General features: G+C 54.2%; 2 protein-coding genes across 10 annotated transcripts; one reads left to right on the top strand and one right to left on the bottom strand.

Annotated features, from left to right (window-relative positions):
* The first annotated feature begins 14,197 nt into the window (after window positions 1–14,197).
* CSNK1D (casein kinase 1 delta) lies at window positions 14,198–53,996 on the top strand. 5 transcript variants are annotated; one of them, XM_087441849.1, is made up of 10 exons: window positions 14,198–14,557; window positions 15,394–15,490; window positions 21,457–21,567; window positions 38,656–38,804; window positions 39,345–39,573; window positions 40,021–40,191; window positions 40,747–40,895; window positions 42,865–43,036; window positions 43,809–43,948; window positions 45,634–47,321. In XM_087441849.1, exons 3-10 carry the CDS (start codon window positions 21,552–21,554, stop codon window positions 45,739–45,741), a joined length of 1,134 nt encoding a protein of 377 aa, XP_087297975.1. In that variant the 5' UTR covers window positions 14,198–14,557; window positions 15,394–15,490; window positions 21,457–21,551; the 3' UTR covers window positions 45,742–47,321. The 5 variants fall into 5 exon arrangements, with proteins under 5 accessions (XP_087297975.1, XP_014644868.1, XP_087297973.1 ...); XM_004432885.3 differs by lacking the exons at window positions 15,394–15,490; window positions 45,634–47,321 and adding exons at window positions 47,357–47,421; window positions 48,600–50,696 and having other exon boundaries at window positions 14,201–14,557; XM_014789382.2 differs by lacking the exons at window positions 15,394–15,490; window positions 45,634–47,321 and adding an exon at window positions 53,892–53,996.
* A 178-nt stretch (window positions 53,997–54,174) lies between these two features.
* SLC16A3 (solute carrier family 16 member 3) lies at window positions 54,175–66,933 on the bottom strand. Of its 5 annotated transcripts, none has more exons than XM_087441844.1 (6): window positions 66,827–66,933; window positions 59,304–59,463; window positions 57,947–58,193; window positions 57,260–57,403; window positions 56,177–56,935; window positions 54,175–55,231 (listed from the first exon to the last, which is right to left on the bottom strand). In XM_087441844.1, the coding sequence occupies exons 3-6, from the start codon at window positions 58,167–58,169 to the stop codon at window positions 54,975–54,977; spliced, it is 1,383 nt and encodes a 460-aa protein (XP_087297970.1). In that variant the 5' UTR covers window positions 58,170–58,193; window positions 59,304–59,463; window positions 66,827–66,933; the 3' UTR covers window positions 54,175–54,974. The 5 variants fall into 5 exon arrangements, with proteins under 5 accessions (XP_087297970.1, XP_087297972.1, XP_004432940.1 ...); XM_087441846.1 differs by lacking the exon at window positions 66,827–66,933 and adding an exon at window positions 66,711–66,826 and having other exon boundaries at window positions 59,309–59,463; XM_004432883.3 differs by lacking the exon at window positions 66,827–66,933 and adding an exon at window positions 66,206–66,269 and having other exon boundaries at window positions 59,309–59,463.
* Window positions 66,934–68,944: the final 2,011 nt, after the last annotated feature.

Below are 68,944 nucleotides of genomic sequence, written 5' to 3'. Positions count from 1 at the left end.
CAGCTGACCTTTCCCAGGATGCTCGTGTGTCCTGCTTGCACAGTGCTAGACCCTCCCCAGCTGCCTCCTCTAACTCCCCTGGCTCCCAGACCACGGTAGTGAGCCCCAGTTGACAGCATTACAAATCTAGCCTTGATTTGACCCCGGAACTCTCAGCTCCTGCCCCAGCACCCAGGACACCCCTCCCGGAGGCCTCCCAAGGGATCATGTTTAGGATTGGCCAGGGCTGGGTCACTCAACCTGACTACCCTCTGCCAGCTGAGTCAGTAGGGTATTCTTGCCGGAAGAGGCTGCTGGGAGAGTCCCTCTGTCATCAGAGGCCCCGTCCCTCACACCACCAGGGACTGCTCCACAGGGCCTTTGGGGTGTGTGGCAGGAGCCCCAAGCTTGCCTGGGTGGGCAGACCTGTGAGGCCTCGGGAAAGGGGTGCTGGGGAAGTGCCCATGGCCGCCAGCTCACTGGGTGGCACCTGCAGAGGCTCTGCTCACCTGGGGCAGATGGGGCCCCCGGCAGAAGCTCGGCCCAGTGACTCACTGCCTAGTCATGCAGCACAGCCGGAGATGCAGAGATCAGCGGTCTGAGCACAAATGCCGGGCACCAGACCTGAGGTCTCCCAGCCAGCCTGGCCGTGGGGCACACAGGGTGGGCCACGAGAGAGACAAGACCACCGGAGGCCAGGGACAGGCATGACCCTCCCAGCCTTGCCCTGGCAGGCCAGCAGCACGGCCCATCAAGGATTGGCATCTGGGGCTCGCCCCAACTTCTTTCAGGCCAGGCTAGAACCACAGATGCTCCAGTTGTGTGGGCATCACCCCCACCTGCAGGCCACCGTCCCTGACACCTGGGCTGGCATTTACAGCCCTGCCCATCCCCATGGCTACAAGAAGGGTCTCTCCAGGGAGATGGAAGGGCAGGGAGGGGCAGGAACATGTCTAGACCCTGACTAGAGGACCCCACCTGGCAGGAGATGACAGGGGACAGAGGATGGCAGGGCTTGGGGCTGGGCCAGAGGCTGTAGGGCAGAGGTGAGAGGGGATGCAGCCAGAAGAAAGGCCACCTGCAGGGGGATCACCACTGGACATCCTTCCACGTGGGCCGAGCAGGGTTGGGGGCAAAGGGGCGCCACTCTTGGACTGCAGAAGAAGTCACAGGGACCTGCTTCCTGACCAGGAAGAGGGCGTGGGGCCACTTTGAACCTGCTTGAGTCCACCAGCGGTGGGTGGCAGCAGGCAAGCTCCAGAAAATACCTGTCACTCATGGGCCCACATGGCTAGTGAGACTGAGGAACTACATATTTACTTTTTTGTGTGTGAGGAAGATTGGCCCTGAGCTAACATCTACTGCCAATCCTCCTCTTTTTGGTGATGAAGATTAGCCCTGAGCTAATATGTGTGCCCATCTTGCTCTAGTTTGTATGTGGGACGCCGCCACAGCATGGCTTGATAAGTGGTGCGTATGTCCGTGCCCGGGATCTGAACCTCCGAACCTCAGGCCGCTGAAGCAGAGTGCAGGAACTTAACTACTATGCCATGAGGTCAGCCCCGTGGATGTTTACTTTTATTTAATTTTAATAATTTAAATAACTATGAATGACTAGTGGCTGCCTCTAGAGCAAATGCCCGTTGGTGCTAGAATTGCAGCCCAGCCTTGGCCTCCACCCTAGCTTAGCCTGTGCCAGGCTGATCCTGGGAGGTTGGCTAGGGGCACGAACTCAGTTCCATTTCCCTCCTGGTGTGAGTTGGGGCTGCCCACCTCTGCCTGCCTCTGCCCGATTAGTCTTGCTGTTGGCACGGAGCACCTGGAAATGAAAGGCTGCTCTTCTCTGCTCCCACGAGGGCCTCTGTCCAGACGGGGCCCTGGGTGACCCCAGCATTTCCTGGAGTTTTCCTAGGCCAGTGGCTGGGCGCTAACTGGCAAGATGCACACACTGTGCACCACACTCACACACATACACATCCGCAATGCACACATGCATGCTGCCTCTCATCCCTGGGAGACCCCCCCAGGTCCCACCATGGGTCCTCCCTGCCGGGTCCCCTCCCCCAGATTGAGGTCGCTCCACCTTCTTCAGATCTTGGGGGAAGGTCATCTCCTCATGGAAGCTGCTGGAAGCCACAAACTGCAGCCCTGTGCCCACCTCGTGCCCGCTTGGAGCTCATCTGGGTCTGTCTGAGTAATTGCTCTTCACTTTATGATAGTTAGCTTGTCCATCCTCACTATCCCAGATAGGAACTCAGTTAGCAAATTTTGTTAAACAAATGGGGATAATCATTAATGATTGGCACAGGGGCACAGGTCCAAGGGCCAGGGGTGGCATGGTCCCCACTCACCCCATGGATCAGAGCAGGAGCGACTGTCGGGCCTGAGCACCATCAACTGCTCTGCTGGCAAACACCGCAGCTGCTGCCTGCATGACAAGTTGTTTCCCAACTAAACAGTAGTTGTATAAACAGCTAGTATTTCTACAGCGATTGGTTCCAGGCCCTGTTCTACACTGTGCATGTGGTAACCCTATTAACCTTCTCCACAACCCTAGGGCTTCAGTGCTTTTATTATCCTTGTTTCAAAGATGAGAAAGCAGAGGCACAGAGAAGTTGAGTTACCTGCCCAAGGTTGCACAGGTTGTGGCAGAGCAGAAATTGAAACTTGGGCACCTGACCCCTGAGCCCAGTCTCCCAGCCACTGCCTTTAAAGGTGGTGGCTCCTCCACTCCTGTTCAGTCCTGCTGTTCACTTGTGTACACCATGGGCACCAGATCAGTGTCATTCACTGGGGATGGGGGAGACAGAGGGAACTCAGCTGAGCAAAGGTGGGAGACAAAAACATTACAGGTGGAAGGGGCAGCGTGTGCAAAGGCCTAGGGGCAGGAGACGCTGATGCACTCAGGGAACTGCAGGTTACGCCTGTGGGGGCGATGGGGCAGTGAGGACCCTTTAAACTCCAGCAAGGAATCTGGGTTCAGTCCCCAGAGCTGATTCGTATTTTTTTTACTTGAGGTAAAATTCACATAACACAAAATTCACCATTTTAACCATTTTTTTGTGTGTGTGAGGAAGATCAGCCCTGAGCTAACATTCGTACTAATCCTCCTCTTTTTGCTGAGGAAGACCGGCTCTGAGCTAACATCTATCGCCAATCCTGGGCTGGCCCTGTGGCTTAGCGGTTAAGTGCGCACGCTCCGCTGCTGGCGGCCTGAGTTCGGATCCCTGGCACGCACCTACGCACCGCTTCTCCAGCCATGCTGAGGCCGCGTCCCACATACAGCAACTAGAAGGATGTGCAGCTATGACATGCAACTATCTACTGGGGCTTTGGGGGAAAAATAAATAAATAAAATTATTGCCAATCCTCCTCCTTTTTTTTTTTTCCTTCCCCCAAAGCCCCAGTAGATAGTTGCATGTCATAGCTGCACATCCTTCTAGTTGCTGTATGTGGGCGCGGCCTCAGCATGGCCTGAGAAGCAGTGCGTCGGTGCGCGCCCAGGATCTGAACCCAGGCCACCAGCAGCGAAGTGCGGACACTTAACCGCTAAGCCATGGGGCCGGCCCCATTTTAACCATTTTAAAGTGTACAATTCAGTGGCTTTTTGTACATTTATGATGTTGTACAATCCTCACCTCTACATAGTTTTGAAATGTTTTCATCACCCCAGAAGAGAAGGGAACCCCACGCCTGTCAGCACTTTCTCTCCAGCCCCTAATCTGCTGTCTCTGTGGATTGCCTATTCTAAACATTTCGTAAAATAGAATGATACAGTATGAGTCCCTTTGAGTTTGGCTTCTTTCACTTCAGAGTGATGTCTTCAGGGTTCATCCACGTTGTAGTGTGTGTCAGAACTTCATTTCTTGGGCCGGCCCAGTGGCTTAGCGGTTAGGTGCACGCGCTCCGCTGCTGGTGGCCCGGGTTCGGATCCCGGGCGCGCACCGACGCACCACTTCTCCTGCCATGCTGAGGCCGCGTCCCACATACAGCAACTAGAAGGATGTGCAGCTATGACATACAACTATCTACTGGGGCTTTGGGGGAAAAAAATAAATACATAAATAAATAAAATTATAAAAAAAAAAAGAACTTCATTCCTTTTTTATAGCTGAATAATATCCCGTTGTATGGACAGACCCCATTTTGTTTATCCATTCATTCGTTACTGACATTTGGGTTGTTTCTGCTTTTGGCAATAACAATATAATTATATACAATATAACGCTGCTATGAACATTTGCATGCAAGTGTCTGTCTGGACAGACATATTCTGTTCTCTCGGGGGGAACCTAGAAGTGGAATTGTTGGGTCATATGGTAACTCTACCTTCACCTTTTGAGGAACTGCCAAACTGTTTTCCCCAGTGGCTGCATCATTTTCCTTCCCACCAGGAATTCTCAGAGGGCCCCCGCTTGAGGCTGACATTCAGCAGAGCAGGGCGTGTGTGTGGGATTTGAGTTCCGGAACCATCTCTATGGCCATGCTGTGGACACTGGGCTGGGAGGGAGTGAGACCAATTGTTGAGGACGAGCTCTGATCAGAAGAGGGGGTTTAACTTCTTGCTGCTGACTATGGAGAGCCACAGAAGGTTCTGGAGAGCTCAGTGTGGCTGAGAAAGTGGTAAATGAGTGTGTCTGACATGGCAGCTGGGAGCTTCTGAGAAGGGCCCAGCTCCTGGCTAAGGCAGTGCTGAAGGTAAGCATTGGGGCCTCCCACCGCACAGCCTGGAGGGCCTGAGAGGGTGATGGCAAGTCTGGTCTCTGTGCAGCCCCGTACCTGCCACTGGAGTGTGGGACCCAAGGACACAGCAAGAAGAGACAGGCCCAAGTGCACGGCGTCCTGGGGGTGCCTGGAACATCTGTGAGACAGGTGACTCTGCTTTTGTCAAAAGCAGGTGGGGCTGGGGTCGGCCCCATGGCTTAGCGGTTAAGTGCGCGCGCACCGCTACTGGTGGCCCAGGTTCAGATCCCAGGCACGCACCGACGCACCGCTTCTCCAGCCGTGCTGAGGCCGCGTCCCACATACAGCAACTAGAAGGATGTGCAACTATGACATGCAACTATCTACTGGGGCTTTGGGGAGAAAAAGGGAAAAAAAGGAGGAGGATTGGCAATAGATGTTAGCTCAGGGCCGGTCTTCCTCAGCAAAGAGAAGGATTAGCATGGATGTTAGCTCAGGGCTGATCTTCCTCACACGAAAAAAAAAACAAGCAGTTGGGGCCAGTCTCTTGGTCTGTGTCCCCTGGGGTGAGGCCCCACTGTCCCCAAAGGCCCCGGTGCTGGCCTGCCACAGAATTGTGACCCTAACCCGTCGAGTTCCCTTCCTGCATCCCAGACAACATGTCTTTCACCCACAGAGCTCTGAAAGTGGCCCTGTCTGCAAGTAGGGGAGAGGGGAGGAGCTGGGAGCAGGCCGCAGGGCTGACCCCTGGGCAGTGGATGCTGTTTTGGGTCTGGGCCTCGCCCCAGGGCAGTGTGAGGGGGAACAGCCCCCTATCTGCTGCAGAGGGGTGAGGAAGCCCACCCTTCTACCCCGGAGCTAGACTCTGGCCTTCAGGGGCAACTTGACCTGCTGGTTGACATTTCAAGGTCAAGGGTGGTTTCCATCAGCCAAAGGTGTTTGGAGGAAGCCTGCCTGACCTTCGACCTTTGGCTCAGGGAGGCGCAGACGGGTGGGGGGGAAGTGAGTGGTGAGCACTTCCTGCAGGACCAAGTCTGAGTGGGCTGATCTCCCCTCCTCCTCCACCCCCTGGCAGTCCCCTGGTCTGATGGGGTGAGATCCGTGCCCTTGAGAAAGGAAGTGAGGGCCAGGGGAGGGAATGGGGCATTCGACCCACCTCCTCCCCACCCTCTCTGGCATCAGTGTCCAGGCCCAGACTGGGGGCTCTAGGGGGCACCCCTACCCAGTTCTCAGGGCCCGTGTGGCATGTCTGGAGCCTGCCTGGTGCACGAGGAAGGCTGATCGCCATTGTCCTGGTGGCGGTGGAGCCCCTGGACACATCAGGTACCCCCCAGACCAAGGGGACCCCAATGGGGAGTTTCTTGTCCCCACTGGCAAGGCCAACAAGAGCCACTCTTGGGCGGCTCTTCCACTTGCTCAGAGGCCCCAGCATGCTGTCCTAGTGCTGGTCACCACACCTTCCCAGCTCTCTGTCTACACTTCCAAGCCCCTGAGGTGGGGCGGGGCCAGGATGCACTGTGTGTGGAAGTGCCCCTCCGTCCCTGCCTGCACCTCCAGGGTGCTGTCTCTTCCTTTAGACTCGGTGACTGGCAGCATCGCACATGCCGGCTGCTTCATCTCTCTGGGCGCGTAAGCAACGGACAAGCTGAGTCCCCTCCCAGCCACGATGGACAAGGAGCATAATTGAGACATAAATTCCCACTGTTCTCAGTCCCTGAGATCTGGGGGCTGTTCGTTATGTAGTACAACCGGCCTGGCCTGACTGGGACAGCCTATAACTATCTGATCCCAAAGTATCCGGTGCTCAGGGTGGCCGCCTGGAAGGTGTTGGGCTGGGGACTCCAGGGTGTCCCACTCAGGCAGTCGGAGAACACACGGTCAGTCACTGTGTGGGGCAGGCACACCTGGGCTCCATGGGAACGCCCCACAGAGATGTTGAGGGACAGTTTCGGGTGCCCAGTGTCTGGGGCGCTTGCCCACTTTCCTCTGACTCCAACCACTAGGGTAAAAAGGCAGGTGGGGAAGATGGAGGGACGGTCCCCTTTGGCACCCGGAGCCTCTAGCTGACCTGGGCCAGGTGGGAGGCTGGACCCAGAAAACCCGGAAGCAGGCCATGGTTGCCCACCGGGACTTGGATTTCAGTAAACAAAATGACCAGAAACTGTGGATCTGCCCAGGAGGGAAGCCAGTCAGGGCCTGGAAGGGCAGTTTTCTCAGGGCAGGCCCCAGAGGCAGGAGGAGGGGGATGGTGCTGCTGCTTCCTCCCCAGTAGTCCAAGCCTCTCTCTGCTCCTTCTCCCCCACCTATTTGTCCATCCCTCAGAGGCCCCGAGGCATTTTCCATTCCCTTCCTGATGTCCACAATCAGAGGAGTTTCTCCCACTATTACCTGAAAACAAGACACCAACTATTTTCCCTACCAAGACGCTTACTCCTCACACCTCCCACTCACATGAGATGGAATCTGTAGAAGACATTTAGTCCCCTTCTGTCCCCTCCTCCCCCCCAAAATGAGACCTCTCGATTCTACTCCCCCCACTCCTGCCCCACAACTTCCAAATTTTTTAGTGCTAGCCTCTGGTAGAGTTCCTTGCAGCCGCCCTTTCTATATCAAGAATCTTTACTTAACGTTTACTTTCCCCAGTTCCAGAGCCAGAGAAATGATCATTACCTATTTTCCACCACATGTCAGCACTCATGCAAGTATATGTACACACACAATATGCACATGCACATGTGTACCCGTGCATGCACATATATGTGTGTGGTGCCTTTGTTTCAATGCGGTGCGCATATACACACATGCACACACACATACGTATAGATACAGGGGAAGAGTGGCAAGGACTGCTCATCACCGCTCCCCTCGTCCCTTTGCCTCCCTGTCCTGAGATCTGGGTTCTGTCTCATTCTTGTTTACCAGGAGGCCTCTCTAGGCCCCTCCTGGCTGGGCTCAGGGTGTCCACTCTGAGACCTCTCTTTGTCCTGGCATACAGGCGGTGTCCATGCTGGGCACGTGAGTCCTGGGAGCTGCCTTGACTGTCCGGAGATGCTTTCTCGCAGCCTCTGCAGGCTTCTAGTCACACAAGAAGCCCAATGCCAGTCTGACTCTTTCCTTTGTCAGCAACTTCTTTCTGAGTGAAGATTTGAAAATCTCTTCTTTACCTGTGGAATTTAGGTGGTTTACCAGCACGGTCCTGGGCCTGGCCTGCTCTTTGCGTCTTGCCTGGAGCTCGGCGGGCCTCTCACACCTGCAGCCCTGGATCTTTCTTCAGCTCCGGGAGATGTTCTATGATCTGTCCAATGATCCCAGTCTCGCTTGCCCACCTGTTGCTTTTGCCCCTCCTGGGACTCCTATTCCCGATGAGGTCTAAGCCTCTTGTCTTTCTCCTTGTGCTCTGCATCTTCTCCCATCTTCCCTCTGATATAAGGTGTTCCTTCCACCTGGACATCGAGGCTACTCATTGATCTCATTGATGACTGTCCTTTCCTTCAGTTCACCAGCTGACATTTTTCTAGTTCAGATGCCAGGGATCTCAGCTGCAGGGAGTCCTCTCTGCACTGTGTGTGTCCCTGTCCCCTTCGGTTTTCTCTGTGGGAGGTGCTGTTCACTATTTCTCCTCTGGCAGCTCTTCCTCTCTGACTCCTGGGCTAACTGTCGCCCCCTTTCTTTGTCAGTTTGTTGGTGCTGGGTCTTGTGGTGGAGGAGCCACGGTGTCTGTGGTCCCCCTGGGGATGACGACAAAGCCATCATCCTGCCCTCAGGCTGGCGGCTGCCCTGGGTGCCCAAGCCAGCACCTTCCCAGCAAGCGCCCCTGTCGTCTCCACATGTGGCCCACTGTCTTGACATGAGTACAGCCATGTTTGGCCGCTCCATTGACCTACAGCCACAAGCACAAAAAGAAATATAAAAGCTGCTTTCTGTGTGGTGGAAACTGACCTTTTCCCGGGAACTGGCCTTTCTCCCACGGAGGGAGTTGCAAGTTGTAACAGTTCAAGGGCTCTTGGAGCGTCGTAGCACGGGATGGACTGGCCATCTGTGCCGGGCTAAGACGATAACCAAAGAAAACAATGCACGTACACAACTACTGGGCTGGGACGTTAGCCAAGGGGCTCAGTGCACGTACGCCACTGATAACTGTTTTGTGCATGGGAAGACTAGATGCTTGCCCTGCAAACTCTGTAACTGCTTATATAAACTGCTGGAAGCTGAGACCTGGTGAGAGTTCCACCTGTGGAAGTGACGCCTTGCCCAGGACGTGTGATTCCCGCCCAGCCGTGTCGATTGACAGGACTCTCCCGGCAGCGGGGCATGGATGTTGTGAGTAATTGATTTACTGTGAAGTAACTGATTTGATGTGTTCTCTTTTCGGTCAACCTGGTGTTTCTCTTTCCGGTTGATTTGTGTCATTTCCCTTCAGTCGATTTGGTGTTTCCCTTTCCGATCGATCTGATGTTTTTCCCTCTTATTATATGACCTATTCGGATCTGCTGCTATCTCAGCCGATGTGGATGTTTTCCCTTTCCAGTCGAGCTGGTGTTTTTTCCCTCTTATTATTTGACCTATTCGGATCTGTTTGCGGACTATCGCCTTTACTATCCTCTATATAATAAAATATACCTTCAGTCCATTTGTTTGGAGTGGAAAGTGTCTTTTACATCTCCCATCGAATCCCCGAACCTCTCATAACACCCACACACAAGTCTAGGTTACAGAGTCAAGATACAAACAAACATCAAGAACCAGGCAGCCAGCACAGTACTGTTGCAGCTGTCTGGAGCTCTTGCACCCCAGGTGTGGAAAGCAAGAAAGATTCGAGGCATCAGAGTCATGCGGGCTGCCAAAGGGCAGGGCAGGAGAGAGCCAGTGCTCACAGGAAGGGAGGGCAACCTTCCAGGAGGAAGGATCCCAAGTTACCTCCTGCCAAACCTTTTAGGATAGAGAGTTGTCTATACTAGGCTCTCCACTCCCTCTTCCCTCCCCCTTTTTTTTTTGGTCCGTGGATTTTTTAAAAATTGTGGTAAAATATGCACAACATACAATTTACCATTTTAACCATTAAGTGTACAGTTCAGTGGCATTAACCACATTCACATTGTTGTGCAGCCATCACCACTATCCATCTCCAGAACTCTTTCATCTTCCCAAACTGACACTCTGTCTGCCTTAAACAACAACTCCCCCATCTCCCTCTCCCTCCCCCTGGTAACTTCTACTTGACCTTCTGTCTCTGTGAATGTAACTCCTCTAGGTTCCTCATATAAGTGGAATCATACAGGATTTGTCCTTTAGTGTCTGGCTTCTTTCGCTTAGCATAATGTCCTCAAGGTTCAACCATATTTAGCATATATCAGAATTTCCTTCCCTTTTTAAGACTGAATAATATTCTATTGTGTGTGCAGACCACATTTTGTTTATCCATTCATCTGTCCAGGGACACTTGGGTTGTTTCCAGCTTCCGGCTATCTCATTTTCTCTCAAACTTCTCTTTTTGCTGTCTTTTGTTAAAATCATGCGGAATATTTCAAATTGCAGCTGCCTGGAAAATCTAGAAATTTTAACAGGACAGCCTCTCTGGGCCTCAGTTTCTGCATCTCACAATGATAATATCGAAAGGAACAACACAGGTCAGCATTCCTATGGTTTGTTGATGCCCAGCAGGAGCAGAAATGAGGAGACTTGCGTGGAAGCCAGGTGAGGAGGGCAGCAGCTGGGGTGACATTCTCTCCATGGTCTGAGCCTGGGCACAAATCCCCTCTTCAGTGACTCTGGGCTGCCAGAGTCCAGAGTCTGGCTCTGGCCAAGGGGAAGTGAAGCAAAAGGTAGTCATGATTTGTGGAAATGACCCTGTCCCCTCCCCGCCCCACCCCCACCCGCCCCCATTAATTGGCTCCAAGGTGCCGGCTTTGGGCTTGCCAGTGACCTGTGACCTGGGGCAGAAAAAAACTGGCCAACCAGGACCAGCCAGTTACTTTCTCTCACAAAGCTGAATGGAGGAACGGTAGGGAGCTCAAGGGGCAGAAACTACTAGAAGCCAGGACATGTCAGTCAGAGGAGGAAGAATTGAGCCAAGCAGCTGGGAGGTGCAGGGCCACCATGAGAGACAGCAGCGAGGACCCCAGAGTAGCTCTCATCCCATGTCTAATCCCAGGTCAGGTGTCCTTCCAAGACACACACACACACACAAACACACACACACACACACACGCCTCTTGTTTCTGGAGACTAGAGTGTGTATCTGCCCCCCGCCCCTAAAGGGTCTGACGAGAACCCTTGGCGTGAGGCCAGGATGGGAGAAGGGAGATGTGTGCTCTCAGGGTACAGGAAAACATGAACCTCTGCAGCTGATGCCAGCCTTGGCTGGACCTCGGAGAGCAGTGCGACACACCAATGAATGAGAGCACAGCCCTCCATTCATTCACTGGGCATGGGGGGCATAGCTGTACGGTAGAGGCTTCCTTTGGGGGGGCGATTAAAATGTAAACCTGTGGCGATGGTTGCACACCTCTATGAATATACTAAAAACCATTGAATGGTAGTCTAAACAGGTGGATTGTGTGGTATGTGAACTGTATCTCGGTAAAGCTGCTCACACATGCGCACAGACACACACGGGGCAAGCATGGGAAATCCTCCACACCCCAGGACAGGCCGTTCTCAGTCTGCTTCCCTGGGCTCCGCTTCCACGGAGGACAGAGGACAGACTGGGAGTCCACTCCCCTCCCACACCTCCTCGCCTGCCCAGGAGGTCACAGGGAATTTGGGTTATAAGGAATGGGACAAAGTATTTGGAAGTGCTTTAAGACCAGGTGCCGGGGCAGCCCTGGTGGCGCAGCAGTTAAGTGCGTGCGCTCCGCTTCGGTGGGCCGGGGTTCGCAGGTTCGGATCCTGGGCGAGCACTGACGCACCGCTTGTCAAGCCATGCTGTGCCAGCGTCCCATATAAATTAGAGGAAGATGGGCACGGATGTTAGCCCAGGGCCAGTCTTCCTCAGCAAAAAAAGGAGGAGTGGCAACAGATGTTAGCTCAGGGCTAATCTTCCTCACAAAAACAAAACAAAACAAAACGAAAAAAACCCCAGATGCCGCCTGGAGTGGGAATGGCCTGCAGACACACAGGACCCGGGCAGAAGCTCAGCAGGGACATGTGTGGGTCTGCACGGGCAGACCAGGGAGTCCAAAGGCCAGGAGAGGGCCCAAAAGACCTCCAGCCCCCACCCCCAGCCTTTTGGGTGAGACTTTCCTCCTACTGCAGTTTTGGATTGAAACAAGAAGACCCCAGGCAGGGCAGAGGGGCCCCCTGCTTAGTCAGGAACACACCTGGGGAATCTTGGGCGTGAGTGAGTTTTGAGGGCATGGCACAGGCCAGTGACCTTGCCGGCAGCATGAGGCTGGGAGCGGTCAGTGAAATCCAGCTGGGGGCCAGGTCCAGGGAGGCCACCCCAACAGTGAAGGTAGGGTTTCCACCTCGCAGTTCTGTTTGGGGATGGCCTAACCTAGGAGCTGGGAGTTCATCCACGTGAGTCATTCATGAAGCCAGCGTTTACTGAGTGCCTGCTATGTCCCAGGCCGTTCCCAACAAGAACAGGGGCATGTGCGAAAGCCTCCTGCACCTGCCGGCCTTCTCCTGTGTAACTCCTGGTCCTCAGGCAACACTCCAATGGACAGTCTGGGGCACTGACTTCCGTCCTTCTCAAGGTCACACAGTGAATGGCAGAGTAGGATGAGAGAGCAGCCGTGAGCACAGAGAGGATTCCCATCTGGAATAGTGTAGAGGCCGGAAGTGGGGAACCAGCTGTCCTAGCACAGCCTCTGCAAGCCCTGGCCCCGCAAGCGTGCTTCACAAATGGGAAACTGAGGCACACACAAGGATACTGTAGCCACTGGGGCAGGCTACCTGCAGCACAGTGCTGGGATAACAGGGCCTGGAACCCTGGCACAGGCCCCTGGTGAGGCCCCTCAAAGATGGTGGCTCTGCCCCTGCGCAGGCCTCTTCTGGCCGCTTTCCATCACAGCCGTGGACTGAAACACAAGCAAGGACTTTGGTCCTGCTGTTGGCCGGCTGTCCTGACCAACTCCGAGAATAAACAGGTGAAGCAGGTAGAACCGCAGGGCCTACGGGGCAGCCCAAACAGCTGCAGCTTCTTTTTTGAGAGGACACCAAGGCCCAGGAGGGGACCACTGGCCAGCGATCAGCCCAGGGCAGCTGAGCGAGTGGCCTGTCCAGTATTTCCAGGGAGCAGGGGCCAGGCCCCCTTCTGTTTTCAGTTTGCACTCATGGCTTTCTGTGGCCGGGGAACCGGGCATTGTTCATCAGCAAATTCTGTCAAAAAGGTTCTTTTCACTGGTTTGGCAAAATCCCCCCAACCTCATAAGACTGAGAAACTAGGCTGACCACTGCACGTGGACATGGGGTGTTTCCAGTTGCCCACCACTCACTAGCGACTGATCCTGGCTTGCCTTGTGGCCTCTCTTTCTGTCTCCAGGCACTCCTTGCAATGCTCAGGAGTCTCCCCAACCTGAGCTCCAACTATTTTCCGGCATGGGCTGCACTACAGAGACTGAATGGAGGAGAGGGAGGACTCCGGAGTGGAGAGACCAGCCTGCCAAGCGCCACGGGAGGGCACTCACTCTGCTGTATTAACAGCCGGTTTTATGGTGCTTCCTTTTTAGCTGGGGTGGGGGATAGGCCTAGAGAAGCATTGACATGAAAGTCATTCCTTCTTGGTTTCCGTGCCTCTCTGGAGGACTCCCTTCCCAGTGACTGGAATCAACAGTCCAGATCATGAAGCTGGCGGTCAGCCGGAACATTAACATTCTTGTTTTATTTTGCAAGGAAGAATATTCAGACTCAACACAGGTTAGATAAAAACGTTGATTCAGTCTCCAGACCGATGGGACTGGAGAGGCAGGCAGTCTGGCCTCATCCTTTGAAACCCTGGTAGCTTCCCCTTCACCCTTCAGGTGTGACAGCTGGCTGAGCTGCAAGCCCGGGACTTGGCACAGTAGGATGGGACGGGAACTGCACAGTAGACGTCCCCGGCCAGCCCCCGACCACCTCAAGAGGCGTGCACACCTGTGTCCGCTGTGGCCCGACCTGTGTCTCTGTCTCCAGACGCTGGGCCAGGAAGGGCGGCCACCTCCTGGAGAGTCTCAAGGGCGCGGGTCCCCGGGGTCTAGAGGGACGGGCTCGGCCCCTCTCGTTCTCCTGCAAAGAGCACTGCCTGGCGGCCTGTCCCAGGCCTGTTGCTAAGAGCCACTGGCTTCCTCTTGCGGGGTCAAACGAGTTCCTCGCGTGAGCACGTGGAGCCTGCATGCGGGAGGGGGTCGGGCGGGGGGCTCTCGGCACGGTGCTGCGGTGCGGGAACAGGCGACAAACAGAGAAGGGAGCTGCCTGGGGTGTCCAGGGGCCGCGAAAACTCCGGGGCGCCCTCGCCCCCCTGCCCCGCCCCTCGCGCAGCGCGGCCCCGCCCCTCCAGGTTGCTAGGGGAAGTGACGTCACAGCGCGATGGCGGCGGCTCCTTTAGGCTGCTGAAGGGGGAGTTAGGCCCGGGAGATCCGAGTCCATCCGCGGCGGGGAGAGGGCAAGCGGCGTCGGAGGGGCCCGGAGCAGGGGCGGCGGCGCTCGGACTGTTCTCTCCGCCCCGTATTGAGGCGCTGGGAGCGACGGGGCGGCCGGAAAGCGATGGTGAAAGCGGGGCCGTGAGGGGGGCGGAGCCGGCAGCCAGACCCGCAGTAGCGGCAGCTGCGGCGCCGCCTCCCCGCGCTTAGACCCAGGAAGCGGCCGGGAGAGTAGGAGCGAGCCGGGGCCGCCGCCGCCATGGAGCTCAGGGTCGGGAACAGGTACCGGTTGGGCCGCAAGATCGGCAGCGGCTCCTTCGGAGACATCTATCTCGGTGAGGCACTTCCCCCGGGCCTGGCCGAACCGAATCGGGTCCCCTCCGCCCGCGCCCCGGGGACCCCCGGCCGGCCCCGAGGCACTGGCCCCAGCGCGCCGGGCCCGGGGGTGGCGGTGTCCCCGCAGACCGACGAAGGCCCTCGGGCGTCGCGTGGCCCCGCGTCCTGGCACGTGCGGGCAGGTGGGCGCGGGGAGCCCCGGCTGGGCCCTGTGCAGCCGCGCGCTCGGGCCGGACCGTGGGCTCCGGACGGTAGGACGGGCGCGGGGTCGGCCGTGTCAGTGGTGAGTGGTGGCTAGGAACGTGTTGGGCATCCGTGCTCTGTCCTGGGCACCTGCGCCCGGACAGCCCTGAGAGTCAGGTGCGGTGACGGAGTCGTGTGAGGATGCTGGCGGAATTAGAGGCAAGGGAGGTAGGAAGCCCTGCTCGTGAGCCTGCCCTTTTGGCTTTGAAAATTCTCAAGGTAGAGTTGAAAAACACATTTGGGATTAGAATGTTCTGGATTGTTTCGGATTTACAGTGGAAGAATACGCGCACACACGTGTGTAATAAAAGGTTGGCTGGAATCTTAAAGTTGAGAATGTTAAAACAACTTTTTTGCATTTCTCAGAGGAATTATGTGTAAGTTACTGCACACCCCCTGGATTTGGGAACGTCCAACCTGGCACACGGTGTGTGTTCAGAAAGACTGAAAGACTGTCGTTGCGCAAGTTTGGGGTCAGCGTGTTGTGTTGTTGCGCAGCCACGCCCTGTTGTTTCTGTTTGGACGGTGTACCTGTCCGGGAGGGTCAGGAATAGCTTCCTGTGTCGGTAATGCCTCTGGTTATGCCTTTCAGACGATCCCAAGTGTGTGTGCCCACCGCCCTATCCTTCCTTCTTGGCCGGAGAAGACGCAGGACTTCGGGGGCTGTTAAGAGGATTCGACGTGTTTGGGTAGTTCATAACTGCCTCTGGTGCCTAGTTACCCTGCTGGGTGACCCCGTTACTGCCATATTGATGCCTTTGAACCTATACTTCTGCCTTACTGTCCTGCTGAGTAAAATACACTTTGGAAGCATTTGGAATTTAGTATTTAAATATTTATGTCCAGTAGTCAGCCAGCTGCATTCTCAGCAGCGTTTTGGGAGGCAAAGTGCTAGGTAAATGCAAGCTGTTTGCCTTATTTATAGAATAATAGGTTTTGGCAAAAGCTTTAACCTAGGAGCTGTACTGAAAGGCCATTCCATGAGCCACTCTTATGCAAGCATCAAAAAGTAGATGTGAAACTTTCTGTCCTTGCCAGACAGCTCTGTGCTTTCTAAAGCTGGGTTCAGACAATCAAATTGTGAAATTGTTACCGAGTCATTCACAAAGGTGTAAGCTCTTCTCATTGGGACTGGGAGCTTTGTGGGGGACCCTGTCTGCTTATTCCCTACTACATCCTTTGGACTTCACCTGGTGCTGGGCACACGGGTAGCACTGGATACATATCAGGCTGACTGGTCCCAGAGGAGTCTGTCCTCAGTCTCCTGCTTCATGTGTGTTCTAAGATGGGTGGACTGTGGTTCTTGAGCCCTTGTTCTGAGCACCCACACAGCTCACACATCAGGGTAAACTTAGAGTTACTTGTGTGGGATTGGGCACAACCCATTTTTTGCAATCAGTGTTGGCTCTTGGCCCACATGGCAGTCCTTTCAGGCTACGCACGACCCCACTGAGAAAATGTGAAATGATCTTGTTAGCTTGAGTAAGATGTGGCTAGAAAGGTGGGTCTGAGGAAGCTCACCACATACTGTCGTTAAGGATCAAAGATGACTGGTCCAAAGATGATGGGATGGATTGAGTCACCTGTACCATAGCTTTTTCTATTTGTTTAGGCAACTAATCAGGCATTAGTTAAGGAACTGAGTCCTGATCTTGAAAATTGGTATGTCTTAGGTATTTTGTGTGATTACAATTAAAATCATTCCTGCTACCATCCTTTTGCTACTGGTCAGAAGGCTCTTGACTCCTCCAGGTAGGGTCACCTTGTTTTGAGCCTGGTGTTTGGGGTCTTGGATTTCTGCCTGGAAGTTTCTGTGCTTTCACACGTTTGAAACTGGGAGTAGGGAAGGCTGTTCTTCAGCTTGCCAAGCGCCTTGTGGACCAAGAAGGCCCAGTATTGGTCTGTCTTTCTGGTGGCCTGCTGTGCTGACGTGGTCACGTGGCACTGTGCCCTGCCAGTTATTCCAGTCCTTCCCAAAATTGCCCCTTCAAAGGGGGGCAGTATCTTGGGGCTATTTCTCCAGTGCCCAGGCTTCAGAAAGTCTGTGTACTGGACTTGAGCCAGGTAGACCCCAAAACGTGCAGCCTCGATCCTCAGTCTGCCTCCCTCTCAGCTTGCCAGATCCAGAGAAGGCTGCTGGGAAGGCCTCAGAGCTCACACACCCTGGGCAGCACACACTTGGGCAGAACGTCACCGCACTTGGTATTGCAGGTGGTATAAGGTGAACCCCGCCCGGCCGTTTGCCTCCCTCAGCTTTAGCTTCCACGGGGTTGTGCCCCCTCGCTGCTGGAGGTGGTGTGTTTTTGAGGCAGTGGAAACCAGAAGTCCTTTTTCTTTGCTGGCAGTATACCTCTTATATATGTGAAAACAAAGGGAGAGCCAGTGTTCTTAATGTGGACCATGTGTTCCAAACTCCAGTATGGCCCTTGGAGCTGAGGGGAGAAGAGTGTGTGCGGGTGGCCAGCTGGAGCCCAGGCTGTGTGGTGGTGCTGGCCGGCGCAGTTGCTGTTCTGTTCAGCCAGTGTTTGGGGAGTGCTTGCGAGGTGCCAAGTGCCGGAGGGGTGGCATGAGCCCCCTGTTCTCATGGAGCTCTGTTCTCGTCCACGTTTGTCTTCTAGAGACAGGCAGCAGGGTCCTCAGACCCCCCTCCCATTCTTGATTCACAGAACAGGTTTTCTTTCTGTCAGCTGTTGGCATTTGTGTTTGATCCTCTTGCTCTGTCAGTTTGTCACAGTGTGACCTGATCCATCCACCTGTTACCTGGACGGATTTCATGATGTACACAAAGACCTTTTGGAAGCTAAAGCTTAGTTACCTCTTCATATTTGATTTTCGTATTTTCCCCTTGCTGACTCATTTTTTTTCAGCGGCACCTAGCAAGGTGCCTGGCTTGCAGTAGGAATTCCAAAATGGTGGCCGGCTGGCTGGCCAGGAGAGGAGCCTGTCCTCGCTGCAGCTTTCGTCGTCATCTGCGTGTGTTCTTAGGGTGGTGGCTTGAGCGTTTTTAGTGAGAAGTCATGGTACTGTGTCAGCTGCCTTGTCAACAGCTGCTCTGTGAGAGGGACCTTTGCCTTCTTGTTCTGAGGCCTCTCCCTATTTCTTCATCGATAAGACAGCCCTCAGTGGGAGTTACCTTCCTGTCCCAGGTCAGGGGCAAACTCGGGATGAGGTTCTCTTAATTGACCATCTGCCTTTGTCTGCTCAACTTGAGGGATGTAATTTTGTTTTCCTAGGACCAGCATGGACCTATGTCTGAACATAGATGAACATCTTGCCTAGTGTGGGGACCTTATCTGACTGGGGCTGTTAAGCTGCACAGAAGAGTTGAGGTTGTTGGGAGGTAAAACCCCTCAGTATAGACAGACACTGTGAGTGAACATGTACATGCCACTTGATTTTGACTTGTTCTGAATCTGGAGCTCAGTGGTATCTTCTAAATTCTTGTTCCTCATCTAGAAGTTCGTGTTTCTAAAAGCTGCCTGTGCTGAAGGACCAGATTTTGTAATATCCAGTCTGTTGCAGACCAGTGCTTTTGTAAAATAAGATTAAAATGTTGCAGCATGTCACATTGCTCTCAGAGCTCCTCAGTGCTTCCTCACTGTCCTGTATTTGTCTCTTCATCGACTGGTGGCAGTTTGAGGCCTAGACTTGGAGCAGCACCACCAGTGGAGCAGGGGGGCCGTGGTCAGCCTGGAGCAGGGGCAGGGCTGCAGGGCTGCGGGCTCATGGACCTCAGTTTTGCTTGGTGGCCTCTGAAGTTTGGTTCCCATGGAATGCACAGAACTTGAAGCTCTGCTGCTTGGTACTTTTTCTTTTTTTTTTTGGAAGATTGGCCCTGAGCTAACATCCATTGCCAATCTTCCTCTTTTTTCCGTTTTTTTCTCTGCAAAGCCCCAGTTCATAGTTGTATATCCTAGTTGTACGTTCTTCTAGTTCTTCTATGTGGAACGCCACCTCAGCATGGCTTGATGAGTGGTGTGCAGGTCCGCAGCCCAAGATCCAAACTGGCGAACCCCGGGCCGCCAAAGCAGAGCGCGCGAACTTAACTGCTATGCAATCAGGCTGGCCACTGCTGCTTGGTACTTCTACCCAGTGGGCTCCCAGAAGAGGCAGCCCGGAGTGTGTGCTACTCTCAACATCTGTTTGGTAGAGAGCCCACATCCAGGCTCTCCTCTTTGAGTCATCAGACTTGGGGCAATCTTCACATCTGTAATCCTGCAGAGGGCTGGCTCTTCGCTTGTGTGATCCTGTGGGAGGACTGGAGCATTGATAGGAGGATGGAATTCATATTGTGTTCCAGAGTTGGCTGTGGTCATTTGTCCCCAAGGCTGTCGGTATTGCTGGAGTGAATGTCAGACATTAGCTTTATCAGCCACAGTAGAGTAGAGCCAGAAATGTTCTCCGCCTTCTGGAAGGTGCTAGTCCAGTAGGTAGCCTGTGTGGGCCCATGCTATCTTGTCATTGAGGACCTGCTTCCTGACAAGGGTGACAGTGCTGACATAGTCGGAGGGGCAAGAGTGCTCTCACCAGAGGTGACACTTGTGCTTTGGGGAGCGGGGAGTTGCTGATGTGACTAGAAAGATGAGTCATCTGTTCCTCCTGGGCTGGTGAGTTCAGTTCAGAGTTCCAGGTCCTCACAGGAACTCTGAGTTCATTTTTCATTGGCACCATACATTTTACAATGAAGTCATTTCCCTTGTAATTGGACACACTGTCCCAACTATGGGCAGGAAGAACAAAATGTATTATTTCTCTTTCTTCTGAGTGCCCAAAAGAGTCTTTGTGGAATGGTAAATGAAGTTCTTAAATCTAAAATGGTCACTGGCAGTGATCATGTGGTGGTTATTCCCACGGAACCCCGGTATTGGTGACCTGCTTTGGATCCAGGCTCGCTGGAAACGGCCACCATCTCGTGCAGTCATCTGAGCAGACAAGGGGAGTCTCTTTCTCTGGTTCTTGGGCATTTACTGGACACATCAACAGGCAGCTCTCCTGCATTGTTGTAATGCTTGCCTATCTTACTCTGTCTTTTGTCTGGGAATCTCAAAGTGCTTTGTAACCATTAACCTATTCATCTCCACGACTCCCTCATGAAGTAAACTACAGCTCTCCCTGCTAAACTCAGATGGGGAGAGAAACTGAGTCACCAATGACTGGCCAGGTTGCTTTGCACAACACTACAGTCTCCCTGGGAAGGAAGTGTCCCAGGTTCTATCTGGGCTGCTGGAGCCAGTGTTAATTCCTTCACAAATAACTATACTCCTGGGAGGGATTAAGGTGTTTTATACTTAGAAGGAACCTGTGAGGAGAGCGAGAGGAGAGCTGGGTATGTTCTGTGTAAGACTTCTTCTCCTATTCTCTCCAGTTAAAGCTCCTTGAGGAAGGTCTTGTAGACACAGCTTTGGGTCAGATTGGAACTCAGGAGCATGTGTGGCATGTGTGTGTGAAGCCTGGAGGGGTGGTGGTTGTCACGTTTGTAGTTCCTTACTAGAGTAAAGCAGAGATACAACGTTTTTAGATAAAAACTTTAATTTTGCCTTTAAACTCATGGGCTGGTAATTGGGAAGTATTTTAGCACAAAACTAACAAAAGCTGTGTGACAAGTACATGTTGCGTAGATATAGTTAGGGCTTTGGAAACAGTGCCAGGAAGAAATGCGCAGAGATGTCCTGTGCCCAGGAAGGGAGAGGTTTGCTGAGCCTCCCTGGGTGTCCCTTGGCCTGGCCTGCGATGGGTTAGTGATGACTTCTGCCGCCTTGTGGGAACTGAGCCTGCTTGAGAAGTGCTCTGACTGTTGAGATGTGTGCAGCTCAGTAACCAGTCTGAGTGGACTGAGGCTGTGTGGGTGTTTGATAAAAACTCAGCCCTCGGGGCCGGCCTGGTGGCACAGCGGTTGAGTGCGCCTGCTCTGCTGCGGTGGCCCGGGGTTCACGGGTTCGGATCCCGGGCGTGCACCAACGCACCACTTGTTGAGCCGTGCTGTGGTGGCATTCCATATAAAGTAGAGGAAGATGGGCACGCATGTTAGCCCAGGGCCAATCTTCCTCAGCAAAAAGAGGAGGATTGGCATCAGATGTTAGCTCAGAGCTGGTCTTCCTCACAAAAAACAAAACAAAACAAACAAAAACTCAGCCCTTCCTCTAGAGAAAGGCTGATGCACACCCACATGGGCCTTTCAGGGCAGCGTGGAGAAACGGGTCCACACAGACTGTGTCACAGGAACACAGAGTCACCCTGGGACTCCCCCCAGTCTGGCCTTGGCCGGGTAAATGCCGGGGTGACTAACAAGGTGGGTAGGAAGGTTCGGACCAGAAAAGATGGGAGTCCTAAGGAGAGAACTACATTGGCCTGTCTCTGGGTCTGGTCACCTAGTGACATGATCAGAGTGGGGACATATGGAAGTGGGTGGTGGAATACCAAATAAGACTTTTCTGTACATATCAAATACTTCCTGTTTTAAAAAGTGAAAGTAAGGATAATTTTCCAGAGGGATTTGTTGACCACTGACACAATCTTGGGATAGGAAATAGAGAGCATCCATCGTTTGGTCCTTGTTGGAAGATTCAGTTAGTGCTCATTGTTTCTCGTATGGTAGCATTGGGCTGGGTGGTAGACACCAGATAATTAACGTTTGTGATTTTGTTTCTTTGTCAAGGTACGGACATTGCTGCAGGAGAAGAAGTTGCCATCAAGCTTGAATGTGTCAAAACCAAACACCCTCAGCTCCACATTGAGAGCAAAATCTACAAAATGATGCAGGGAGGAGGTATGCCATTTACCTATTAAGAGAGAAAACCAGGGTTGTGTTTGATGAGGGAGAATGTGTCATGAATCGAAGCCTCTGGTTTATTTTGGGAAAGGGAGGGAAATGTCCACATCCTTGGCTCAGTCATGAGTCTTCCTTCACATGCTGTCTGAGAGGCCTACGGAGGGCCTCACTCAACGAAAACAAACATGATTTTATGCCTTTTGCTTAAATACTACCTTCCTTAGCTTCATGTTACGTAGTAGTGTCTCTGAACTCAGAGTTTATGTGAATTTTGATTTTTCAAGCACACTGCTGATTGTTGCTCGCGCCACCTTGGTCACACACTTTGCTTACAGCTTTGGGGAGGTCCCTTCAAACTCTGCTGAGTGAAACGGGTTTGAACTCTGCAACCCCTTCCAGCTTGGTATGCGTCCCAACTCTACCCCCCAGGCCTAAGAGGACGTGATGTCGGAGGTGCTCATCCTGATCTCAGTCTAACTTGCAGAATTCTATGGACTTCAAAATAGTTTGGGGGCTGGCCCAGTGGCCTAGTGCTTAAGTTTGCACGCTCCACTTCGGCAACCCGGGGTTCACGGGTTTGGATCCCGGGCGCGGACCTACACACTGCTTATCAAGCCATGCTGTGGTGGTGTCCCACATAAAATAGAGGAAGATGGGCACAGATGTCAGATCAGGGCCAATCTTCCTCAGCAAAAAGAGGAGGATTGGCAACAGATGTTAGCTCAGGGCTAATCTTCCTCACATACACAAAAAACGTTTGGCTGATAGAGTAGGAGGGGATTTTATTGGGGGTCTCAGAGACCTGAAGACACTGCAGCATGATGAAGGACACATACGGCTGCTCCACAGGGAGCTCAGGAAGCCCTAGGCGCAGCCCTGAATGTTTTGAGCTCTCTTCGAAAATAGGGCTTTGTGTCTGAAGAATGGCTGCGCTGCTTCCTCTTTGGAAATCCTTCAAGTCAGAAGCCCCTGTGGTACTTTCATAGTTGGGGGGGTGCTCTTAGCACTTTGCTGAAGGAAAGCTTGTCTGTGTGAGCCCTTTTGTCAGGCAGAAAGGGAGGACCGGTGATTTGACTTTTTGACGTCTTTCCTCCACAAAAGCAGTTGAATTTATGCTACACCTAGAAACCAACATTTCTTGGTTTACACAGCACAAAGTGTCCCTTTAGCAGCAGATAATGTCTCAAGGCAGTACAAACAGTCCTGTGGGACCTATTGCAGAGGAAGTGACCAGTGTGTACTGTCGCAGGTTTCATAGGACCAGAGGAGGCTGTGGGCTCTTGACCGGCACACGGGTGAAAACTCACTGGCCCCTGTGGTCCCCAGGGAGAGATCAGCAGAGGCCCCAGCCAGTGTGCTTGCCCTCCGGCGGCCCTCAGGAGTGGGAAGGCTTCTCAGGCATTCAGTCTACACAGCTTTTAAGGTGGTGACGAGTAGAATGAAGTGACTCAGGTTGTAGCCTTCATGTTAGGGAAGAGCCTGGTGCTGGGGGTTGAATGAAACCTCCGAGCTTAAAAGCTGTGTTAAGTTTTAAGGAGCAGCATCTCTGTGAGAACTCCCAAGCTGGGGGTGCCCGCGGGCGGTGGGAGGGAAAATGGTCAGCTGACGCCTGCGATAGGAACTGGTTAAGCAGACTGAGACTCCAAACAGAAGAGTTTTATTTGGTCTAGAACAAGGTTTCTCAACCTTGGCACCATTGCCATTTGTTGTGGGGGCTGTCCTCTGCATGTAGAATGGTGAGCAGCGTCCTACGTGCCAGTAGGACCCCTCTGCCCAAGTTGGGACAATCAAAAGTGTCTGCAGATGTTGCTAAATGTCCCAGGGTGTGATGTTGCTTCCCGGTTTGAGTCCCTGCTTTAGGATGTGAAGGATCACTTGCTCACTTGGTGTTCCCATGTCCGTTCTCTAGGATCCTGGAAACCCACCAGGATTCCAGAAATGGACCTCCTTCCATCTGGCCATTCTCCACACATAGATGGGGGTTTTCCTCCTGTTTCACATCCACTCTTGGTACTTCCAAGATGTAAAGATCTCTATTTTAGAAAACAGATTATGTCCAGGAAAGCAGAGTGCATAATTCTGATAGTGTTCTGTGAACTTATTCTAATGAAGACTAAGCTGGGACCAGCAGAGAAGATGTAGGAATCTGCTCTGTCCAGAAATCATCTGGCTTTGTTGTTGACCAGTCTTCTGCATCACGTCTCACGTGGATGCATGCAGACCACTTGTCGCTATGAAGGGACACGAGCATCTCTGGTTGTGGCTCTTGTTTTTATGCCATGTTCTGGGCTTACCTGCAAGTGGTGATACTGATGGCATTGTCAGAGAAAGGTTGAAGCCAAGTGGCTGCCTTAGACTCTGGCTTGTGGTACAGGGTCGTCCAAGATGCTGCCCGGATGATGGTGGTGTTGTGGTACCTGGCTAAAGAAAGCTGCTGCGCTTGGTCAGTCAGGCTGCTGTGGGAAAGAGTTGGCATTAAAAAATACACATTAGGGCCGGCTCCGTGGCTTAGCGGTTAAGTGCGCGCGCTCTGATGCTGGCGGCCCGGGTTCGGATCCCGGGGGCGCCCCGAGGCACCGCTTCTCCGTCCAACGTGAGGCCGAGTCCCACGTACAGCAACCAGAAGGATGTGAACCTATGACATGCAACTATCTACTGGGGCTTTGGGGGGAAAAAAACTGAATAAATAAAAATCTTTAAAAAAATAAATAAATAAAAAATACACATTAGTGTCAAGTATTGTTAAAAGGGTTTTTTTTTTTTTTTTTCCTGAGGAAGAGTCACCCTGAGCTAACATCTGTTGCCAATCTGTCTCTTTTTTTGCTTGAGGAAGATTGGCCCTGAGCTAACATCTGTGCCCATCTTCCTCTTTTTGCTTGAGGAAGATTGGCCCTGAGCTAACATCTATGCCAGTCTTCTTCCATTTTGTATGTGGGTCGCCACCACAGCATGGCTGATGAGTGGTGTAGGTCCACACCCGGGATCTGAACCCGCACACCTGGACTGCCAAAGCAGTGTGTGCTGAACTTAACCACTATGCCATGGGGCCAGCCCCTAAAAGCGTTTTTTACACACATTGGCATGTTGGCACACACAGCAGTCCTGTGCAGTAGGTATCATCAGTCTCGTGTCATGAATGAGGAAACTGAGGCACAGATGCTGTGGAACTTTGCAAAAGACACAGAGTTGACCTTGAGCATTGTAGCTCCCAGGCCACTGCTGTACAGCAGCTCTCTGCTCCTGGGAAGGAGTGCAGGAAATAAATTTAAATTAGTTATGTTGGTGAAGGACTTGGCTAGACACCAAGTTTTTATCAAAACAGAGTGGACTGCCAGGAACAACCTAGAGGCCAACTGCTCTTTCCAGTCCTGAGACCCCAAAACTAGCTCTATACCACTCCCCCTTCAGTCCACTCCTCAGGAGAGAACAGCTGTTTAGTTCACAGTGGGGTATGGGTGGGGAGCGTGGGCCCTTTGTATAAAATCCAGACCAGGGCTGAGAGTGTTGGCACTGCACTGAGGATGGGCAAATGCCTGCCAGTGTGGCCCTGGGGCTGCCAGCACAGTAGAAACAGGCAGTTTCACCCAAGTTCACTTCTCTCATTTTATGTGCCTGGTCACTTCCCACGTTTTATTTCAGACAGTCATGGTCTTTTTATAATGAAATGTTTTACAGTACCAAAGAACATGTATAACACATAGATATCAAGAATGCTAAAGTGAACCCGCATGACACCCACCCATATGAGAGAGGGAGCAGGACACCCCTCAGCACTGGTGCCCCTGGCCCAATGCTCCCTTCAGGGGAGAGGCAGTAGCTGAAGTCATTCTCCCCCATGCCCTTTCCTAGTTTGTTTTTAAATTTTTTTTTCTCTGTTACTCCGCAAGAAATTTATCTTTAAAAATCTAATGACACTGTCTAGAAACATTTGGCAGTTTTATTTACAATTATTTTAAGGTTGAATTGCTGAGAGTTTCACGAAAGCGTCTATTTGCGTTAATCTGAGTCCCCATGTTTATATTGGAACCTTTCACAAATCCAAATGGGAAGCATTGACTTGGCCCTGGCCTTGTATGTCTTGGTATCTTTGGACTCCATGAGCAAAAAAGTAGCAAGTGTTCAGAACTACACATAACAGTCCAAGTAACCCATTTCCCATCCTAATGTCGTGTGGGGCAGGGCAGCTGGGTGTCCCTGGCATGACTGGTGCACTGGGGTGTGGGCAACATGCTGCTCACTCTGACCCCTCCCTACCCCTCACCTCACTATTCTTTATAATTTTATTTATTTATTTATGTATTTATCCCCCCCACACACACAATAGATAGTTGTATGGCATAGCTGCACATCCTTCTAGCTGCTGTATGTGGGACGCGGCCTCAGTATGGCCGGAGAAGCGGTGCATTGGTGTGCGCCTGGGATCCGAACCCCGGCCGCCAGCAGTGGAGCGCATGCACTTAACCGCCAAGCCACAGGGCCAGCGCTCACCTCACTATTCTTGCGTGAGCCCCAGTAGCAGCACTCTCGCAGCACAGGTGCATTTTCAGATTCCTGATCTTGCTAGCCCCAGATATCTGATGTGACACAGTATCAATCTGTGGACAGGCAGCGGGAACGTTCTCCTGAAAGGCTTTGTAGCTGATTGCTGGGGCCTCACCACTTAGTTTGGTTAGGGCGAAGCAGGCCACAAGGAAAGCTTAACGTCCTCTTCTGGCCAAACACCTCTGAGAGCAAGAGCACTTTGCTTTTACTGCATTTTATCTACTCTGATGCTGCGGATGGCAAGACACATTGGTATTTACCACTGAAAGACAGGTGCTGCCAGTTATACGCGCCATTGGTATAAGTGGATCAGGAGTCCATGCCACATGTCTTTTTAATGTATAAAACTTTTGAATATACGTCATACAATCTTAGTGTACGTATTCTACAACTTTCCTTTTTGACCCATCATTTTCCTGAGATTCCTCCCTGTGGACACAGCTGTAGGTCGATGATTTTCATTGCTGTTTAGTAGTCTCTCATGTCTTGTAAACAGTTCTTCTCTCTGTTGTTGAGGAGCGATGGATTGCTTCTAGTGTTCTGTTCTGAGGGACGATGCCTTGGTGACACCTTGGTCCATGCCTTCTGGTGCACAACCTAAGAGTGGAATTGAGTTTCGTGGAGTAGGTAATTGCTTGGCTTGCAGGATGATGCCAGCTGCTGTACATGTGCATAGGGATGTGTTCCAAGGTGGTCACACAGGTTTATCCTCCCCACCCCCCCACATGGGGTCTCGTGTTGGATCCACATCATCTTCAGCCTCACCATTACCATTTCTCTCTAGCTTGGCTTGGGATGTCCTAGCTAGCACAGAAGACAAGGGGGGAAATTTAAAGAATGAGGATGGAAAAGGAAGAAATAAAACTGTTATTTGCACATGATATAATTTCCTACCCAGGAAACCCAGAAGACAAATAGGAGAGTTTGCCCAGATAGCTAGCTTAGGATGAAGATATAAAATCAGTTCATTACACCAACAACGATCAGTTAAAAAATGTAGTTCTTCCCCCCCCCCCCCCCAATACCAATAAGTCTTTATTTATTCATTGTGTTTTCCCAGGGAAAAGAGGGAAAGAGAAAAGAGTCAGGGTGTGTGTTACACAGTGACCACAAGTGGGAAAGGAGGTTGCTGGCACAGCAAAGCCCACCACCAGATCAACTCTCTCCAGGGATGCAGTCACGGGGGCCTGGGGCTCAGTCTCCTGCAGTTCAGGAACCAGGGCTGGGGATTTTGGAGAGGACAGACGGGCGCATGCTTCCATACCCTCCCACCCTCCCCGTAGATTCAAGATTTCACACACAGCTTTGATTTTTTTTTTTTTTTTTTTTTTTTTTTTTGTGAGGAAGGTCAGCCCTGAGCTAACATCCATGCTAATCCTCCTCTTTTTGCTGAGGAAGACTGGCTCTGAGCTAACATCTATTGCCAATCCTCCTCCTTTTTTGTTTCCCCAAAGCCGCAGTAGATAGTTGTGTGTCATAGTTGCACATCCTTCTGGTTGCTGTATGTGGGACGTGGCCTCAGCATGGCCGGAGAAGCGGTGCGTCGGTGCGCGCCTGGGATCCGAACCCGGGCCACCAGTAGTGGAGCGCGCGCACTTAACCGCTAAGGACCCAACACAGCTTTGATTTCTAACAGTAAATGTGGAGTTATGTTTGTCCGTCTCCTAGTAAACAGTCTTGTGGCTGCTTTGACATAAGTTTCTTGCATCTGCATAAAAGTTCCTGAGTGACTTGGAGATACATTCATTTTCCCTTTCTTGGCCTCCCAACCCCACTTTCTATATGAGAGGCCCCCCCCCTTGCTTCTTTCAACACTAGGGTTAGCCGTTAAAGTAGGTTTGATCATCCAGATACAGCAGTGTGTTTGACATGAATCATGTCAAGGAATGATCTTGACTCAGGAGGTTGAGAACAAAGGATGGAGTGTTTCTAGCTCCTTCAGGGTTTTTGCACACATCATTTAAGAGTTGTGGAGACACCCCACAAATTAAATGTGTGGATGTTGGGGTTTTTTTTAGGGGGAGTGGAGGATAGGGGAGGGAGTAGGGTAGAAGTCAAGTTTTTAGGATAGAAGATCTGGTCTAAAATAGGAAATAGGAGAAGGGACCACAAAAGAAAGGATGGCTCCAGACACCCACTTCAAGACACACCTCAAGCCTGTGTTTCAGGTCCTGTGCCTGGTGCAGAACCTTTGTCAGAGATGCTCTGGCTGTTTTTCTCTCAATACAAAACGTTTGTAAACGATGAAACCCCAGAAGAACTTGGAGAAAGACCAACATGTTATATTTCCACAAACGGCCACCTAGCGATGACCAGATCAGTGGCTCATGAAGTCCTCAAAGTCCAACAAACACAGTAACTAGAGGGGGCAGCAGTGGGGGTGACGGGAACCCAGGATCAGACTCTTCACCCACTGTGTTCCATTGCATTCACCCTGTTCCCACACGGTGAGGCACAGCATGTGAACTGAACCCTTTTCTCATTCAGCTACACGACATTTACCTCTGCTGTGGCAGGGTGGGATGCTGGCTCCCGGCACCATGGAAAAGCCCTTGCTTGTGGTCTCAGGAGAGCCCAGCATTGTTAAAGGTTAAGGATTTTGGTCCTTGCTTTATATAGCACCCCTGGGCAGTTTGGAATGGGTGCAGAGGTATCCTTAAAACCTGTCCTGACCATCAAACACATGTCAACCCTGTTCTGTTGCTAGACCTGGCCCTGTCTGTGGTGGATCTGGTAGGTGAAGTGAGTCTGTGCTCTCGGATTGGAGGTCCAGAACAGGAATCCTTTATCACCTGTATAGACAACCCTCACCTGGCCGTGGCTGCCTCTCAGTGCCTTCATCTGGCTCTGCCTCTCCTGACCTCTCTGCACCACCTTTCCTGTTCAGACTAATTTCCAGTCTTCCAGTAGGAGGAGATCAAGTCATGGGGCAACTGGATTAAAACCTAGTCTCCGTTGAAACATTGAGGGCTTCAAGAGGACACGATGGTAGAGAAGCCAGCTCTAATTGGCAAAAATGAGGTGGTTCACTAGGGTACGTGCTCCAAATAGTTGTCCTCCATGGCGATAAAACGACAGAAAAGATTGCTGCTATGTAGTCTTGCAGCTGCAGCCAGCTCACCCCTGAGGTTGCTCAGAGACCTGAGAACACAGTGCAGGAAAGAGGGCCTCGGACCAAAATATACAGAAATACAAAAGCACAATGTTATATCAAGAAAAAAGTTAAAATGCACAGGATTCGTCATTTGAACACAGCTAGTGCAGTTGACATCCTGAGAAAGTGGGACCCAAGGTGCAGGTATCCGAGGGAGCGATAAATGGTGTTGACCCAGAGTGAGGTCCAAGTGAGCTTAGGAGCAGCAGGATTGCAGTTGTTCCCCCAACCACCCCTTTTGCCATTCATCTCAGCCCATCACCTGGGTCAGTTCCCAGCATCGTACCCCAAGAGTGGGTTATGAGGAGACCGACAGTGGAAAACCTTGCCTCATCCCTGAGAGTCCCTCGCACAGTACAATGGTGTGAGAGTTGGGTCCATCAGTCTGGTCTCATGCTTTTAATCTTCTCGCCCTGATGTGGGAAATGTCATTACTACATATCCTTTAGAGTGGGTTATGAGGAGACCGACAGTGGAAAACCTTGCCTCATCCCTGAGAGTCCCTCGCACAGTACAATGGTGTGAGAGTTGGGTCCGTCAGTCTGGTCTCATGCTTTTAATCTTCTCGCCCTGATGTGGGAAATGTCATTACTACATATCCTTTAAAAGGAAAACAACTTCCCTATCCAGGTCGCTTTCAGAAGCTGGAGCTTCTGGGGGTGGAGGCTCCAATAAAGCATGCAGGTTCTGGAGGGGTTCCCTGAGGCCCTCACATGCACTTGCACAAAGCTTAGTTGGAGTTGCTCTGGCTCACCTCCCCATGGAGAAGGAAGAGGGATGATGCTGTGGACCCGACCTGAGAAGTGTGGCAGTACCACCTCCCTACTCTTGCCCCTTTCTCCACTGCTGATGGATGCAGAAGGAGAGCTCCACCCACTGTAGCTCAGTTCTGGGCCTTGTAGGGCAGGGCTGTGGATCTCTTCCTCTGCCAGAAAGTAGGCTGGCTTTCCCTGGGAGCTGGGGCTGCCATGTGGCTGATGCTCTGGCAGAAGGCGCACTTCTGGGGCTGGGGTGGCAGCTTGGTTCCTTGGCACACTGGTCTAGACCTCCACAGCTATAGCCTCTGTCTCCCTCTGTCTTCTGCCCCTTTGATGCCTCTCACTCCCAGTACAGAAGACCTTCAGGGCTGGTGACTGGGGAGATTCTAGGCCCTTGGTGGACTTCTGAAAGGTAAACTGCACTCTCTCACTCCAGTTCGGGCTCCGAAATCCCTATGTGTGCAGCTGACTCAGGGACTCAAAGACGTCCACTGTGGGGGTTGAGCATGACCCTGATGCAGTAGTCGTGGACAGGAAGCCAAACCCCATGTGCACAGAGACCCACTCACAGATGTCAGCATCACGTGACAGCTGTGGTTCCTCCAGCACCTTGGTGGAGCCACCTGCAAACTGCTGGTTGGATGCAGAGCCCACGGTCTGCTGAGCCCCAGGTACCTGGTCAGGCAGCTGCTGGCCCCAGAAAAGTCCAGAGGCCAAAGCGTAATTCTTAAAATACTGTTTACAGGGGCTGGCTCAGTGGCGTAGTGGTTAAGCGCGCACGCTCCACTGCGGCTGCCCGAGGTTTCACCGGTTTGGATCCAGGTGCACACCGACGCACTGCTTGTGAAACCAGGCTGTGGCAGCATCCCATATAAAGTCGAGGAAAATGGGCACGGATGTTAGCCCAGGGCCAGTCTTCCTCAGCAAAAAGAAGAGGATTGGTATCGGATGTTAGCTCAGGGCTGATCTTCCTCGCAAAAAAAAAAAAAGAATTCACAGACTAGCAAAGGGCAGAGATTGACTAAAACATTCCTGAAGGAGGAGGGCATTTGTCCTGCAAAAAACAAAACTCACAGAAAGTGCCTAGAAGTAGCGACAACCCAAAGTAATGAGCACACCTAGCACCTAGGTCTTGGTTTCTAGATATCATTCCCCACTGAGAGGGGCCCAGGCTGCAAGGAAAAATGGCTGATTCCAGGGAGGGACAGGAAGAGAAGGCGAGTCTGGAACATGTTGTGGCTGAAAGGAAACCGTCGGCACATGTCCAGAGGACACAGGAGCAAGCTTGAAGGTGTCTGTTGGCCAACTTTGGGACAGTTAGAACCTCAAAATGAATAATGAGTTACAACACATGGGAGGAGGGGAGGAGATTTCATGAGTCCATAATACTACACACAGAATTAAGCTCCACAGAAAAATGCAGAAGGAACAATCAGAAAGGGAAGATCCCTACTTTGCAGACACCATTTTATTGATTGGTTCAGGTGAGAATAGTTGATGGATGCAGACAACTTAAGGGGAGCAGGGTACTGACACTACCCTCAAAGCTTCATGCACAGATTACTTAATAACAGAGAGGTGTCTTGGTGGAGAAGTCTGTCCGATACCATCTGACAAGTGATCAGACCCAGCAGTCACATAAAATCCAAATTGAGGACTTCTGCAAAATTGACCTGAACTCTTCAAAAATATCTATGTGATGAAAAATTTAAAAACTGTTCTAGACTTAAACATGATGATTGCATGCGGTGTATGATCCTAAATTGGACCCTGGGTGGGGGGAAAGCTGTGAAGGATGCAGTTGGGGAAATGTGCGTGTAGACTGTGTGTCATTCTTGGGACCATCGCCATACAGTCTGTACAGATGTTGACTACAGTCCTGTTACCCACACAGACACAGGGAAAAGGGCCTTGGAACTGACCAGAAAGACCAGAAGTGTGCACAGAGTTGTGACTTCAGCAGAAGTCTTAGGGTCAGTGGGAAAGGGGCTTTGTGAACACCTGGTGCTGAGGACAGTGGGAGTCCTGCCTCACCTTCCCCCAGAATCCACTTCCAGATGGATCAGGTGACTTCAATTAAGAGTGGAACTGTAAAACATGATTTTTTAAAATCAGTTTTATTGAGATGTAATAAACTACATGTATTTTTTGTTAAATACATTTATTTTGATTATTTTTTTTTTATTTACTTTTTCCCCCAAAGCCCCAGTAGATAGTTGTATGTCATAGTTGCACAGCCTTCTAGTTGCTGTATGTGGGACGTGGCCTCAGCATGGCCGGAGAAGCGGTACCTCGGTGCGCGCCCGGGATCCGAACCCGGGCCGCCAGCAGCGGAGCGCGCGCACTTAACCGCTAAGCCATGGGGCCAGCCCACTACATGTATTTTAGTGTATAATTTGGTAAGTTTTGCCACATGTATACCCTCGTGAAACCATTACTATAATCAAGATAGTGAACACATCCATCACCTCCAACAGTTTCTGGGTCCCCCCTTATAGTCTCCCCACCCTGTTTCCCCAAATCACAACTCATCTGCTTCTGTCACTATAGATTACTTTCCATTTTGTAGAGTTTCAAATGAAGGGAGCAACACTTTTTTTCCTGAGCTTCCTCCATGTTGTGTGTATCGACAATTACTCCTTTTGGTTGCTGAGAAGCATCCTTTGTGTGGACATGCCACACTTTCTTTATCCCTTCACCTGTTTGTGGACATTTGGGGTGGTTCCAGGTTTCAGGCGTTCCAAACAAAGCTGCTGCGAACTGTTGTGTAGATATTTGTGTGGACGCTTGTTTCCTTTTCTCTTGGGTAAGCGTTTAGGTGTGGGATGGCTGAATCAAAAGTAGGTGAATGTTTTACCTTTTAAGGAGCTGCCAAAATGCTTTCCAAAGTGGTTGTACCATTTTACATTCCCACCAGCAGTATATGAGGGCTTTGAGGGTTTGTGCTTTCAGTAATTTGTTTCATCTATGTTATTGAGTTTATAGGTATAAAGCTGTTTATATTTCTCTGTTAACCTTTTAATATTTGTAGAATCTAGTGATGTCACCTCTCGTTCTTTTTTTTTTGCTGAGGAAGATTTGCCCTGAGCTGACATCTGTTGCTAATCTTCCTCTTTTTGCTTGAGGAAGATTTGCCCTGAGCTAGCATCTGTGCAAATCTTCCTCTATTTTGTATGTGGGTTGCTGCCACAGCATGGCTGCCAACTAGTAGTGTAGATCCGCACCCAGGATCCAAAGCTGGGCTGCTGAAGTGGAGTGTGCCGAACTTAACTGCTAGGCCACAGAGCTGGCCCCTTACCTCTCATTCTGGATGTTAGTAATTTGTGCCTTCTCTGTTTTTTTTCTTGATCAGTCTGATTAGAAGTGTACCAAAAATCTTCTCAAAGAACCAGCTTTTGGTTTCAGTAATTTTTTTCTGTTTTCTATTTTATTGGTTTCTGCTGTGATCTTTTATTTCATTTCTTATACTTACTTTGGGCTTAATTTCCTGCTTTCTTAAGATGGAAGCTGAGATCATTGATCTGTCTTCTCTAATAATAGACGTTTAGTTGGCATAAATTTCCCCAAGTGCTACTGTAGCAGCATCTCATAAATCCTGGTTGGTTGTGTTTTCATTTTCATTTAGCTAAAAATGCTTTCTAGGGCCGGCCCCGTGGCTTAGCAGTTGGGTGCACACGCTCCGCTGCTGGCGGCCCGGGTTCGGATCCTGGGCGCGTACTGACGCACCGCTTCTCCGGCCATGCTGAGGCTGCGTCCCACATACAGCAACTGGAAGGATGTGCAGCTACGACATGCAACTATCTACTGGGGCTTTGGGGAGAAAGAAAGAAATAAATAAAATTATTAAAAAAAAAAAAAACTTTCTAACTCCCTTTATGATTTCTTCCTTGATCCATGGGTTATTTTGAAGTGTATTATTTAGCTTCCAAGTATCTTGGAATTATCCAGAGAGCTTCCTGTTATTTATTTCTAATTGAATTCCACTGTTGTCTGAGAACATACTTCATATAACTTGAATCCTTTTAACCTTATTGAGACCTGTTTTACGTCCAGATTGTGATCTTTCTTGGTAAATGCCTTGTATGTACTTGAGAATAATATGTGTTCTGCTGTTGCGGCGGGTTATTGAAGTCTCCGGTCAAATTGTAGATTTGTCTCTCTCTCCTTGTAGTTTTCCGTCGTGTGTTTTGAAGCTCTATTGTTAGCTGCATAAATGTGTAGAATTATTATGTTCTCTTGATAAGTTGATGCCTTTATCGCTATGAAATGACTAGTATATCCCTGGAAATATTCTTCTCCACAGTCTACTGTGTCTGTTGCTAATACAGCACTTCTATGCTCCCTTGTCTGATGTCAGTGTGATAAACTGTCCTCCTGATCACCTCTTTGGATCTCAAAGGTGTTTGTTGTAGGCAGCATGTATGGGTGGTCCTTTGTTTTCTGTCTAATCTGAGAAAGTATGCCTTACTTTTAATGTGATTAATAACAGAATTAAGTTTGAGTCTATCATCTTGCTTTTGGTTTTTGTCTCATCTGATCTTTGTTTCATTTTCCCTCCATTTTTGCCTTCTTTTGGATTAATCAAGTATTTTCTTACATTTCTTAATGATTTTTCTTGTGCTTTGCTCCTTCGTTGGCTTATTACCTATGCTTCTTTTCTTATGTTAGTGGTTGCGTTAGGGTTCTCACACGCATCTTGAGTGTGTCGCAGTCTGTCCTCAAGCGATGTGCTGCTTGCTGTGGAACAGAGGCGCCTTACAAGGGTGCGCTTCATTTCTCCCCTCCCAGCCTGCATGGTTGTATCCTGTGTTTACATTTACTGGTTATAAACCCTATGTTGCATTCTTATGTTTGCTTAAACAGTTCTATCTTTTAGGGAGATTTAAATAATTTTTTAAAATCTTACATGTGTACTTAGGTTGTTATTTCCAGTGCTTTCCATTTCTTTGTGTAGGGCCATACTTTGGTTTGGCATCATCTACCTTTTGCCTGAAGGGCATCCTTTAACACACATAGCAGTGCAGGTCTGCTGGGAATTGATTCTGCAACTTTTTAATATCTGAGAATGTCTTCATTTTGTGTTTGCTTTGCTGAGGGTTTTTTTTTTTTTTTGCAACCTATGCTTTTCTAGTTTGCCATTTTTTTCTCAGTACTTGAACGATGTTCCTCCTATGTGTTCTTATGTGCTTCGTTTCTGACGAGAAGTTTGCAGTTATCCTTGTCTTGCTTCTCTGTATGTAATGTCTTTCTTCTGGCTGCTTTCAAGATGTTCTCTTTATCACTAGTTGTGAGCAATTTGATTATCAGGTACCTTAGTGTAATGTTCCTTGTGGTTCTCGTGGTTGGGGTTCGTTGAGCATCTTGGATCTGTGGGTGTATTGTTTTCATCTAGCTATTCTTCCAATATGATTTCTGTCCCTCCTCCTTTCTCTCTCCCCTCCTCAAGGGCTCTAGTCCCGTAGATGTTACGTGGCTTGAAGTTGTCCCCACAGCTCACTGAAGCTCTTGTTGGCTTTGTCAGTAGTTTCTATTGCTATGCCTTCAAGTTCACAAGTCTTTTCTTCTGCAGTGTCTAATGGGCTGTTAATCCCACTCAGTGTAGGTTTTTTTGTTTTGTTTTGTTTTGTTTTTTGTGAGGAAGATCAGCCCTGAGCTAACATCCATGCTAATCCTCCTCTTTTTGCTGAGGAAGACCGGCTCTGAGCTAACATCTATTGCCAATCCTCCTCCTTTTTTTTTTTTCTCCCCAAAGTCCCAGTAGATAGTTGTATGTCATAGTTGCACACCCTTCTAGTTGCCGTATGTGGGACGCGGCCCCAGCATGGCCAGAGAAGCGGTACGTCGGCGCGCGCCCGGGACCCGAACCCGGGCCGTCAGTAGTGGAGCGCGCGCACTTAACCACTAAGCCACAGGGCCGGCCCTACCCAGTGTAGTTTTCATTTTAGACATTGTAGTTTTCATATGTCCCATGCCATGCCTTTGTTAAACTTTTTTGACATGGAATACAGTTATAACTTTTATTGCCCTTCTCTGCTGCTTCTAACATCTGAATCCATTTCATTTAACTGACTCTTCTCAACATGGATCATGTTTTCTTTTCTCCTTCCTTGCATACCTGGTAATCTTTGAATGCTGCACACTGAATTTTACCTTCTTGCGTGCTGGGTCTTTTAATATTCCTCAGATTCCTTCTCAGCTTAGTTAAGGGATGAAGTTAAGTTATTTTCATCTGTTCAGTTTTTGCTTTTCCACTAACACTCTCAAGGCAGGACTGGGGCAGTCTGAGGGCTTACACAAATTGTTTCCTGTCTTTCAGGCATCGATGTCATCATTGTCTTGTGTTTGGTGTCTTAGAAACCATCTATTCATCAGTTCTGTGTTTTGTTTTCTCTTCTTGGTTATTGCAGATGTGAGGGTAAATTGGGTCCCCGTCACTCCATCTTGGCTGGAAGTAGAAGTAACTTTTAAACTTTTAAAAGAAAGCAATAGCTTCTCTTTCTGATTCTGAGTTCAGAAAGAGTTTCTTATGTAAGATACCAGAAACAATGGAAAAGGTTGATACATTCATCTTTGTTAAAATTCAGCACCTTTTCTCATCAAAAGGTTCCAAAATAAAATTAAAAACATGCCGTTAACTGAGAGAAGATATCTGCCTCACATAAAACCAACAATAGTTTGGTATCCAGAGTTTATAAAGAACTGCTATAAATACATAAATTTTTCCCCTGATAAAAAAAATTGGCAAAAGACATTTCAGAGGAGAGGAAACTTCACGTATGGCCAGTAAATATATGGGAAGAAGATCCAAATTGAGAGTTCAGTGAGACACCATTTTACACCCACTTGATTGATAAAAATTAAGAGAGCTGACAATACTCTTGCGTCAACAGGAATTCATTCGTTGCTGGTGGGAGTGTAAAGTGGTTTATCTATTTTGGAAAACAATTTGACATTATCTTCTGTAGTCAGATAATTTGTACCCTGTGTTTCTAGGTGTGTACTGGGGAGGGGGAGCTAGATATGAACAAGGATTTCACATATAAGAATTTTCACCAGTAGACATGTATAAGAATGTATGTAACAGCACTGTTTATAATAGGAAAAGCAAACCTAAATAATCCAAATGACAGAAGAGTAGATGAGCTGTGGTGTATTCTCCAAATGGAATATTATACAGCTTACACTCTTATTTTATTAAAAGCAAGGAAATGATAAAGTTATGGATAGTCTTTATCTGGGGAGCACAAGAATGGGAGAAGAGAGGTGTGTAAAAGCAGATGCAAATATTAGGAATATCCTGGGTCTGTGTTGGGTGGTGGGCTTACAGGCCTTTGTTACATTATGCTTTATAACTTATATATTTGTTAAAGTTGATGTCATGTAGTATGTAAAATATATATTTTAAATAATTAATTTTAAAAGTTAAAGAGGATTGCCTTCTTGATATCAAAACTCGTTATAAAGCTAAACTAAAAATGTTTAGCATCTTTTAGTGCCATAAAGTAAGGCGGTGCTCAAAACAAGTGAACAAAAGCCTACATGGTGGGTATGAGGACGCAGGACCAACTGAGGAGCCGCAGTGGCCAAGGCTGGAACACTTCGAGCAACAGAATAAAATAATGTAGTTTTGGCTTATAACCCAAAGTATAAAATGAATGTCCACGAGTCCATACTGATATAAATAAATAATTGAATAAATAAATAGGGGAGAAAAGACCATTCTCTTCTGCAGAATTCCAAATAACATATGCAGATACTCTGCCCTTAGGGAGGGGCATAACTCTCTACTCCGTAAGTATGGGCTGTGCGTAGTGACGTCCTCCCAAAGAGCACAGGATGGAAAGGGGGGAAAGAAAAACAAGGGGAGACACCTGTAAACACATCTCAGCCGGGTGACCAAGGTCACGTCAACAGAGACGAGTCCTGAGAGAGCACGGACCCCTGACAGGACGTGAGGAGGAGGCACTGGACCCTGTGCTCTTCCTCCCCCAAACCCACAAGCCCAGGCTCATCATGAGCAAACACCAGACAAATCCCAGCAGAAGGACAGTCTCCAAAGTCCCCGACCAGCACTCTGCAAAGTGTCGTGGTCATCTGGGACCAGGAAAGTCTGAGAGACCGTCAGAGCCCAGAGGAGCCTCAGGAGACAGGACGACCAAATGTCAGGTGGGATCCAGGATGGGGTCCCGGAGCAGAAAAAAGACACTGGGTAAAAACTAAGGAAACTGAAAAAGCCTGGACTTTAGTTCGTGCTAATGTATCAATATTGGCTCATTAATTGTAAGAAATGCACATACTCATGTAAAATGTTAATCACAGGGACCTGGGTGCGGGGTGTATGGGAACTCTGCTTTTTCTGCCTTAGCCCCTCTCTTACCTGCATTGTCTTCTTCCCTGCCCGTGAAGTTGGCCTCACATTCTCTCTTTGTGTCACTTGTGACTCCTGCCCACCTGACCCCAGTCAGAGAACTCTGTCTTGTGCAGTTGGTGACAGTGTGGAGCACAGGCATGTCGGGGTCTTCTGACCCCCACCCTGCCCTCATTCGCCCCCTTCGTGCATGGGAGGTGATATGACGTGTGGCCACATGGGGAGGCCACCTGTACTGAAGCACTGCGTGGTCTCTCTCACAGTGGGCATCCCCACCATCCGGTGGTGTGGGGCAGAGGGAGACTACAACGTCATGGTGATGGAGCTGTTGGGACCAAGCCTGGAAGACCTATTCAACTTCTGCTCGAGGAAATTCAGTCTCAAAACTGTCCTGCTACTTGCTGACCAAATGGTAAGAGTTTGTTTTTTCTAAAGTGACAGAGCAGCTTGGGCACTCAGCACATGCTTGATTTGAGTGGACAGTCTGATAAAGTACTCCGGTGCTGTTCTCCTCGTGATTATGCCTATTCGTGTGCAGGGGGAAAATGGAAGTTCATTAGCATTTGCCATAGGATGATGACCCAGCAGTTGGGTTTGGAGACCCACCCTCTAGGCATGGCCTGGTACATTCACGTGTGGGGTCCCAGTTCCCTCAGGAGCACACGTTTGGTTCCTAGAAGTTTGTCTAGTACAGATGTTGTCTAGGAGTGGCTTTCGCGTCAGGCTGCTCTCTGTCTACCTCCGTGAGAGCCACCAAGGGGGAAATGCCCAGGCCTGTTGGGGGTGCTGAAGGTGGTCAATTGAGTGTCCTCAGGATTATTGAGTTACTTTGCTCAGACCAAGGGATACAGAACATGCAGCCCAGGCACGGCCCTTGCTTTGCTGAGCAGGCTCCTTTTCCAAGGCTGCCACTCTGGGATTTAATCTTGTGCCGCTGCTTCTCTGTCTACAGATTAGTCGTATTGAATACATTCATTCAAAGAACTTCATCCACCGAGATGTGAAGCCAGATAACTTTCTTATGGGACTGGGGAAGAAGGGCAACCTGGTCTACATCATAGACTTTGGGCTGGCCAAGAAGTACCGGGACGCGAGGACCCACCAGCACATCCCCTACCGTGAGAACAAGAACCTCACAGGGACGGCGCGGTACGCCTCCATCAACACACATCTTGGCATCGGTGAGCCTGTGGGTGGTGGGGTCTCCTGTGCCCCTGGTCACTGACCTAAGCTGCCTTGGGTATGTCTGTTTCTCAGCTCAGGGAAAGGCCAGCCTCTGGAGGGACCCTGGGAGTGGTCAGCATGTTTGACGTGGAGGCTGTCATCAAACCTTTGTAGCAAAGGCTGGCTTCAGGACTGTGGAAACCTTGTTTTGTGAGGTGGTGGTGGGGCAGGTAAATGATGGGCTTTCTGATAATCAGCTGTGACGTTGATGTTGCTCATCTGGGGTGTTGGAGAGTTTCCTGACAGCACATCAGGGGCAGCTTCTGGTGAAACCAGAGACTCCATGTATATTTTTCTATGATTTTTAAAGTTCATTTCCAAAGTAAGTGTCTGCCTGGGGCCTTTTGCTTTGCTGCTGCAAGTGCATCTGTGCCATCCTTGACCCATTTCCCTTCTCTTTCCAGAACAATCTCGAAGGGATGACCTGGAGTCACTGGGTTATGTGCTCATGTACTTCAACCTGGGCTCTCTGCCCTGGCAGGGGCTGAAGGCTGCCACCAAGAGACAGAAGTACGAGAGGATTAGTGAGAAGAAGATGTCCACTCCCATTGAAGTGTTATGTAAAGGCTACCCGTGTGAGTGTCCTTGAGTGGACGTCCCGAGCCGGCCCCCTCCCTCCCGTGGTTTCTGTGGGAGGAGGGCAGCTCCTCGTTTCCTGGCTCATTTCCCCAGTGCCTCTGGGGGAGGCAGTGAGGCCATAGGAGGCGAACAAGGTAGACCACCCACCACCTGCCGCCGCCGCCCCAAGGCTGGCTCCCAGAGTTCCCTCCAAATGCCCTGTGTGATTAGGAAGGTAGAGAGCGGGCAAGTGGCCCTTGCTTTAACTGGCCACAGCCTTCTGTCCCTGGTGTTCCTCGACTGTCCAGAGCCATAGCTCAGGGAGTTCCCTTTGTTGTTGTGGGACTGCCCCTAGGATAAACGCCCCAGATGAGATTAAATTGTGCTCTGTGATGCTGAATTTTCTGAAACTCTTTCCTGAGGCCTAGAGTTTTCAAAATATGACAGGTATTTCCGCTTCCCTCTTTCACACCCTAAGTGTGTAGCAGGGGATGGTAAACAGTAATGTTGACAGACACCATGCTGGGTCCAGGTGGGGTTATTATTTGTTAGCTCTGTGTCTCGTTTTACAGCTGAATTTGCCACGTACCTGAATTTCTGCCGGTCGTTGCGTTTTGATGATAAACCTGACTACTCATACCTGAGACAGCTCTTCAGGAACCTTTTCCATCGCCAGGGTTTCTCCTATGACTATGTGTTCGACTGGAACATGCTCAAGTTTGTAAGTGGCATTGCCAACTCGCTAACTTCTCAGTGTGGAAGGAGACATAGCCCAGTCACTAAAAGGCTGCTGGCGGCTGTCCCATCCGTAGCTGTGTCTTGTGTGAGGAGCTACACTGTACCAGGTTCAGGTTCTGCAGGCTTATTCGCTGCACTCAGGGAGCCAAGTGTACCTAGAAGGGCGGTGGCCTATATGGGGTCTGCCTGAGGGCAAGAGGTTGTGAGAAGCAAGATGCCCGTTGAGGGAAAGCAGAGATGGCACCACGCAGACATGATGGGGGTGTGGGCAGTCAAGGGCCACTTGGAGAGTGTCCACAAGTGCAGGTCTGTCTGGAACTAAAGCTCTTACTTGAATGCTAAGTCTTCTTTAGGTGAGAGGTCATTTTATTATTATTGTCATCAATCCTAAGAGCATCATGGCTTTGACCGTCTGTGATGTTGAGGCGTGGTGCCCACATGTTCATGTGCAGGAGGGTGTGGCTGAGGCCAAGGGCTCCCACCACGTAGGTGGCTTGGGGAGGCGCTGCGCCTTAGGTCTGAGTTTGGTCACCCATCCCTTAGTCGGTTTTATGAATTTAATTAATTAATCTTTGGACACCACTGCCAGAATTCGTTTTTTTGGAACTTCCACTTTCTCTTGTTCTGTTTAGTTATGAGTTTAACACAGAAATTGGAACCTTTCCAAGGTGACAAAATTTGATGGAGGAGCAGAACCTCCTCTTCAGAGGGTGCACAGTAGGAGGAGGCCTTGTCCCACAGGCTTGCAGGTGCAGGGTTGCCTGTACAGGGACCAGGTGGTGGGAGTGGCTGCAGCCTCCCTGAATGGGGATCCAGCTGGCAGAGCCAGCCTGACCCAGACCTAGCCTGTGCCATCCAGGGGAGAGGCAGGTCCTGGGAGGAAAGTGTCCTGCAGGGCAGGCTGGCTCAGGAGCCAGGCCCGTCTGCTAGGGTGGCCTGCAAAGGACAGCCCTGGTGGTGGTGCTGCAGATCACCCAGAGTCTGGACATCAGGGTAGACCTCCTGCTAGAGCCACTTGAAGCTCCTGGTTCTAACATTATCATCTCTCGTAGCAGGGCTTGGCAAACCTTTTCTGTAAAGAGCTAGCTAGCAAATAATTTTGACTTTGCAGTCTATGCAGTGCCACAACCCCTCAACTCTGCATCGTAGCTGGAAAGCCGCAGTAGGCAAATGCGTAAATGAGGAGGCGTGGCTGTGCCAATAAAACTTTATTTGCAGACACAGATGGTGGCTGGATTTGGCCCGTAGGCTGAAGTTTGCAGACTCTTGCCTTATAGCAGTGGTGGTTAGGATGTAACCTTTAGTGTGATGGGTACCTCAGCTTAACCAGTTAAAATCAAATCCCCTGTATGTCTAATCTGTTATTCACTGAAAGCATAACTAGCTGTTTGTGCTGGGAGGAAACCTAGTTAAGCAGTGTGTACCACATGGGCCCTCCCAGGACACACCTGGCTGCTGCCCTTCTCGTTGCATGTGTGCATGATGTTCCTGGTGTCACCATGACAGAGCATTCGCCCTGGGGCCGTGAGTCTGGGCTCTGGTTGCCACTGCTCATGCCTGCTTCTCAGACTCTCCCAACTGTCGCCATGTTGGGCCTACCTCTGGCCTCAGATGATTTCCCGTTCCTATGTGAATATTTACAGAGAAGAGGGTCCCCCAGCTGCCGCAGGTGTTTGGGGTTTGAGGAGGTGCTGTGGTGATGGGGTGGGGTTTCCTCTGCTGTGCTGGGAACAGGATGCCTTGCCCACAGGATTGTGAGACAGGCTGTGCTGTTGTCTGGAGGGAGAAATGTCTTGTTCTGACTTGCTGTTTTGCTGTGGAGGGCGTGTTCACCGGCAGTCTTGTCCCAAATGCCCCTGGTATTTTCTCAAGTTGCAGGGGACAGCCAAGGGCCTTGGGTGGTTTTTCACCAAACCCAGTTCAGTTCTGGTCTCTTCCTCTTTCCTTTTTAGGGTGCCAGCCGGGCAGCTGATGATGCTGAACGGGAACGTCGGGAACGAGAGGAGCGATTGAGACACTCCAGAAATCCAGCCACCCGCGGCCTCCCTTCTACGGCCTCAGGCCGCCTGAGGGGGACACAAGAAGTGGCTCCTCCCACTCCCCTCACCCCTACCTCACACACTGGTGAGTGGTCTGCCGTCTTGCACCATGTTCCCCCTGCCCCTTAGCAGGCAGTGGGGGTTTTTGTGTGTCAGTTGCCCTGGCCACTCCAACTCTGTGATCTCGTGGGGAGCCAGCTATGTGTGTGGAGTTGGGGCAGCCGCACCTTGTGGGTGATGCCATTTGCATCCTTGTTCCAGTCGATTGTTATTCCTGAGGATAGACAGGCCAGGGAACAGCCTGGGACGATGCCTTTGGGAACATTCATCTCACAGGACTTGGTCTCTTGAAGGGCTGAGTTCCCTGAAAGCTTTGTTACTACTGCTTCTCCGCCTTCTCATGACACAGGTTCCTACCCAGCAAACCTATCAATACCCACTCCTCCTTCCCCATCTGTGGCAGTCATTGTACGTGTAGATGCCTGGGCTGCCCTCTCACTGGACACCTGAGTTTTTGCTCCTGGGACAGTCAGCCTGGAGCCCATGCATTGGTGTCCCGGGGTCCTTCATGGACCCTGCCCACTAGTGCTGACCTAGAAATTGGGGTGCAAGCAGTGCAGCATCAGCCAGGGGCCAGTCGCCTATTGCTGCCCTGAAAATCTAGTGAGATGCAGTCCGGTGCACGGCTCGCCCACAGCCTGTTCTGTACTGATGCTGAGACAGGTGAGGGTCTTTGTTAGACACAGCTCTCGAGGAGAGACCCCCATCATGCTGGAGCTCTCGAGGAGAGACCCCCATCATGCTGGAGTGTGGGACCGTGTTCTGAGGCCTCTTGACCCTGTCTCCCTCTCCCTCAGCTAACACCTCTCCTCGGCCTGTGTCCGGTATGGAAAGAGAGCGGAAAGTGAGTATGCGGCTGCACCGCGGAGCCCCTGTCAACATCTCCTCGTCTGATCTCACGGGCCGACAAGATACCTCCCGCATGTCCACCTCACAGGTACGCGCTCTGAGCTCACTGAGGTCAGGACACTGCGGGCCTCTGACTTCCTCGTGTTTGGACTAGTCTCACAGGCTCCAGGCAGAGTGGGGTGGGGGTTTCGAAGGATTTCCTTCCTCCCTCCTTCCCTCCCTCCCCCGCTCCCCTCACTGTGTTCAGCCCCTTGGTTGAGAGCCTTAGAGACAAGCTATGTGGGTAAAGGGCTCGGCTCCCCAGCCATGCTGCGACAGGTAACGGGGCTTTTTCTTTTCTGTTGCCCTCTGCGTGGCCCCCCAGCTCCGAGCCAGCCTTGGAGACTCAGCAGTCTTCCCTATGCAGACTGGAAATGCCACGCCTGCTTGCACCATTTGTTTGTCATAGGCTCGCCCAGCTTTTGAGACTCTCCTCTTTCTTGTTGGCCAGGCGCTCCCTCTAGCAGAGAGCCTGTCGGGGGAGGGGGGTTGCTGGCAGTCACTGTAAGGTGGCATGGACAGAGGCTTCTAGAGCCCAGGGCCTGGTGATGTGCTGTGAGGTAAGCGTTCCCATCTTTTGACGTCCCTGTCTGTCTTCACTCTGAGGAGGAAGTGTGCTCAGAGAAACACCCTGCTGCATGATGGAGGTGGGCGGGCGGGGTGATGGAGGTGCAGGCAGCCAGGGCCCAGCTGAACAACTCTCCACCACTTCCTCCACCCACATCCTCTTCCCACTCTGGCTTTTGTAGCTGTTCTGCATTTGCTAACATGCCTCTCTCAACACAACAGCCCTTTACATACATACTGACTCTCTTCCTCAAATAGCTTTCAGGGTTCCCTCCACAGGTGGGGTGAGGGGGGCGTTGGTAGGTCAAGAACCCGTCTAAGCAGGGCTGTTTGTCCTGCTTCAGTGAGCATCCTGTGGGATGTCTGTTGGGTGGGCGGGAGTGGGTTTCAGGAATGCTCTGGGAGCCCAGGTCCTGGGCTGTGTCCTGGGAGCCCCCCTCTGGTTCACTGTGATGTCTCTAGTTTACAAGTTAGCACCCAGGGGCCCTGCTGCCGGCACTTGCTCAGTGCTTGCTGGGTGCTTGCTTGGCACTGGGTGTAGCTTGTTGCTACATTTGGTGGGTTGAACATGTTCACAGAGTCTGTGAGAACTGCCTGGAACCTGAGTTCTGCGGTGTCTGGCTGGTCTTTTGGCAGAGGAGCAAGGTGTGCCCAGGCAGAGGGAGGGCTCCTGACCACTTTCCTTTTAATCAAGTGAAGTGGATAGTTTTACTAAACCCTTCTAATTTACTGATAATTTTACTAGAAATGAGTTGTTTTTGTACAGTAACTTTCTCCGAAAGAGACTGAAAATGCAGCTAGTTTAAATTGTAGGGCTTTGAGGAGTCTAGTCAGGGTAATGAGATTGGGCCTTTTGTGGCCCCCAGCCCCACACCCTTCCTCCATCACCACAGGACACAGAAAGGGCTTAACAGGTTTCTTCCCATGTGCCCTGGAACCTGTGAGTCAGCAGTTGGGAGCATGTCCTGGGAGGTGTCTGCCCAGCGAGCCTGGCAGAGAGCCCAGATCTGTGGCCAGCTCTGTGGCCCCAGAACATCTCAGGTGGGGACGACTTGGGCCTGTGGATGCTGGGGACTCTTTCTGGACTTGACATCTGCTTGTCAGGGGCTCAGCCAGCAAAGACTAAAGAAGGGGCAGGCTTAATTTTTTTTTTTTTTTTTTTTTGAGGGAGATGAAAGAGTCAGAAGGTCCTTTGGGTACCGGACAGTTATGGGTCCAAGTCCAAGTCCAGCCTCTTCTTTACTGTGTGGCCAGCCTCAGCATGCCGGTCCCTGAGCATTGACCACACGCAGCTCCGAGGTCCTTCCTGTAACGTCTTACCTAGCTGAGGCGACCTTATAACTTGGAATCATACATCTTTGCTCTCTTGTTCTTTCCTTTTGCTTTGGGTATGAAGAAAGATAATGGGGATCTAAAGTGTAGCTGGGAGTCTCTAGAGAGATGTGATTTGGGGGTGTTTACCTCCAAAAGAAGCACGTTAGCTTTTGTCACTGGTCACCCTCAGGATTTTCTTAGAATCTTCAGGTTAAGGACATGACCCCTGGGGGTGTGTCCCCAGTGCACCCATGTCCTGAGGATGGCTCTTTCCTTTGGGTTTTCCTGGTCACTATGGGTGCTCTTCCTTAGGAGACTGTGAAAGGCTCCTGGCCCTCTGAGGGCGTGATCAGCGCCCCTGTGGGACAGCAAGAGGCTCTTGAGACTCTCGGCTGTGGCGCTGCCCTCAACATCTTCCCTGGTGGTTTGGAAATTCCAGAGCGAGTGAGGTTGCTCCAGCTTTTACAATCCTATAGCCTCCATTCACATTCATGCCTCTCAAAGAAAGTGAGGTGAAAGTAGGAGCAGCACTGCATCTGTTCAGGGCGAGCTAGAGAAGCAGGCACCATGTGTGCATAAACCCCGGCGGCGCCTCCTGTCAGCTTTCCCCACAGCTGCCATTTCTTGGTTCTTTGTGCCCGTCGAGGAGGAGATGGTGCATCTTGGGCAGATGCAGCAAGTCCAAGGAAGTAGTTTATCTTCAGCAGAAAGGGCTCAGACCCACCAGCCAGCCTGCACCCTCTCCAGCTGGGTGTGGGCAGGGGCCGTTGACGCCCGTGTCCCTTGTCCGGACCCCACAGCCGTCGCACACTCAAACTTTACAGGAGAGTGGCTGCTCCTCCTTGCCCCCACTTGCTTCTCAAGGGCAGCTTGTGCTACATCAGCCCTTAGGGGAAACCACAGTCCCTGCATTCCCGACCCTGGAGTACGAGTTGGGCCTCTTCTGCCAGAATAATGTGGAGTCTAAAGGGCATCTGGTGGGTGACTCTATTTGTGATTTTTTCTCTTTGTGAGCAAAAAGGGCCTCATCAGTCCAGCACTGTTGATAAAACGTAATACTGGTCCCTGGTGCCAGTTATTCCTTTTGATTTGTTTTAATCCATGCCCCCCCAAAATAAAGTTCATAACCTCATCCTCTTCCTCGTGTCAGCGAGGAAATGTGTCTAGTCTGTGTGTCACCGGGAGGTAGCCTTCCTCCCCATCTGGCCAAGCATAAGCTGCTCTGAGCAGCGAGCAAGGCCTTGGGGAGGCGTCGGTGCTGAGAGCCGATTGAGGGGCCGCTGTCTGGGCATCGGGTTATCTTACTGCGTGAGGAGTTAGAAGGGGCCTGTCCTGGCCCCTCGTTGGCCTCATTAACAGCAGGTCAATCCTAGAGGAGCAGCAGTGGCTGCAGGGGCCACTCGGAGAGAGATGAGGCTGAGCTCCTGGGCAGTTCTGGGGACCCCTCTGAGGCGGCCCCGGCCAGTGGTGGTGGACCTGGTTGAGGCAAGGAAGCACTTGTGGAAACAAGAGGGCCTCACATGCTGGTCCGGCCGGCAGAACCCTTACCAACAGCTGTCTTTTCCCCCCACCTCAGAATAGCATTCCTTTCGAACACCACGGCAAGTAGCTGCACGTCTCCCCGTTGGAAGGCAGCACTGGGTGAGTGTGCTCACGTCGGGTCTCACAGACAGCAGGCGCCAGGGCGGGGTGGGAGCTGACTGCCCCTCGCCCGCTGATGGGAGCACGCAGGTGGGCTTGGGCTTGCATGCCAGGTGCTTCAGGTAAAGTGAGGTTCCTCTGCCCAGTTCTCTTCCTCATGTGGATTCCAGAGCAGCTGCAGTCAGCTGCCTAGTCTGGAGGCGAGCAGACCACAGAGAGTCCCCAAACGAGGTGACCCCAGGACCCTGCCCACTGTACATTGGCCTTTGGCCCCCACAACGTTCTCAAGTCGGGAGCCAGCGTGGGGAGCAGGAGGCCAGGGCTCTGCACTTGGCTCCAGTGGACCCAGAACCCTCGAGCTGCCCTGTCCTGGTATCGGGATGTCATGTGCTCCGCTGAGGGGCCGCGCTTGGTGGGGGCTCTTGTGCTCTTGCTGCGTGAGGCTCCTGGTAGTCTCCACCCGTCCTGGCTTTGTCATCTATCTTCCCTTTGCATTTATTTCTGTCTTCCTCGTTTTGTTTTTCTTTTCGAACTTCGTCTCTGCCCCACATCTCATCCCTGCTGTTGTCTGTATTAACCCCTCAGCCACAGCCACTTGCTCCCCTGCCGTTGGTGCATGGCTGGGCGTGCAAGCTGTGCTTCCCTCTCGTCGGCAACACTTGGTGGCTCCTTCCAGCCGAGGGCTTGCAGCTTCTGTCAGGCTCACTGCTGCTTTGAGAGACCCACTGCGGTTTTAACATGACTGCACTCTTGGAAACATCTTGATGGGAACTGTTTGTCACGTCTTCCCCAGAGGGGAGTTCCAGTGCCCACATGGGGCCTGGTCCCTGTTTTCAGAACACTGGGTTACTTTCCAGGAAGGAGGCTAGGAGCCAGTATCTCTTCCCCACTTGGACTCTGGTCCGATCGTTCATGAGTTTCTCTGCTCCACAGCCACCAGGCCTCCTGGCCTGCATGCCTCTTCTTCCTTTCCCATCTTCCTGTCACTTATTCTGCTGAGCACATATCCTGGCTGCAGAGGGATCTTCCGGAGCAGCTGGGGGTGTGAGCGTCCAGCGTGGGGCCAGGTGGCATCCTGGCCCTCCCTCCCAGGCGCCGTCACTGGTGTTCTGTTCCTGAGACTGACCAGCCCTGTTGCTCTGGCCTCATGCTGACCTTCTGTGCTTTGGCTCCGACAGATTCCCGGTCGGGTGGCTCCCAGTGGTCTTCAGTCTGTCGTGCACCGATGAGAAGGCTTCTTTCTGCTCTGAAGGGCACACACAATGCATGGCTGATCTCCTCTGTTACAATGGCTTTCTTAGTGACACGCCCCCGGTCTAGAACCGAAACGCTAACATCAGGAGTTCTCCAGGCCACCCCTCAGCGACGCCGGGGTGGGGGACAAAAGACAAATGCTGCCATCACCAGGGACCACCCTCGAGCCCCCGCAGTGAGTGAAAAGCAGAGAGTGAGAGACAATCACAGAGAGAATCAAACTCCTGTCCAGGGGCCTTTCAGTTCTTCTCCAGTGGTGGTGCACCCTGCTCCCTGATGAGTCTACTGTAACTACCCGTCTTCTACTTGGTTAAGACAGTTTTGTATCATTTTGCTAAAAATTATTAGCTTAAATCTGTGTAAAGAAATCTTTTTATTGTTTCTTTCTTGTCTGTTTTTGTGGTGTTAAAAAATGTTGACTTTAAAGAATCCTGAAACAAAGACACTGCCATGGCGTTGGTGTAGGATGGAGTAAGGCAGGGAGTGGAGCACCGGTGAATTTCAATGATCTGTGCTTGGTGATTTTGTTTTGTTGTGTGGTCCTCTGTGGAGAGGGAATTTTCTCATCAGAAATTCTATCATGTGTGTATGTGTGTGTAAGTAATGTGTGTGTGCTGTGTGTCTTGTGACCTCATTAAACTGGTTTTGGCTGTCAGTCTCCCTTCCCCACTGTAAACTGAAATGCCTGCATAACACAGACCCACCAGGATTCTTGCAATCATCAGAGCAGTTAGCAAGCACTGCGAGCAAGGGTGCGGCAGGTGCTTCCCAGCAGAGCAGCGTGCCCATAATATTCCCAGACGTGGCAAGGAGGAAGCCGAGCACTGAAGACCACGGAAGCCGAGGCTTTGTGTGTGCATCACTGGTCCTTCAGGAGAGGGTTGCCAACCAGGAGACATCAGGCCGCTCCTTGGGGTTATTTTGGTGGTGGTTGTTGGTCTCAATGCCTTTGAATTTGGGAATTTTCTAAACAGACTAAATATCACCGTGCAAGTTGGCCCCTAGTCTGTGTTAACATCTGCATGCTCAAAACCAGGGACGTGGCTGGCAGCCCCAGGTGCCAGGTGTGCCCAGAAAGGCCGGCAGGCCCGAGGGAATCCACTCTGAAGTGCCAAGAAGCAAGGAACTTGGACAACCTGATGGTTCATGAGAGTGTGGTGTCATGGGCTCTCAGGACCTTGGTGGGGACATAGTGAACCCCAGAGATCAAGAAGGGGTGGGGCTGAGTCTCACCACAAAGACCCTGGGGCGGCCAGGCTCTTGACACTCCTCACTCTGCTCTTCACCCTCATTTTGCAGCAGAGGCAGCAGGTGGTGGTGGCAGTCAGTAGACAGGAGCCCCTCCTTCTTAAGAAAGGAGGTGCAATAGGTACTTTCTCATTTCTTCTGTCACCCACTGCAGAGTGTTCTGTTTGACTGGGGCACTCGTAGGAAGCTAGGGACCTAAAGTCCGTGTCTGTAATTTCCCTTCCTGCCCCCAAAGTCACCTGGCACAGGAATGCTGGTCCTGGGATATCCTGACAGGTGTGCGTTAACAGTGCAGAGTGTGGCTCTTTGCTTTTTTCTGGATCCTGAGTGGGCTACTCTGTAAGCATTTTGGGGTGCAGGGACTTGGCCAGGTGGGGCTGTGTCTCTGGAGTGCACAGGGAGCTTGGGTGGGTCAGAGCGAGTTGGCTTCGTTGTGGCCCAACACCGCCTTCAGAGGTCGGCTTCCCCCTCTCAGTGAGGTGTTAGCAGCTGCAGCCCCCAATGTAGTACCAGAGATGGGACCAGGCAGCCTTCCCACATTCTGCATCTGGGTTTCTACCTGAAATTGCCAGATTCCATTTAGAAAGTAGGCTCTGATCTTGAGTCCTCGGCAGTGTGCTTGTGGGCGGTTGTTGCTCTCCCAGAAACGTAGTTGAATGTCTGTATCAACCTGTGTATTGGTGGCCAGTCTCTGAACTATGCGTTTGTGTGAACACTGTGTGTGTGTACTTGACCACCATGTAAATAATAAATTCATGATGACTTCTACCTTTTCCCTACCCCTGACATGTGGTCTTTATTTCATCAGTTTGAGAGTTTTCAGTGTGCGTAGATTAACCACATGAAAACTTAATTTTCTGAGAATGGGCATTCGCGTCTAGCCTCTTATAGCCTGTTGTGGTGTTGCAAACTGGTTGGGAGCAGGCGGAGTGAGACTGGGAACTGGCAGGGACGGGGCTGCTGCTGCCACATCCCCAGAGCTGACACCCGTGTGGGCAGAGCACACCCACCCGTCCACTTAGGGATTTCTGAAGATGCCCTCTCCCCGGCTTAACTGCCTTTACGAAGTGAGCCCCTGACCTCCGTGGCCCTGGGGGTGGCACCATAAGGAAGTACTTCTGCCTGCCTTGGGTTTTCTGCAGAGTGAACAGTGCAGTGCTGGTACAGTGCTGCGTTCCTGCTGCCCACGAGGGGTGCACATGGTTCCCATGAGGCAGCTCCCAGTGGGCCCTTATGCAGACCAAGGGGCTCAGGCCTGTCAGTCCCCAATCCTGTGATGCTCATGCCCAGGATCTCTTCTCTACCCTGGTGTGGCCCTTCTCAGCAGCAGCAGCCAAAGCATCTGGGAAGGCGGCATCTGTCTGTCCATCCATCTCTCGGTTGTGCCCGTGGCTTTGGCCTCTCTTTCTCACTTGAGTTGTTGAAGCCTAAGAGGCCCCCCAATGCAAGTTCCAGATGGACGGCACTGCTAAACAAGAAGGTGGTGAGGGGCGTGGTTGGCCCCTGTGTACACCTGAGCAGCCAGCACCCTGGAGCCCTCCTCCCCAACCCCTGCCCGGCATGAGATTGTGGGCTGCTTTCCCACACCCCTTCTGCAGTCTGGCTAGGGAGGTCCCTCTCAAACTCCTAATCCACCTTCACGTGCTCATGAGCTCCCCTCCCCCAGCATTGTGCCCTGGTGACCGCGGGATTTCCTGGTCCACGTCCACTTGTCACTGGAGCCTTCTAGAACAGACTGGCTTTGTATGTGTGTGCTGGAGGGAAATTGGTGGCAGCCCCGTCGAGACATGCATTCCTGCCCTTCTGTCACTGGGATGGGAAGGGCTGCTGCGTCCCCACCCCCTGCCCACTTCCCTCCCACTTCTGCCTCTCTGGCTGTGCCTGGTGGTCCCTGACGTTCTGGAAGAGGGCTGGGCTCTTCCTTGGCCTGTTCCTTCTCATGTCACTGCCAAGGCCAAGAGGGCAATGTTTGGATCCCCTTGTACCTCACCCCAGTGACCCTCAATGCTTTCCACTCAGAGGCGGCCTATCCTATTCCCTGGTCCCTTGATGCTAGGAGAGCATTCACCACCTTCCTTACTGGAGTCATAGGCTCAGTGCTCAGGAGAGTGTGCTCTGGATTCCGGCCTGGCCTCCACCTCCCACCCTCCCCCAGGCCTCGCCCCCGCTGAGAAGGGGTACTTGGAGCCCTTCCCGGAACCCCTGTGCTGGAAGAGGGGACCTCTCCTGCCGTCTCTCCTGCTCCTGCCTCCATCTGGTGGGACCTTTGGAAGCAGTGCCTGTTTTTGGCGCCATCCTACCTGTAAAGGTGTGTTTGAGGTTACAGGGGAGCGTCTGCCACGTTCTGTGTCCTTGAGGACGCGGTTTAGATGCTGGGAACAACTGGATGGTCCTTCAGGAAAACCCATGAGTGGGCCCTGCAGGTCACTGGCAGACTCCTCAGGCAGCCACAGGATGGCAGCATCTGCCTGCCTACCAGGCCCTTGCTGGTTCCCCACCCCCAGGCTCCCCCAGCATGGGTCCTGTACCCGTGTCCCCAGGTGTTCTCCGCATATGCCCTCCCAAGTGTTTGTGTGTGTGGCGGGTGTCCCCAGGTCTGGCCAGGGTGGGGAGGGTGGGGGCAGCAGCCCAGGGTGGCTTGCTCACATCCCCCTCACCTCTGATTTGGAGTGATGTGTGCGTGCCCTCTGAGGAGGGGCCAAGGGGCCCACTGAGAGTGGCTCACAATGGGTGTCTGCATCACCAAGGGGGTCTTCATAGGGTGTTTGGCATGAGTCTCCTTTGGCAGGGATGTCTGGAGGGTGAGGGGCAGCCCTGTCCATGGCCCCCTGGCCCCCCAGAGGACTGACTGCTCTCCTCGACTCCTCTTAGGGCCCTTGGCGGCCACAGCTTCCTGAGGACGGGAAGTTCCCTGTCTCCAAGTCTTGGGCACAGCTGGAAACATCTGGAACCAGAAAACTAGGCTGACAAGCCACGTGCTCACCCTGTCCCCCAAGGCCCGTAACATCAGCCCCCATTCTGGGCATAGCCCCTGGACGCCGTAACCAGCCAATGTTGTTGCTGCCAGGGTGGGTAGGAGGCCTCGGATCCACCTACCATCTCCAAGGTGTCGGCTGAGGAACAGATGGGCCCATGTTCCCAAGGCCAAGGGAGGGCAGAGCTCTTGCCCACCATGGAGTGCAGGGACTCCAGCCCCCGGGGCAACTGTGGGTTCCACCCCCAACAGAGCAACCCCATAACATACTGACAATCTCAGAATCACTTAAGTGTCCCCAGAGTATGACTTTAGGGGATTGCTGGTTTGGGTGCAGGTGTGAGGACAGGAGGGGACACCCACTTCCTATTGCTCCTGGCCAGCTAGAGGTGAGGCAGCTTAGGATGAGTGAGGACAGATGCCACTGTGGGGTACTGGGCCTGATCAGTGCGTGCTGCTAATTCCAGGAAGCCTGGGATAATGTCACATGACAGGCAGAGTGGGTGTGACCAGCCCCAGCAGGCCCTGAGAGATGGGGGGCAGCTGGGGAGAGGTACATGGGCAAGCTGCCCACTCTCCACCTCCCTTTCAGGCTCAGAGGCAGTTCCAGAGACCACATTTGGGGCCAGCCCTTTGAGACTGGACCAGGGGGGTGCTCCAGTCTCAGTTTCGTCCAGGGGCTGGCCTGAGGGCCTGGGGGCCCTGACTGACCCACCTTACCACCTTACATAGAGCCAGTCACCAGATGCAGGGCTACACCTTGACCCCTGTGACTGTCAGCACTGCCTGCAGCCCCAACTCCTGGCAGAGGGGACAGAAAGACTAGAAAGGGCGATGGGGTCCCAGAGCCAAGGGACTGTGCCTGAGCTGCAGGAGCCTGGCTTCCCCGCAGAGCCTGACAGGCAGATGGAGGAGGGGGAGCTGCAGCTCCCTCTCTGGCCACTTCTCTGTGGCTGGGCCTGAGATATGAGCTCTTGCTTGCTTTTCATTGCAGAGAAGCAGGGACGTGGCATCTCTCCGGCTATACACGTCCCGCCAGGGTGCCCGCAGCTGTCCCCAGCGCCCACGACGCACCACCTATTGAGGCGGCCCCAGCGGCCTCTGACCAGGCTCCCAGCCACGCAGGCCACTGCTGGCCACAAGGGCAGGTGGGTGTGAGGTACCTGGGGCAAGGCCGAGCGGGGCTGGACCAGGAGAACGGGAGCAGATACCAGTCCTGGGTGCTGACCGTGTAGGGCGACTATCAGCCAACCGAGGGCTGAATAAACAGAAAGCAGGAAGATCGTTTTGTTTAAACACACACACCAGTGAACAAAAAATCACACGTATGTCTCAGCTTAGTGCACAAACCTTGTAGGGGCTCCCCAGCGTGGGCTTCACCCTTGCAGCGTGGCTCCCTACCCTGCCAGCCACCGGGGTCCTCTGTAAATGCTCTGAGCTGTCCAGGGGCCAGAAGGGCAGGGTCCAGACCAATGGTGCTTAGAAAGCTGACAGGGCTGATGAGGACCAGAACTACTTTGTAAAAATAACCAAGTTGTTGAGAAAGTGAGATTCAGGGTGAATGGTCAGACTACTATCCCCACGTAGAACAAAACTCCTGTGGCTCCTGGAAAACATTCTTTCCAAGAGGCTCCTCCCACACACAGGTTTATTTCAGACCTTCCAGAGGTGAAGGGAGGGAGCTGTGTTCCCTAGACACTCAGAGAGGGCTGGGCTGGGGCACCACAGGGAAGAGCAGGGCATGTCAGGCGCAGGGCGCAGGCGGGGCCAATGTGGCAGTACACCAGCTGTCCCGGCCCCGCCCCTGATTAAAGTTGTGTTGTCTCTGAAGTGTGGGTTTCTAGGTCCTTGAGCCCTGGTGCAGATGGTTTGTAACTTCCTGGCTTGGCTTGGCTTCACCACAGATCTGCTTTGGAATGACATGGTTCTCACCCTGCCACCTCCCCCGAAAAACACTGATCAGGTGATAATCAGCCGCCCCACCAACGGCCCCGCCCAAGCTAGTCCTGTTTGTGAAATAAATATAAGCGTTGACAGTCTCTGTCCGGTTCCCCGCACCCCTGCTGGCCTCCTCGCCTCAGACGCTTGTTTCTGGGGTGTGAATGACCTCCCCGTTTTTCTCAGGCTCTGCCTTCAGGAAGTGCTCCACCTCCCGTGAGTCCACCCTCACGTCCGTGTCCATGGGGGGCTTGTGGTGCTCCTCCTCGGCAGCCGCCTTGGGCCTCCTCCCAATGCAGAAGTTGCCCAGCACCAGCACAAGGGAGGAGGCTAGCACCTCGGCCCCCGCCAGGAGGAACACATACTGGTAGACGTGCGTCGCATCCAGGAGTTTGCCTGCAGAGGGAACAGTGTCAGTCCTGGCCAGAGGCTTCCACTGACTCTCCCTCATGTCTCGTGGTGTCTCGGCATGGGGGATGTGTCCGCCATGGTCACTGGCTACCCACTTGCCAGTGTGCTACCAGGGACAGCCCAGGGGCCTTGAGGCAGAGTCCTTGCCTGGCCCTCCCCCACCCCCTGGGCAGCACAGACCGAGAAGCTTAAACCAGAGTGACTTGGAGGAGGGTTTGGATCCTCGCAGGTGCAGATGGCAAAGTCTCAGGGTGGGGGCCTTGTCCAAGACACCTGAAGGGATCCAGCCCCACTGTCCGTCACCACCTAGGCCCCAGAAGGGCCCCAGGAGCCCGAGACAGTGAGGATTTGGGCACCTCCCCACCCCTGCCCCCTGGACCCTTCAGGGGGGAGGAGCCAGAGGCTGGAGGTACAGCTCTGGCGCTCATGGGGTCACATGGGGGGGGTGGCTACAGGGTCAGCTGGAGAGACCCAAACCCAGGTGAAGAGGCTTGGCCAGCGCCTGGGCCGGGCTGCTCCCCCAGTCCCACCATTTTAAATCTCACTCCAGTACTTTTCTCAGCCTTCAAAAAGAAACGCAACAGCCCAACATGACAAAAGCTGGCTTTTGCCTCAGTCTGAAGCGGGTGGATGAGATGAGAACTGCCATCACCTGTTCCTAGGGCCAGGGGGTAGCATCACCCCCAGACTCACATGTGTGCCAGCCTGTGGCCTCTCCCACGTGCGGTGACACTCGCTCCTGACACCTGCTGATCTGTGCTGGAGTGCGCAGTGGCTGGCTACACTGGGGGGTCCCTGCAGCTAAGAGCCCTCCCACACAACATCCCCTCCCCTTCGCAGGGAAGGCAGGTGCAGGAACTGGGGAACTGCCGGGGGCCTGGCCAGGCCCCACAGAGGGGAGGCGGGTAGCCCCAGCTCTGCAACACTCACCTCCCGAAGGGGGCCCGATGAGCACAGCCACGGCCTCCAGCAGGAGCACAAGGCCAATGGCACTGGAGAATTTGTGGGTGCCCACAATGGCCATTAGCACCTCAAACTGCAGGGCCCCCACCATGCCGTAGGAGATGCCAAAGAAGATGCAGAAGACCACCAGGCCGCCGTAGTCGCTGGCCGTGGATCCCGTGAGGTCGGTGAAGCCATTGAAGAACATGGCGAAGCTGAAGAGGTAGACAGAGTAGGGCCGCACCTTCTTAAGCCCCGTGATGAAGCCGGCGGTAGGCCGGGCGAAGATGTCGATGAAGCCCAGGATGGTGAGCAGGAAGGCAGCCTGGGTGTCGGGCACGCCCAGGTCCTTGGCGTAGCTCACCACGAACACGGGCGGCACGAACAGCCCCAGCACCATGATGGAGGCAGCCACAGCGTAGATGACGAAGCCGCTGTCCCTGAAGACACTCAGGTCCAGCAGCCGCCTGGATGGCCGCTGGGGCCCCGGCCCCGAACCTGGCTGGGGCGCCTCCAGGGGCCTCATGAGCGCGGCGCACACGCAGCAGTTGAGCAGCAGGCCTCCCAGGATGAGAAAGCCACCCCGCCAGCCGTAGTGGTCCTGCAGCAGCTGCCCCAGCGGGGACAGGGCACACAGGAACACGGGGCTGCCTGCGGCTGCCAGCCCGTTGGCCATGGGGCGCCGCTTGTTAAAGTAGCGGTTGAGCATGATGAGGGAGGGCTGGAAGTTGAGTGCCAAACCCAAGCCTGGAGGAGGGGCGGGTGGTGAGGTGCCAGCCCTGCCCGCCCAGCACCCGCCCCGGCCCTGCCCCTGGTTTTTCCAGGCACAGGCTCCAGCCTGAAGGGATCTGTGTGTGTCTGACAGGGTCGATGTGAGGACACCCAGGGTGTGTAGAGAGCAGAGTTCCTGTCATCACCCGACGCCCCTGAGAGACAGAGGGGACTGAGGGACGGGCTGGTGCCCTGGGAGGGGGATACCCCACAGCTGCCGACCCAGAAGGCCCTGTTCTGGGCACGCTGGTCCGTTCTCCATCAACCTGAGTGCCACAGCCCACCCCGCTCCCCACTCACCAGTAATGACCCCTGTGGTGAGGTAGAGCTGGATGATGCTTCCACAGAAGGACGCAGACACCATGCCCAGGGATGCCAGCAGGCCTCCCGCGAGCATGACCGGCCGGCAGCCAAATCGATTGACACACACACTGCAGAGCGGGCCTGGGGGGGACAGCAGCTGAGGCACGCGGCTGAGTCCAGGTGTCTCCCAGCACCCACTGAGAGACTTGCCCCAGGCAGCAAGGCCTGGACTGGCCCCTCCCCTCCTTGATGCCCCACGCCCCAGCTCAGCCGACACAGCAGGAACACCGTGGGCACCAGGTGCCCAGAGCACATCACACTCGCCATCTTCCCAAGCAAAGCACAGTTCACAGCAGAAGTTGCCCGTGTTAGTGGTCTCCCTTCTGGTTGGCCTGTGCAGGCAGCAGGAACCAACCACCTGTAAAGCCTCGTCCTCTGGGACTGTGTGCAACTGTGCAGATACCGCCCATTTGGACAGGGTCCCAGACACACTTGGCCTGTGCCCAGTTTGGCCCTGCGGAAAACACGGCTTTCTACAGGAGCTCCTGGGGGCCTGGGCTGCAGATGCCAAGATGCGCTGGCCACCCCAGGCCTTTTGCCACATGAGGCTCTTAATCAGGACTGCACTTGGTGAACTCCCAGGGGCGACCCCCCCGCCTCGCCTTGTGCACAACAGCCCCTCACCTGTCCCATACAACATGGCCAGCAGGATGGAGGAGATCCAAGCCGTGTCACTGTAGCCGATCCCAAACTCGCGTATGAGCTCCTTGAAGAAGACGCTGACCGCCTTGGGGAAGGCGTATGAGAAGCCCGTGATGACAAAACAGCCCAAGAGGACGGCCCAGCCCCAGCCTCCATCAGGAGCCTTGATGCCCGTTGGGCCCTCATCGACCACAGCCCCTCCCATCGCCAGGAGGGTGGTTGCACGTCCCTGAGAAAGAGGAAGCCAGGCTGACTCGGTTGTCAGGCAGCCCAGCAGCACAGGGACAGAGACGCACCTGAGGTTTGGGCACCCAGGCAGGCATCCCTTTCTTCAGGCCTCAGCCCCTGACAGGAGCCCAGCTCTGGGCCGGCTAGCTGCCCAGTGCTACCTGAGAGCCCCGCCTGTGGCCCTCACCTATGTAGGGTGACCAGCAGCTGCCCTCTCCACGCAGGCCTGGCCTGACCTGCTCCCACACTGCTGGCTCTAAAGGGCAGTGGCTTTTTTTGGGCTCAGTTAGGTCTCAGGTTACGTCCTGAGGAAGGCAGACCCCAGCGGGGAAGTCAGCCCTGCCTGCCCTCCTACCTGACCCTGTGTCAGGAAGCAGCCTCCCACTGCAGTGTGGTTCTGGCAGTCAGCACTTCCCATCCCCTCAGGCAATGAAGCAGGCCTCCGTGGGCAGGTCACATCCGAGAGGGGACCTGGGGCTGGTGTCCCTTGGACCTAAACCTAGATGTGGCCAACCTAGCTCTTCTACCCCAGAGGGACGGGGCTCCCCGATCCTGTCCCCTCTGATCATACTGCACCCCTAGTGAGAGCCTGAAGAGGGAGGGGAAGGCTCGGCTGTGCAGGGGATGGAGTAGGAAGCAGCTGGCAGCTGCCAGACCGTCAGAAATGGACAGCAGTACCACCGAAGAGGCAGGTGGGGAAGATGGGTCTCGGGGAGGGGAGCCCCTCTGGGCGGCTGGGTGGGTGGTAGGGCTGAGCCCAGGTGGAAGGTGCATGCCTGCTGCGGAGTTTAATACTCTGGTAAGGGAAGAGTGGGCAGGGGCAGGCTTCCATCCAGCCTCCTGGAGCAAACTCTTTGGGCCCCCAGGTTGCCAAGGCGAGGAGGGAGCTGGCTGTATCCACTGCCTGCCCAAAACCCCGCAGCAGCCCAGGGATGACTTCCAGCTTTTAAACCCCAGCAATTTAGCTCATTTGCTGCACAGTAACATGGAACATGGGGCCAGCTTCCACCTGGGGTTCTGACCCTCCCCTTCCATCCTTACCCCCACCCTCCAGCTGAGGCTAGCTCCAGAAATCCCCTGCTCAGGGGGCCTGGGGGCCTGGTTCCCCCACCTCACCAGACAGAAGCTGTTCTGAGGAGAGAGTGTCTCTCGCTGCAGGCACAGGGGAGGGAGGGGAGTCCTGAGATCTGTAGCTTGTTCAGTCCAGCCTGCTCCGCTGCCCACAGAAGCGCAGGTCTCTCTCCACTGGCAGTGTGCTGTAAACCAGCTCTCTGGGGGGAGAAAAAGCCCTGATGTGTGGCGTTTGCCAACTCCGTGGTGTAAATACTCCACCTGGGCTGATGCCCAAGGACTTCCTGACTAGGAAAGCTGCTGCCAGCGACACCTGACAGCCCCCTTCCTATCAGCCCACTGGCCCGCCCACTCAGGTTTCATAATCTGTCCCGCTCCACCCCCTGCCCCTTTTCCTCGGATCCTCCTTGACCTAGCACGGCACCGCCAGGTGGCCCATTTCTGCATCTAAGGCATACACGGAGCCTGGGACAGGACTCTGGAGTGAGGACAAGGGCCTCTGTGTCTGGACAGTCTGAGCACAGGTTCAGTGTGGAGGGCAAAGGAATGTAGAAAATGAGAACCCCGCTCCCAGCCTCCAGCCTAGCCTGAGCATCCCGGCCACACGTGCTATGCCCTCTGGGGGCCCTGATCCAGTGGTCTGGGGAGCATCCAGGCTCTGATCCAGTGGTATGGGGAGGATCCGGGCTCTGATCCAGTGATCTGGGGAGGATCTGGGCTCTGATCCAGTGGTCTGGGGGGTATCCGGGCTCTGATTCAGTGGTCTGGGGGGGATCCGGGCTCTGACTCAGCAGGTGTGTGTGGGGGAGGGTGTTTTTTAAAGGGCTTCCTAGGTGATTCCAAGCAGTAGCTGCTGTCTGTGAGCACCACTGTTTGATGACAAGACCCCCAGGGGCCAGCTGGCTGTCAGGGTGATGACAAGGCAGACACAGCCCACTGGAGCAGAACAACGGTCCTGCCCCTACCCCAGGCTGGGCCAGAGGTGCACTGGTTCGCAGCTGGGCCAGGGCCACAGGTGCCACTTCTGGGAAACACAAGAGGAGCTCTTGCCTCTCCCAGGACCCAGACCCCTGTCCCTTCAGGCCGTACCCACTGCTCTTCGCCCTGAATGCTCAGAAGGCTCCTGGACTTCAGTGAGCAAGACGGGGGGTGTCTCTGAGGCCAAAGGCTGAACAGCCGTCCAGGGGATACAGTTAGCTGAAAGGTACATGGGGTGCCTCAACCAAGGGAGCCCCCCCATCCTCCTACAAACATGTCCACAAACCAGTGACCTAGCACAGCCCCCCAGGTGGCCCATTTCTGCATGTAAGGCAAACACGGGACTTGGGATAGGACTCTGGAGTGAGGACAAGGGCCTCTGTGCAGGAGGGTCTGAGCACAGGCTCAGTGTGGTCCCACCCTCAGGGTCTCTCCTCCAGAGCCCTCCTTGAGCTCAGCCATGTGCCTGAGCCTGGGACGAGAGAAAGGGGCAGGTGTCATCCCGCGGCCAAAACACACCAGGTGGGGAGCTGAGGCAGATGTCCCTACCCACCTTAGTGTTAAGTTTAAAAGGTCTCTAAGGTATGCACAGCAGGGTAACAAACTAAAAAATATATACATTTTAGGAATACGCTGTGTGATGCACTGACACTATTTAAGGTAGAAAGCACGAGAACTCCAGACCCAGGACAGTGGTCGTGGTCATGGGGGTGCTGAAGAGTTGGTTGTTTTGGGTTGTGGGCTCATAGACATTTATTGCACTTTTTAAAATAAATCGAGTGGGCCACGCAAAGGCCAAGGAGGGGAGTATGTCTGGAACCAACAATTAGGAATAGCCCAATTCTGTATACCAAGGTCACAAAACAAAAAAAACAGGGCCTCCCTCTGAGGTCTCCCTGCTGCACCAGCCACACCTGGCACTCACCAGCGGGATGACAGGCGCCCCAACTCTTGAGGCTCTGTTCTCTGCTTGTCCACTGCCCGCTGCGGCTTGGGCCCTCCCTGGAGGCTCCCAAGATCCCCAGGAGACAGACGCTGGCTGCCTGTGGGACATGGGGTGTCCCCTGAACTAGCATCTTGGAGGGTGAGGAGGCAGGGGGGTGGATGCCAAGGCCCAGAGGCCAGGAGGGTACAGTGTGTTCCAGGACCTGTGTGGGGCAAGTGGCTGCCACGTGAGGCTGACATGGGGAGGGGCCCATCCTCTGCGTCTGGACCAAGGCCCACCACGGTCGTCTCTCCCACCCACCCCTGAAGGCCCCAAAGGCTCTTCAGACACTGCTGTCTCCCAGCTAACACCCAGCCTGGGGTGCCAGCCACATTGAAATGGCCCCCTTGCCCTGTTCCCCCCACCTCAAAGTGAGCTTTCTCAGCGAGGTTTCAATTTGCCAGTGGAGGGTGGTGGGCAAGTAAGTTAGGGGGTAGGGGCTGCGGCTCCAGGTGTATGGCAGAGCGATTCCACCCAGCAGGGTTGTGCGTGTGTTGGGTGGGGGGAGGGTAGAGAAGGGGCTGGGATTTCCAAGAGCCAATTGGCCCCATCAACCCAGTCCACCTTGGGGGAGAAGGGCCACCAAGGCACAGGCTGACTGAAGTTCCAAGGAAAACCCTGCCCCTGCCCAGTCTAGACCCAGGGTGGGAGGAGTGGCCCCTCTCGGGGGCTGCTAGAGACCCTCACTGCAGGGGGAGGCAGCACCAGCACGTCTGTGGGCACACACCGGCCGGCTGGCCTTTCAGTGACATTTATCCTCCCAGGGAGGCATGCGAACCACGTCCCCAGCCCAGAAATAACCCGCCCTCTGGGCCTCAGAAAGCTGATCTCCCAGGCAGGGTGCGTGTGCCTGCTTCTGGGTCAGGCAAGGTTCCAGAAACTACCCACGAAGGTCCCACAACCCCAGGCAGCTGAGAGCTGAGCAGAGGAAGGCCCAAGGAGGACGGGTCCCTTGGAATGACCTTTAGCAGACCACACATCTGAGGAACCACTTTGTCCTCCCAAGTCAGGGGCTCCTGCCAGCTGCTCCCTCAGGGGTCCACTGGCTATCTGGGTGAGAGTCCCAGCTGGGGTCAGGACTCGGGATCTCATGATCCTGCATCACCTCCTCTCGCCAATGCCCCCCTTCTCTGCCTACACTCACCCTGGCTTTGAATTCCATCTTGGTGTCCACAGTGCCCAGCCCTCCCCGGTCTGCGTCTCCACCTGGAGGGCTGGTGCAGACCTCACACAAACAGGTCCCCAGTGCGACTCCTCACACCCCCACCTCGGGGCCGGCCTTGGCCACCCCCAACCCACATCCTGCCGGCCTCACCCACCTCCTAGGACCCTCCTCCTGCCACTCTATTCCAGCCCACAGGCCCACTGCCATCTCCGGTGCACCCTGGCATGCTCCCCCTTAGGCCTCTGTACTGGCGGTGCCCTCACCCACCTCAGGTCCACCTTGGCTCTGTGGCCCGTCAGCCCCTGGGTTCAGTGTGGTGGCCCGGGCCCTAGAGCCTGCGGCCTGTCCCAGGTGCTTAGCAGGTGTGCCTTCTAGTGGAGACTGGCCAGTTATCTAACCAACTTCCAGGCCTGGGAGACCAGCTCTGGGTGGGCGGGGCAGGAAGGGGGCAATAACATTCCTGCCTGGACTCTTGCACAACGAGGCCTGGGAGACATGCCTGAGCACCAAGGAAACAGCCCCAGTGTGGCTAGCACCAGGCTCCTCTCAAGCCCCGAGGTCCCTGAAGCCCATGGGGGTGGCCGGTGGACAAGAGGGTGCTGCACCCTCAGGAGGAGGCGGGGCTCCTGCTTTCTTTCTTTCTTCCTTCCCTGAATGCCCCTGTTGTGCAGAGGTCCAAGATGCCTTCGCCTGCCAGGAGCACAGAAAGCACCACTGCTCAGAGCCCGTCTCCTTCCCAGGCTGGGTGCAGGACCCCAGATGCCCATCTCAGCCCTGCCCCCACCTGTGTGTAGAGCTGTACTAGAGAGAGGTGCCTGGGGGTTTTCTGGGGAGGTGGGAGGTGGACACTAGTCAAGGGTCTGCCCCAGGCCTGATTCAGGCCTACTAGGACCTTCCACCACCTGCACTGACCCCGCAGCCCCCCAGCGCATGCGTGGTACCCCCGCAGGCTCTCCAATGGGCTCACATCATCTTGCAGGGGCCAGCAGGGCAGAAACACTGGACTCATTCGCCAGACTGGTCAATGTGCCCCGGGGCCAGCCCCTTGCTCTGAGCCATTCCGCTCTCCAACACCATCCCTCACTGTGACAAGGAGACCATAAGTGAGTGGCCCTGGGGACGTTTTTGGGCTTACCCTGTCGGAGCCCCCTCTTCTGGAAGGCTCTGAAGGCAATGTGGAGGGGCCAGAAGGCAGTGGAGGCTGGAGCAGGGCCAAAGCCACCCCCCCCTCCAGGCCTGGACCCTGCCCAGTCCGGGAGTGCCTGGCCTGCCCGTCCATGCGGCCACCTTGTCCCATTCCTCATCTCCCTGCAGCCCCCCACCCTAAAACCAGTGACCTAAGGCGAAGGCCGAGAAGGAGGTCTCTGCGTCAGCAAGCATTTCATCAGTTCCCACCACCACCCCATCCGGCCTTGTGGGGGCAGGTGGCTGCGGAGGACAGGAAGGCTGCGTGAGGAAGGAACCTGAGCTCATGAACCCTGAGCTCCACCCACCACCCCCCGCTTCCGGCTGGGCAGGTGGGGGTCGGGTCCCACCAGGTAGAGAGGGGGTGGGGTGGGGGTGGGACGCGAGCAGGCTTTGCCTGCCCCGCCCCGGCCGCTCGCCTGGCCGCGGGACGTGGGGAACGTGACCGCGCCGAGGGAGGAGCCGCCGCCGTATTGTCTAGAGTAGGCGCCCTTCCCGTCCACTACCGTATTGGCCGGCGCGCGCGCTCCACGCGCGGAGCTGCCGGAGTCACCGAGCCCCGGAGCCGCACTGGGCGCCAGCGATTCCGCGCGCCGAAGGGGACCCTGCAGCCCCTCTCGCGCCTCCCGCAGGGCGGGGACGGCTTCACTTTCCCTCCACAGGGGCCAGGCCGAGTCGGCGCGGCGGGGGATGGGAATGCTGACTGAAGACTCCGGGTCTCTGGGACCGGCATCCCGCGCGGCCCATTTCACAGATGAGGACTGAGGCCAGGTCTGTCGTCGCTGAGGCGACGCCGTCAGATGGGGACTGAGACCAGGAGGTCTGCCCTCGCCGAGGCGACGCGGTGAGCAGCCTCAGGCTCTGTGCGCTCCCGCCCCGCCCCCGCGTCGCGGCCCAGTTCCCGGTGCGCCCCAGGCTTCATCCGCAGGCGCCTCCGACGGATCGATCGCTCTGCGCAGCGTCTTCTCCACTCGCCACCTCCCAGAAGGGCCAGCGCGTGGCCCTGGGGTAGCTGTCCTGGGCTTCTCAGATCGAGGGGGCGGCACTAGCCTTTCCCCTCCACACCGGCCAGGTCACTGCGGGGACCCGCCCTCGAGCGAGTCCGGCCTGGCACAGGGGACGCCGCCTGCCAGTGAGTGGGACCCACAGGCCCCCCTCCACACACACTCCCTGGCTGCTGTCCTGGGAAGCACGAACACCCCCTCGTTGCTGCCCCTCCAAACTGAGGTGTCCAGCTGGAGTCAGTGTTGCCTCCTGGGTGTCAGGCCCTGCCCAAGGTCACCCAGGGTCATTACAGAGCCTGCCTTGGGACCAGGCCTCCCAACGCCCATGCCAGGCTGTGTCCACACCACAGACTGCTGTGCAGGAAGGCTCCACACCTGCCTGGGCACTGCCACCAGTGCCCTGAGAGCCCCTCTAGGGGCAGACATCCCACCATGGATCCCGTCCTCAATCACTGCTGGCCCCCAGGGGCCCAGTCCAACCTCCACAACACACTCCTGCATCTTTCCCTCTCCCTCCCAGCACCCACCTGACCCAGCAGACCCTTGGGCCTTCGGAATGAGGCAGGGGACCCCTGGAACCCACCCACCCACTCAGCACCCACACTTGCTCTTGGCTTTAGACAAGCCCCTTGGGCCTAGGTTGCATGGGGGAGGGTCTGGCTGCCATCCACTAGTCTTTCAGACCACCCAGCCTGGCCATGGTCATCACACAGGGTGACCCTGTCAGCCCAGGCACCTCGGGACGTGCAGCTCAGTGCCTCTGGGACAGAGAAGTATTCTGGCCCCTCAGCTGCCCCTTTGTCCCTCACCTAGACTCCAGCCACCCCCAGTGGCCACCACTCTACTAACTGCTTCCCTTCCACTCACATGCCTGGTCCAGCATCCAGGTAGGTGCGTTATCAACCCACTTTTCAGAAAAGTAAACTGAGGCTCTTGAGGCCCCACCTGGTTTTCCCATGGGCTAAGGGCCTGGGGGGGGGGGGTGAACTGAACGCAGCGAGTCCAGCCTGATCCGGAGGGGCGCCCACCTCTTTGCCCTGGGTCTGGGCTGAAAGCCGTCGTCCGCGGGCGGGTGTAGGTTGGTGAGTGCACGGGCGGCAGCGACAAGGGGGAGAGATGAGGGAGAAGACGGCCGGCGGGAACCCCCCCACCCCCAGCGCCGCGGCCCGGAGCGCACGTGCTCCCACTCCTTCGGGGAGGGGGCCCGGGCCGGGCGGCAGTCCCACCAAACATAGCCCGCGCGCCCCGGCCGCCCGCCGCTTACCGAGCTATTTATACCCGGGACCCAGCTCGGACACCCGGCGCAGCCGCCTCCTGGCCGGAGCCCAGCCCCCGAGGGCCGCCCGACGGAGAGGCACCCGGGCCCGGCTGGGGGAGGCGAGGTCGCACGGCCCGGGTCCGAAGGCGCAAAAGGGCGCAGCTGGCTCCCCGGGGCCCCTTGGCGGGAGCCGCCGAGGGTGGGGGGCTCGTCCGTGCCCGAGACGACCCCGGACTAGGAGAATAAGGGACGAGGGAGGCGGAAGCGCGGACCTTGGGGCCGCCCCCACGCCGGGCGCGGACTCAGCACCAGGCGGCGCAGAGGGTCCCGGCCCCTGGCCCGCGCCGAGCATCTGGGCCGCGCCTACCTGCCTCCGCTCGCCGCCGCGCGCCTCTGCCGGTCTCGCTGCCGGGCGCCGCGCCGGGGGCGCCTCAGTGCTCTGGTAGCTCGCGCGGCACGTCCCCCGCGCACGTCACCGCCGCCTGGCACCGCCCCTGCTCGCCCCGCCCGGACCCCGCGCCGCCGCGGGAGGGGCGCGTCCGGGGCTCCCGAACGTCGCGTCCCCAGTGCTCCCCCCGGGCCGAGGGACCCCCGCGCGAAGTCTGGCCGGGAGTCGTGTCTTCTCGTCTGGCCAGGCCTGCGCTCCCCGAGTCCTCGGACCGGTCCCCGGTCTCGCCTCCCCCTGGCGCTGGGCTGGGAACCCCGGCGCTCAGACCCCTCCCGACCCTCCGTCTCCCCCTTCATGTGCGCTCGCTTCCTTCCGCCTGGGCTCTGGTGGGAGCGGGGCCCGGTACCGAGTGCTCCGGGGCAGGGATCCCCTCGCCCTTCCACGCCCGGGCCGCGCCCTCTGACAGGTGGACGCGCGCACTCACCTGCACCCCGCGCCGCAAGGTGTCCGGACCCCGTGGGATTCCCGCCTCCTGGCTCGCTCTGAGGCCCAAAGGCCTCCCTCCCCAGACCTCCCGGGGATCTGCGCCCGCATCCAAACCTCAGCTTCCTCCCGGGCGCGGGCGGCGGTGGCTTCTTCTGGGCCTGGGAGTGGGCCTGGTCCCCTGCGCTGCCTGGGTGATCTTGGGCAAGGCCGTCATCCTGTCTGAACTTCCGTTTCCCCATGTGGCTCTGCGTCCTGCGAAGCCAGATAAAGCCTCTGCCCCCAGCCCTGCGCAGTTGCCCCTCCCTTCATTTGCCCAGAGCCTGGCCGGGCCCCCAGGCGTGCGCCCTATGCGCACATCCTGCCACACTTGCCCACGGGGAAGGGTTGATCCAGGCTGGTCCTAGGCAGGGTGCTTCGAGCCCCATCTTTCTCATCTGCCGCATGGAAAGAGCTAAGGTTTGAGGAGGCTCCAGGGAGTGTGGACTTTGGTGGCCTGGACCAGGACACCACTTGGTGGTGGCCACCCAGCCAGGACCACAGGAACACTTTCCACCCAACCAACTTCAAAATGGCACCCCAAGTCTCCTGGGGCTACAGGAGGCCAAAGCATTGGTAACTCTGGGTGTTGTCACAAAGATCCCAGCTCATCCAGGATGGGGGGCACAGTGAGCATCCGTGGTAGATTAAGCCCTCCAGGGGCCTATGGAGGGGGCAAAGTAAAGAGGGGGGCAGATGGCAGTATTGGCCTCTTGACCCAGAGTCCACCATCCAACCGCCTTCTGAGATGCCAAGTCCACTGAGGCCTTCTGCTTTTTCTTTTGGATGCTGAGAGACCACACCCCACAGGCCCCCTGTGAAAAGAGCCCTGGCACTCACAGAGGCTGGGCCAGGTCTGGTCCCCGACCCCTGCCTGGGGCCCAACCACCCTTACTCCAAAATGCTGTAGAAATCGCTACCTACGCATGTGTGTGTGAGAGAACAGTGAGCAAAGTGCAAGCCTCCAGCACCGCTTGGGGGCCAAGGGCTCCCTGGACGAAGACCCCACTTAGTTGGCCTGGACCCTGGATGTCTATAGATGCCTTTGGGCGGGGAGGCTGTCCCCATGGGATTTCGGCAATCCAGCCCAACCTCAGGTGGTACCCCCATCTGCCTGCACCAGCTGACACTCCCAGGCTTCCTCACGGGCCACAGGTGCACACAGGTGGGTGGGCATCTGAGAGGGAGGTGAGGCCTTGCAGCACCTGGGGCAGGGCAGAGCTGCAGGAAGGGATCCCCCACCTGTGTTGGTGCTTCCTGCCTCTGGAAGGGCGGGGCACCACCCTCCCGTGCCTCAGATTATTTAGATGCCCACCGTGCCCAGGTCAGGGTCCTTCCTGCTGCCACCCAGATGCCCCCCACCCCAGGTACCAAAGATTCCTCGTGGGTAGGAGCTGTGCAGCCCTCAGCCCCCAACCCCCACCCCACCTCACCCCAAAACCAAAGAGTGGCCGACAAGGGGAGATAGACAGGACTGGGATGCCCCGGGTCTCCCTGCCCCCTCCCAGCCTACCTAAGGCCAGACAGAGCTGGATCTTCTCTGAGCTCTGAGACCTGGGAAGACCCTCATGCCCCAACCCAGTGATATGAGGGAGTGCTTGGGGTTCCGCCATTGTTCCCCAGAAGGGGAAGGGCCCCAAGGGTCCAGCTGGGAGAGTTAGGGGCTGTCAGCCAGGGACACCGTGGTCCTGCAGGAGCCCGGTGGACAGGGCAGTCCCCCAGACTCAGAGCCCCTCAGGCATGGTCTTCCGTGGGAGTGGGCCCTGGGGCCAGCCTGGCTGCCCACCCAGAGCTGAGGTGGGGGCCCCCCCACCTCATAGGGGCATAGAGGGCAGACTGCTCAGGCACAGGCTTTCCAGCCCCCCACCTCAGCAGAGTATTCCAGGGTGTGGGCTCTGACTGGGGGTGGGGTGGAAACCCAAAGCGGGGTGGCAGGGATGCTGGTGCATGGGGCAGGTGGGGCTGCATGGGAAACCAACTTGCTGATGATCAGAGGAAGGGAAAGGAGGCTCACTCCAGGGCCTCGCCTGGGGAGGTCCCTGTGGGGGAGGGCCTGGAGCCTCTGAGACCTGAGATGCTTGGCTCCACCTCTGAGGACTCTGGAGTCCCCTTAATGGGGGTGAGGTGCTTCCCTACTTCTGAGTGCTCCACCTTCAGAAAGGCTCCATTGGAGTGCCCAGCACTGGGGGACACCCC

Source organism: Ceratotherium simum, chromosome 16 (genome assembly GCF_057802395.1).
Source record: "Ceratotherium simum simum isolate JZ-2026a chromosome 16, ASM5780239v1, whole genome shotgun sequence".
NCBI classification, from domain to species: domain Eukaryota; kingdom Metazoa; phylum Chordata; class Mammalia; order Perissodactyla; family Rhinocerotidae; genus Ceratotherium; species Ceratotherium simum.
The sequence above is the reverse complement of the archived record's forward strand: the minus strand, read 5'-3'. Positions and strand labels throughout refer to the sequence as shown.

Coding starts and splice junctions, on each gene's coding strand:
- CSNK1D (XM_087441847.1), top strand. CDS start 14,482: ATGGAGCTCAGGGTCGGGAACAGGTACCGGTTGGGCCGCAAGATCGGC. Junction 40,896..42,864: donor ACTGGAACATGCTCAAGTTT/GTAAGTGGCATT, acceptor TTTCCTTTTTAG/GGTGCCAGCCGGGCAGCTGA. Junction 43,037..43,808: donor CACCCCTACCTCACACACTG/GTGAGTGGTCTG, acceptor CCTCTCCCTCAG/CTAACACCTCTCCTCGGCCT.
- SLC16A3 (XM_087441843.1), bottom strand. CDS start 63,695: ATGAGGAATGGGACAAGGTGGCCGCATGGACGGGCAGGCCAGGCACTC. Junction 56,936..57,259: donor CACCACAGGGGTCATTACTG/GTGAGTGGGGAG, acceptor CCCCTCCTCCAG/GCTTGGGTTTGGCACTCAAC. Junction 55,232..56,176: donor CATCGGGCCCCCTTCGGGAG/GTGAGTGTTGCA, acceptor TTCCCTCTGCAG/GCAAACTCCTGGATGCGACG.